This window comes from Triticum urartu, chromosome 2A (assembly GCF_056163025.1).
Source record: "Triticum urartu cultivar PI428250 chromosome 2A, HENAU_Tu73, whole genome shotgun sequence".
Taxonomy (NCBI): Eukaryota; Viridiplantae; Streptophyta; class Magnoliopsida; order Poales; family Poaceae; genus Triticum; species Triticum urartu.
Genome location: NC_141874.1, coordinates 45450053 through 45521914, shown reverse-complemented (window position 1 = coordinate 45521914; position 71862 = coordinate 45450053). Strand labels below are relative to the sequence as shown.

Here is a 71862-nt window from a genome sequence, read left to right as displayed (position 1 = left end):
GGAACATGTATAAGTCATGAAGAAAGCAATAGCAACATACTAAACGATCGGGTGCTAAGCTAATGGAATGGGTTATGTCAATCAGATCATTCAACTAATGATGTGATCTCGTTAATCAAATGACAACTCTTTGTCCATGGTTAGGAAACATAACCATCTTTGATTAACGAGCTAGTCAAGTAGAGGCATACTAGTGACACTCTGTTTGTCTATGTATTCACACATGTATTATGTTTCCGGTTAATACAATTCTAGCATGAATAATAAAACTTTATCATGATATAAGGAAATAAATAATAACTTTATTATTGCCTCTAGGGCATATTTCCTTCAGTCTCCCACTTGCACTAGAGTCAATAATCTAGATTACACAGTAATGATTCTAACACCCATGGAGCTTTGGTGCTGATCTTGTTTTGCTCGTGGAAGAGGCTTAGTCAACGAGTCTGCTACATTCAGCTCCGTATGTATCTTGCAAATCTCTATGTCTCCGACCTGGACTAGATCCCGGATGGAATTGAAGCGTCTTTTGATGTGCTTGGTTCTTTTGTGAAATCTGGATTCCTTCGCCAAGGCAATTGCACCAGTATTGTCACAAAAGATTTTCATTGGACCCGAAGCACTAGGTATGACACCTAGATCGGATATGAACTCCTTCATCCAGACTCCTTCGTTTGCTGCTTCCGAAGCAGCTATGTATTCCGCTTCACATGTAGATCCCGCCACGATGCTTTGTTTAGAACTACACCAACTGACAGCTCCACCGTTTAATGTAAACACGTATCCGGTTTGCGATTTAGAATCGTCCGGATCAGTGTCAAAGCTTGCATCAATGTAACCGTTTACGATGAGCTCTTTGTCACCTCCATATACGAGAAACATATCCTTAGTCCTTTTCAGGTATTTCAGGATGTTCTTGACCGCTGTCCAGTGATCCACTCCTGGATTACTTTGGTACCTCCCTGCTAAACTTATAGCAAGGCACACATCAGCATTGCATACATGATAGAGCCTATGGCTGAAGCATAGGGAACATCTTTCATTTTATCTCTATCTTCTGCGGTGGTCGGGCATTGAGTCTGACTCAACTTCACACCTTGTAACACAGGCAAGAACCCTTTCTTTGCTTGATCCATTTTGAACTTCTTCAAAATCTTGTCAAGGTATGTGCTTTGTGAAAGTCCAATTAAGCGTCTTGATCTATCTCTATAGATCTTTATGCCTAATATGTAAGCAGCTTCACCGAGGTCTTTCATTGAAAAACTCTTATTCAAGTATCCCTTTATGCTATCCAGAAATTCTATATCATTTCCAATCAGTAATATGTCATCCACATATAATATCAGAAATGCTACAGAGCTCCCACTCACTTTCTTGTAAATACGGGCTTCTCCGAAAGTCTGTATAAAATCAAATGCTTTGATCACACTATCAAAGAGTTTATTCCAACTCCGAGAGGCTTGCACCAGTCCATAAATGGATTGCTGGAGCTTGCACACTTTGTTAGCTCCCTTTGGATCGACAAAACCTTCCGGTTGCATCATATACAACTCTTCTTCCAGAAATCCATTCAGGAATGCAGTCTTGACATCCATCTGCCAAATTTCATAATCATAAAATGCGGCAATTGCTAACATGATTCGGACATACTTAAGCATCGCTACGGGTGAGAAGGTCTCATCGTAGTCAACCCCTTGAACTTGTCGAAAACCTTTTGCGACAAGTCGAGCTTTGTAGACAGTAATATTACCGTCAGCGTCAGTCTTCTTCTTGAAGATCCATTTATTCTCAATTGCTTGCCGATCATCGAGCAAGTCAACCAAAGTCCATACTTTGTTCTCATACATGGATCCCATCTCAGATTTCATGGCTTCAAGCCATTTTGCGGAATCTGGGCTCACCATCGCTTCTTCATAGTTCGTAGGTTCATCATGATCTAGCAGCATGACTTCCAGAACAGGATTACCGTACCACTCTGGCGCGGACCTTACTCTGGTTGATCTACGAGGTTCAGTAGTATCTTGTTCTGAAGTTTCATGATCATTATCATTAGCTTCCTCACTAATTGGTGTAGGTGTCACGGAAACAGATTTCTGTGATGTACTACTTTCCAATAAGGGAGCAGGTACAGTTACCTCGTCAAGTTCTACTTTCCTCCCACTCACTTCTTTCGAGAGAAACTCCTTCTCTAGAAAGGATCTATTCTTAGCAACGAATGTCTTGCCTTCGGATCTGTGATAGAAGGTGTACCCAACAGTCTCCTTTGGGTATCCTATGAAGACACATTTCTCCGATTTGGGTTCGAGCTTATCAGGTTGAAGCTTTTTCACATAAGCATCGCAGCCCCAAACTTTAAGAAACGACAACTTTGGTTTCTTGCCAAACCATAGTTCATAAGGTGTCGTCTCAACGGATTTTGATGGTGCCCTATTTAACGTGAATGTGGCCGTCTCTAAAGCATAACCCCAAAACGATAGTGGTAAATCAGTAAGAGACATCATAGATCGCACCATATCTAGTAAAGTACGATTACGACGTTCGGACACACCATTACGCTGTGGTGTTCCGGGTGGCGTGAGTTGCGAAACTATTCCGCATTGTTTTAAATGTATACCAAACTCGTAACTCAAATATTCTCCTCCACGATCAGATCGTAAAAACTTTATTTTCTTGTTACGATGATTTTCAACTTCACTCTGAAATTCTTTGAACTTTTCAAATGTTTTAGACTTATGTTTCATTAAGTAGATATACCCATATCTACTTAAGTCATCTGTGAAGGTGAGAAAATAACGATATCCGCCACGAGCCTCAGTATTCATCGGACCACATACATCTGTATGTATGATTTCCAATAAATCTGTTGCTCTCTCCATAGTACCGGAGAACGGTGTTTTAGTCATCTTGCCCATGAGGCACGGTTCGCAAGTACCAAGTGATTCATAATCAAGTGGTTCCAAAAGTCCATCAGTATGGAGTTTCTTCATGCGCTTTATACCGATATGACCTAAACGGCAGTGCCACAAATAAGTTGCACTATCATTAGCAACTCTGCATCTTTTGGCTTCCACATTATGAATATGTGTGTTACTACTATCGAGATTCATCAAAAATAGACCACTCTTTAAAGGTATATGACCATAAAAGATATTACTCATATAAATAGAACAACCATTATTCTCTGATTTAAATGAATAACCGTCTCGCATTAAACAAGATCCAGATATAATGTTCATGCTCAACGCTGGCACCAAATAAAAATTATTTAGGTCTAATACTAATCCCGAAGGTAGATGTAGAGGTAGCGTGCCGACCGCGATCACATCGACTTTGGAACCATTTCCCATGAGCATCGTCACCTCGTCCTTTGCCAGTGTTTGCTTAATCTGTAGTTCCTGTTTCGAGTTGCAAATATTAGCAACAGAACCAGTATCAAATACCCAGGTGCTACTGCGAGCTCTAGTAAGGTACACATCAATAACATGTATATCACATATACCTTTGTTCACCTTGCCATCCTTCTTATCCGCCAAATATTTGGGGCAGTTCCGCTTCCAGTGACCAGTCTGCTTGCAGTAGAAGCACTCAGTTTCAGGCTTAGGTCCAGACTTGGGTTTCTTCTCTTGAGCAGCAACTTGCTTGCTGTTCTTCTTGAAGTTCCCCTTCTTCTTTCCTTTGCCCTTTTTCTTGAAACTAGTGGTATTGTTGACCATCAACACTTGATGCTCCTTTTTGATTTCTACCTCCGCAGCTTTCAGCATTGCGAAGAGCTCGGGAATAGTCTTATTCATCCCTTGCATATTATAGTTCATCACGAAGCTCTTGTAGCTTGGTGGCAGTGATTGGAGAATTCTGTCAATGACGCAATCATCTGGAAGATTAACTCCCATCTGAATCAAGTGATTATTATACCTAGACATTTTGAGTATATGCTCACTGACAGAACTGTTCTCCATCTTGCAGCTATAGAACTTATTGGAGACTTCATATCTCTCAATCCGGGCATTTGCTTGAAATATTAACTTCAACTCCTGGAACATCTCATATGCTCCATGACGTTCAAAACGTCGTTGAAGTCCCGATTCTAAGCCGTAAAGCAAGGCACACTGAACTATCAAGTAGTTATCAGCTTTGCTCTGCCAGACATTCATAACATCTGGTGTTGCTCCAGCAGCAGGCCTGGCACCCAGCGGTGCTTCCAGGACGTAATTCTTCTGTGCAGCAATGAGGATAATCCTCAAGTTACGGACCCAGTCCGTGTAATTGCTACCATCATCTTTCAACTTTGCTTTCTCAAGAAACGCATTAAAATTCAACGGAACAACAGCACGGGCCATCTATCTACAATCAAACATACATAAGCAAGATACTATCAGGTACTAAGTTCATGATAAATTTAAGTTCAATTAATCAAATTACTTAAAGAACTCCCACTTAGATAGACATCCCTCTAATCCTCTAAGTGATCACGTGATCCAAATCAACCAAACCATAACCGATCATCACGTGAAATGGAGTAGCTTTCAATGGTGAACATCGCTATGTTGATCATATCTACTATATGATTCACGCTCGATCTTTCGATCTCAGTGTTCCGAGGCCATATCTGCATATGCTAGGCTCGTCAAGTTTAACCTGAGTATTCTGCGTGTGCAAAACTGGCTTGCACCCGTTGTAGATGGACGTAGAGCTTATCACACCCAATCATCACGTGGTGTCTGGGCACGACGAACTTTGGCAATGGTGCATACTCAGGGAGAACACTTTTATCTTGATAATTTAGTGAGAGATCATCTTATAATGCTACCGTCAATCAAAGCAAGATAAGATGCATAAAAGATAAACATCACATGCAATCAATATAAGTGATATGATATGGCCATCATCATCTTGTGCCTGTGATCTCCATCTCCGAAGCACCGTCATGATCACCATCGTCACCAGCGCGAAACCTTGATCTCCATCGTAGCATCGTTGTCGTCTCGCCAATCTTATGCTTCCACGACTATCGCTACCGCTTAGTGATAAAGTAAAGCATTACAGCGCGATTGCATTGCATACAGTAAAGCGACAACCATATGGCTCCTGCCAGTTGCCGATAACTTGGTTACAAAACATGATCATCTCATACAATAAAATTTAGAATCATGTCTTGACCATATCACATCACAACATGCCCTGCAAAAACAAGTTAGACGTCCTCTACTTTGTTGTTGCAAGTTTTACGTGGCTGCTACGGGCTTAAGCAAGAACCAATCTTACCTATGCATCAAAACCACAACGATAGTTTGTCAAGTTGGTGCTGTTTTAACCTTCGCAAGGACCGGGCGTAGCCACACTCGGTTCAACTAAAGTTGGAGAAACTGTCACCCGCAAGCCACCTATGTGCAAAGCACGTCGGGAGAACCGGTCTCGCGTAAGCGTACGCGTAATGTCGGTCCGGGCCGCTTCGTCCAACAATACCGCTGAACCAAAGTATGACATGCTGGTAAGCAGTATGACTTATATCGCCCACAACTCACTTGTGTTCTACTCGTGCATATAACATCAACACATAAAACCTAGGCTCGGATGCCACTGTTGGGGAATGTAGTAATTTCAAAAATTTCCTACGCACACGCAAGATCATGGTGATGCATAGCAATGAGAGGGGAGAGTGTGATCTACGTACCCTTGTAGATCGACAACGGAAGCTTTTGGTTGATGTAGTCGTACGTCTCCACGGCCCGACTGATCAAGCACCGAAACTATGGCACCTCCGAGTTCTAGCACACGTTCAGCTCGATGACGATCCCCGGACTCTGATCCAGCAAAGTGTTGGGGAAGAGTTCCGTCACCACGACGGCGTGGTGACGATCTTGAGGTACTACTGTCGCAGGGCTTCGCCTAAGCACTGCTACAATATTATCGAGGACTATGGTCGAAGGGGGCACCGCACACGGCTAGGAATATGATCACGTGGATCAACTTGTGTGTCTCTGGGGTGCCCCTGCCTCCGTATATAAAGGTTCAAGAGGGGGAGGCCGGCCGGCCATCATAGGGCGCGCCAGGAGGAGTCCTACTCCCTCCGGGAGTAGGACTTCTCCCCCAATCCTAGTTGGAATAGGATTCGCAAGGTGGGAAAAGAGGGAGAGAGAAGGAGGGGGGCGCCGGCCCCCTCTCTCCTTGTCCTATTCGGACTAGGGGGAGGGGCGCGCGGCCCAGCCCTGGCCGCCTCTCCTCTTCTTCCACTAAGGCCCATATAGCTCCCGGGGGGTTCCGGTAACCTCCCGGTACTCCAGTAAAATCCCGATTTCACCCGGAACACTTCTGATATCCAAACATAGGCTTCCAATATATCAATCTTTATGTCTCGACCATTTCGAGACTCCTCGTCATGTCCGTGATCTCATCCGGGACTCCGAACAACCTTCGGTACATAAAAATGCATAAACTCATAATATAACTGTCATCGTAACCTTAAGCGTGCGGACCCTACGGGTTCGAGAACAATGTAGACATGACCGAGACATGTCTCCGGTCAATAACCAATAGCGGGACCTGGATGCCCATATTGGTTCCTACATATTCTACGAAGATCTTTTATCGGTCAGACCGCATAACAACATACGTTGTTCCCTTTGTCATCGGTATGTTACTTGCCCGAGATTCGATCGTCGGTATCCAATACCTAGTTCAATCTCGTTACCGGCAAGTCTCTTTACTTGTTCCGTAATACATCATCCCGCAACTAACTCATTAGTTGCAATGCTTGCAAGGCTTAAGTGATGTGCATTACCGAGAGGGCCCAGAGATACCTCTCTGACGATCGGAGTGACAAATCCTAATCTCGAAATACGTCAACCCAACATGTACCTTTGGAGACACCTGTAGAGTACCTTTATAATCACCCAGTTACGTTGTGACGTTTGGTAGCACACAAAGTGTTCCTCCGGCACACGGGAGTTACATAATCTCATAGTCATAGGAACATGTATAAGTCATGAAGAAAGCAATAGCAACATACTAAACGATCGGGTGCTAAGCTAATGGAATGGGTCATGTCAATCAGATCATTCAACTAATGATGTGATCCCGTTAATCAAATGACAACTCTTTGTCCATGGTTAGGAAACATAACCATCTTTGATTAACGAGCTAGTCAAGTAGAGGCATACTAGTGACACTCTGTTTGTCTATGTATTCACACATGTATTATGTTTCCAATTAATACAATTCTAGCATGAATAATAAACCTTTATCATGATATAAGGAAATAAATAATAACTTTATTATTGCCTCTAGGGCATATTTCCTTCAGGTCAGTATTCGAAGCGTCCTCGGATCTCTTCACCAACCCCGACTGAGAAGGCGCCAAAGCACCCCAGAGTTGCAGAGCCGAAGACTCGGAAGGCGTTGCCGAAGATCAAGATTGATATCCCCGTCGCCTCCGTGTGAGTGTCTCTCTTTGTATTCACTCGACGCTCCGCGCTGTTTGTTTTTCTTGTTTTAACTGGACGAACTTTGGAACTGTTAGCGCTGCCACTTCCGGGACCTCAGCTTACAGGGATGATGATGAGGTGATGGAGGATGCGGTCACTTCTAATCCGGGTATGATTTCTGCCATACTATCTTTATTCGGTCGATTCAACTTCAATGTGCATCATTGGGTGACGTGATTTTGGCAATTAAACTTTGCACAGATCCCAACATTATTGACCTCCCTGATGATGATGAAGAACCCGAGAGGCCTTTGGCGAGGAAGAATAGGCGAGCTCCTGCAAGCGAGGCGCTACAGTCGACGCCAAGGGCGGAACCAGTCGTTCAGGACACTGGCGACGTCAATCGGGGTTCTGTTACCTTCGCCGTGCCACTGTCGAGTGCCTTGCCTTCTTCGTCGACTGCTCAAGCCCCTGTCGACCCGCCTTCAGTTTTTGCGACCCATCATGTCCCAGAGGATGAGGTGAATGTTGCTAGGGAAGCCATACGCCAGGCGGGCATTATGATGGAGAAGATGAAGACGGTGCGAGACGCCAGCCAAGCCGCCTATGATGCCAGCTCGGCTCTCCAGAGCAACGTTCAGGTTAGTTGGTTGCCGCTTGTTCTGTTAGGATATGCTATCTGAAGACTCTTTCTGAAAATCTTTGCATCTGTACACCCACTGGGTGCGTCGATTGAATTTTTGGACTAGTAGGGGCACGCTGAGTGCACCCACTGGGTGTAGTCCCCGAGACTACGGTGGACTGCTGGCAGTCGACTGTAGTCTTTGTATTTTGTCGAGTGAAAACCGAACTGGTAGTTTGTTTCTTCCACTCGATCCGGTCGAGTGGGATCAGAACCGGTGGGGGCACGCAAAGTGCACCCACTGGGTGTAGTCCCCGAGACCACGGTCGACTGCTGGCAGTCGACTGTGGTCTGAGTTCTACTTTCTCTCCCTTTTTTTGGACTCGACTCCGACGGGCCGGTCTAGTGGGATCAGAACCGGTGGGGGCATGCAAAGTGCACCCACTGGGTGTAGTCCCCGAGACTATGGTGGACTGCGGGCAGTCGACCGTAGTCTTAGTACTTAATGTCTTTGTCGTTTTTTGCTGTGGAATAATTTCTCCCCTTTGATTTCAGAAATCTTGTGATCTTGGAGCTCGCTTCACTGATTTGGAGAGGCAGCAGATTCAACTGAATCTTGACTTGGAGCTGGCCAGGACAGAGCTGCAAAAGGTCAGAGACGGCGCCGCTGGTAAGACGAGTTTGTCGACTGGTCAGTTTTAGGCTTGAGTACCCTTCTGCTATTTTTGAATCAATCATCATTTCTTTGCAGAAAAACTGAGAGAAGCTCTGGCAAAGAAGGATTAGGATTTGGCTGCTGATCGTAAGGAGGCTGACGACAAGACCGCTCTGGCTGAACAGAAACTGGCTTCGGTCGGCCAGTTGGAAGAAGAGAATACCAAGCTGAAATCTGCTCTGAACGAAGCCAACAGGGAGTGTACACGCTGGAAGAAGGATAACCTCAACCTGGGTGAGAATATGGAAGGCATCGCTCGCAGGAGGGACGATCTGGAGAGCTATCTGAGGAGCCTTGCCAAGAAGTTGTTCATCAAGCTTGAAGGTGCACATTTATTTCTGACTGGTGTTTTTTTTGTGTCGACTCAGCGTATGAAAATTGACTTATTCTTGGATCGTGAATGCAGAGTTTTGCCAGAACTTTGAGGAGGAGACTGGGCGGATCGAACCTGGTTTGGATCCAATCAACTCTCCTGTGAAAGATGATACTGCCATGAATCTGCTCCGACTGGAATCCTGCATTGACGGTGTCGTGGACTACTTGGCTCGACTGAAGGTCGCCATGTCGCGGATTGACCCGGCACTTCGGCCAGAGGCTGTGCTCCAAAATGATCTTGAGTCCCTGATGACTCGACTAAATGAAATCCCAGACCGAGTGCAGGAGTGGAAGAAGTCTGCTGCTCGGTGTGGCGCTGACGTGGCTCTGTCTTTGGTTCGTGTCCACTACAAGGAGGTGCGACAAGACAAACTGGCAGCAATCAAGGTCGCCAACACCCAGAAACATGACTTCCGAACTTTTATGGAGACTTTCATCGCTGCAGCCACTCGGATAGCCGACGGCGTCGACCTGGATGAGTTCGTCGAGCCTGCCAGCCCTCCTCCTGCGGAGTGAACAAACTCTTATGCCCCACCTTAAATTTCCTCGGAATGCCGAGTGGTTTTTGTAACCGTTAAACTATTTCGGGCTGAATGTCCGAGTACTTTGATCTGAGGTCCGGAACCTTTAGGATTTATCTGAACTTGGTTTACCGTTGAATATCTTCATGAATCTCCTGCTGAGTGAACCCGTTCTTCATTCGAGACAACTTTTGTATTCATAGCGCAGCTCCGAAGGAGAGGGAAGCAGTCGACCCGTGCCTTGTCGCCCTTGCGGGTCGGCGACGGAGTGCGCATCGTATTTGTGGCGAAGCTCTCCAGGGGGAAGGCGGCGGTCGACCCACACCTTGTTACTGCAGAGCGGGACGGAGCGCACATTGTATTTGTGGCGAAGCTCTCCAGGAGAAGGTGGCAGTCAACCCGCACCTCGTTACTGTAGAGCGGGATGAAGCGTGCATTGTATTTGTGGCGAAGCTCCCCAGGAGAAGGTGGCAGTCGACCTGCCCCTCGTCGTCCTTGAGGATTGAGATGTGTTTCGTACTTAGGCGAGTTCTGGACTGCCGCTAAGCCTCCAAGTGGGAGGCTGGCTCACCACTCGGTAGGATTTTCAGATACTTAGGCGAGTACTGGACTGCAGCTAAGCCCCCCCCCCCCCGAGTGGGAGGATTGCTCTCCACTCGGTAGGATTTTTTCAAACTTAGGCGAGTGCCGGACTACAGCTAAGTCTCTAAGTGAGAGATCTTAGGCGAGTATTGGACTGCAGCTAAGCCCCCCGAGTGGGAGGATTGCTCTCCACTCGGTAGGATTTTTTTTCAAACTTAGGCGAGTGCCGGACTGCAGCTAAGTCTCCAAGTGAGAGAACTTAGGCGAGTACTGGACTGCAGCTAAGCCCCCGAGTGGGAGGATTGCTCTCCACTCGGTAGGATTTTTTTTTCAAACTTAGGCGAGCGTCGGACTGCAGCTAAGTCTCCAAGTGAGAGAACTTAGGCGAGTACTGGACTGCAGCTAAGCCCCCGAGTGGGAGGATTGCTCTCCACTCGGTAGGATTTTTTTCAAACTTAGGCGAGTGTCGGACTGCAACTAAGTCTCCAAGCGAGAGAACTTAGGCGAGTACTGGACTGCAGCTAAGCCTCCGAGTGGGAGGGTTGCTCTCCACTCGGTATGATTTTTTTAAAATACTTAGGCGAAATGGATTCGCAGCTAAGCCCCCGAGTGGGAGGCTGGCTCGCCACTCGGTAGGATTTTTTCAAACTTAGGCGAGTGCCGGACTGCAGCTAAGTCTCCAAGTGAGAGAACTTAGGCGAGTACTGGACTGCAACTAAGCCCCCGAGTGGGAGGATTGCTCTCCACTCGGTAGGATTTTTTCAAACTTAGGCGAGTGTCGGACTGCAGCTAAGTCTCCAAGTGAGAGAACTTAGGCGAGTACTGGACTGCAGCTAAGCCCCCGAGTGGGAGGATTGCTCCCCACTCGGTAGGATTTTTAAATACTTAGGCGAAACGGATTCGCAGCTAAGCCCCCGAGTGGGAGGCTGGCTCGCCACTCGGTAGGAAATTGTTTTTACAAACTTAGGCGAAGCGGATTCGTAGCTAAGCCACCCACTGGGGTATTTCTCACGCAAACAAAAACAATAATAATCACTGGGAAAATTATAACGCTCTTGTCTTTGATAAATAAACTACAGGAGTTTTTCTTATTACATCTCATCCGAGTGAGAATTCAAGTATAAAAGGGGCGGAGGAGCTCCGCATTCCAGGCTCGCGGCTCATCAATCTGGCGATCGACATTGTAGAGGTGGTATGCTCCATTGTGGAGGACTCTGGTGACTATGAAGGGGCCTTCCCAAGTAGGAGCGAGTTTGTGTGGTTTCTGCTGATCCACTCGGAGGACTAAGTCTCCTTCTTGGAAGGCTCGACTCTTCACGTTTTTGGCATGGAATCGACGCAAGTCTTGCTGATAGATGGTCGATCGGATCATGGCCATTTCTCTTTCTTCTTCCAGGAGGTCGACTGCGTCCTACCGGGCTTGTTCTGCTTCATCTTCAGAGTAGAGCTTGACTCGGGGAGCGTTGCGAAGCAGGTCACTCGGCAAGACTGCCTCGGCTCCGTAGACCAGAAAGAATGGGGTTCTTCCGGTCGATCGGTTCGGGGTTGTCCTCAATCCCCAAAGGACTGATGGAAGCTCGTCGACCCATGCACCTGCTGCGTGCTTCAGATCGCGCATCAACCGGGGTTTCAGTCCTTTGAGAATTAGGCCGTTTGCCCTTTCTGCTTGCCCATTCGACTAGGGGTGAGCGACCGAAGTATAGTCGACTCGGGTACCCTGAGAGGCGCAAAAGGCCCTGAATTTGTCAGAATCGAAGTTTGACCCATTGTTAGTGATGATGCTGTGCGGAACTCCATATCTGAATATCAACCCTCTGACAAAACTGATAGCAGTGCAAGCGTCAAGATTCTTGATAGGCTTGGCTTCAATCCATTTGGTGAACTTGTCAACTGCTACTAGCACATGAGTGAAGCCGCTCCTGCCCGTTCTCAGTGGTCCAACCATGTCCAGCCCCCAAATAGCGAAGGGCCAGACGAGTGGAATGGTTTTCAGGGCTGACGCGGGCTTGTGCGACATATTGGAGTAATACTAACATCCTTCACACTTGTCGACTATCTCTTTTGCCATTTCATTGGCTCTTGGCCAGTAGAATCCCGCTCGGTATGCTTTAGCCACAATGGTCCAAGAGGACGCATGATGACCACAGGTCCCCGAGTGGATATCATCAAGGATCATCTGACCTTCTTCTGGTGTAATACACTTCTGGCTGACCCCAGTCGCGCTTTCTCTATATAACTGTCCTTTTATGACTGTAAAGGCCTTGGATCGACGGACGATCTGTCGAGCCTCTTCTTCGTCTTCTGGGAGTTCTTTCCTTAGGATGTACGCGATGTACGGTACTGTCCAGACGGGAGTGATGGCCAAGACTTCCATGATCAGGTCGACCACAGCTGGAATTTCAACTTCAGTCGGATCCGTGGCACTTTTCGGCTGCGGGGCCTCTTTAGTGAAGGGATCCTATTGAACTGATGGTGTGTGGATGTGTTCCAAAAACACATTGCTGGGAATGGCTTCTCTTTTGGAACCTATTTTTGCCAGATCATCAGCTGCTTGATTTTTCAGTCGGGGTACGTGATGAAGCTCTAACCCCTCGAATTTCTTCTCCAGCTTTCTCACTGCATTGCAATAACCAGTCATGGCTAGACTTCTGACGTCCCATTCCTTCATCACCTGATTAACCACCAAATCTGAGTCGCCATAGACCATGAGGCGACGGACGCCGAGTGAAATGGCCATGCGCAACCCATATAAAAGTGCTTCGTATTCTGCCTCGTTATTGGAGGAATCAAAGTGGATTTGAAGAACATATCTGAGTTTATCTCCTCTGGGGGAGACCAACACCACTCCGGCACCGGAACCATTCAGCATCTTGGAGCCGTCGAAGAACATAGTCCAATGCTCCGAGTGAACCTGAGTCGGCAGCTGCTGTTCAATCCACTCGGCGACGAAATCTGCGATTGCCTGGGACTTGATAGCTTTCTTTGCCTCAAACTTGATATCTAGGGGAAGGAGTTCAATCGCCCATTTTGCCACTCGACCAGTTGCATCCCTGTTATGCAGGATCTCTGACAATGGAGCGTCGCTGACGACTGTAATGGAATGATCAGAGAAGTAGTGAGCAACTTTCTTTGTGGTCATATAAATCCCGTATACAAGCTTCTGATAGTGAGGATATCTTTGCTTCGATGGGGTCAAGACTTCAGAAATATAATATACTGGGCGCTGAACTTTGAAGGTTTTCCCTTCTTCTTCCCGCTCGACCATAAGTACCGTACTGACGACTTGTCCTGTGGCTGCAATGTAAAGCAGCAAAGGCTCCTTGCTGATTGGGGCAGCAAGCACCGGCTGGGTGGAGAGCAGAGCTTTGAGCTCTGCAAACGCTGCATCGGCTTCAGGAGTCCACTCGAACTTGTCGGACTTCTTCATCAATCGGTAAAGAGGCAATGCCTTTTCACCGAGACGAGATATGAATCGACTTAGGGCGGCCAAGCAACCAGTAAGCTTCTGGACATCGTGCACTCGCACAGGACTTTTCATTCGGAGTATAGTGCCAACTTTTTCTGGATTGGCGTTGATTCCCTGTTCGGAAACGAGAAAACCGAGTAATTTTCCGCCAGGAACTCCGAATGTACACTTTGATGGATTAAGCTTGATATCATACCTCCTGAGGTTGGCAAAGGTTCCAGCAAGGTCAATCAGCAGGTCGGAACCCTTCCGTGACTTGACCACAATATCATCCATGTATGCTTCCACATTCCGACTGATTTGAGTGAGTAAAAACTTCTGAATCATCCTCATGAATGTGGCTCTGGCATTCTTGAGGCCGAACGGCATGGTAACATAACAGAAGCACCTGAATGGAGTGATGAAAGCTGTCTTGATCTCGTCAGGTCCATACAGACGGATATGATGGTACCCAGAATAGGCGTCTAAAAAAGATAGTCGCTCACATCCCGCAGTCAAGTCAACTATCTGATCGATGCGGGGGAGAGGAAAATGATCTTTCGGGCAGGCCCGATTGATATGTTTAAAGTCAATGCACATGCGAAGTGACTTGTCCTTCTTGGGGACCATGACAACGTTGGCGAGCCACTCGGAGTGGTAGATTTCTCGGATGAACTCCGCTGCTAAGAGCCGAGCCACCTCCTCGCCAATGGCCTTTCTCTTCTGGACGGCGGACCGTCGGAGATGTTCCTTGACAGGTTTTACTTTTGAGTCGACTCTTAGGTGGTGCTCAGCCAGCCCCCTGGGAACACCCGGCATGTCAGAAGGCTTCCATGCGAAAATGTCCCAGTTCTCACGGAGAAACTGGATGAGCGCTTCTTCCTATTTGGAGTCGAGTGCGGTCGAGATATGAGTTGGAGCAGCGCTGGGGTCGGTCGGGTGGATGTGAGCTGTCTTCGTATCGCCAGTCGACTGAAAAGCTAATTCTGTAGCGGGCTTCTTGGCTCGCAACAAAACACTCGGGTCTGCAGTCTTCTGGTATTCCTGTAACTCCACCACTGCCATCTGAGCATCGGCGATCTTTGAACCTTTCTGAAAACATTCTTCCGCTTTCTTTCGATTGCCCGTAATAGTGATCACACCTTTGGGGCCAGGCATCTTCAATTTGAGATACACATAACATGGTTGGGCCATGAAGCGTGCATAAGCCGGCCTGCCCAAAATAGCATGGTAGGCACTCTGGAAGTCTACAACTTCAAATGTCAACTTTTCCTTGCGGTAATTCTTGGAATCACCGAAAACCACATCAAGAGCAATCTGGCCGAGTGATTCAGCCTTCTTCCCAGGAATGACTCCATGGAAACTCATGTTGCTGGCACTGAGTCTAGACATCGGAATGCCCATCCCTTTCAATGTCTCAGCATATAATATGTTCAAACCACTGCCTCCATCCATCAAGACTTTGGTCAGTCGAGTGCCTTCAACAACTGGGTCGACCACCAAAGCTTGCCTCCCAGGGGTGGCGATGTGCGTTGGGTGATCGGACCGGTCGAATGTTATGGCAGTCTGAGACCACTTCAGATAATTGGGTGTCGCAGAAGCAACCATATTCACCTCTCGGTTGATAACTTTCAGTCGACTTTTGCTTTCAACATTAGCAAAAATCATCAGGGTGGAATTAACCTGGGGGTATCCATCATCACTATCCTCCTTGTCCTCAACTTTGTCTGACTCCTTTTCCTTATCTTTGGGTTGCTTGCCCTGGAACTGCTGGATCAAGAGTCGACACTGTCGAGTGGTATGTTTCGGGTAAATGAAATTACCCTCTTCATCTTTCTTTGTGTGGATGTGACACGGCAAATCCAACAGATCATTCCCGTCTTGGTCTTTAACTTTCTTGGGGTTCCAAGGTCCTTTGGGTTTCCCCTTAAATTTTCCTTGAGTCACAGCCAAGGCTTCCCCAGGAGTAGCTGGCTCGACTTTCTGCTTCTGTTTCCGATTGGAATTTCCTCCGGCTTCTTGAGCGACTGGCTTGAGCTTGCCACTCCTGAGTCGATCATCATCTTCACCATTAGCGTACTTGCTGGCAATCTCCATCATCCGATTCAGAGACATATCTCCGGTTCGACCGAACTTCAGATTCAGTTCTCTATACTTAACGCCTTCTTTGAAGGCACAAACCGCTTGGTGGTCGGGCACATTCTCAACTGTGTGATGCAACGTGATCCACCTCTGGATGTAGTCCCTCAAAATTTCATTCGGCTTCTGCACGCAAGACCGCAGTTCCGTCAGCCCTGCCGGTCGTTTGCATGTTCCCTCAAATGTGGTGACAAACACTCGGGCGAGGTCTTCCCAAGTGTAAATGCTGCTGGGTGCCAACTGATTCAGCCATGCTGTGGCCGAGCCCTCCAACATGAGAGGCAGATGTTGGGGAACGTAGTAATTTCAAAAATTTCCTACGCACACGCAAGATCATGGTGATGCATAGCAACGAGAGAGGAGAGTGTTGTCCATGTACCCTCGTAGACCGAAAGCGGAAGCGTTATATCAACGCGGTTGATGTAGTCGTACGTCTTCACGATCCGACCGATCCAAGCACCGAAACTACGGCACCTCCGAGTTCTAGCACACGTTCAGCTTGATGACGATCCCCGGACTCTGATCCAGCAAAGTGTCGGGGAAGAGTTCCGTCAGCACGACGGCGTGGTGACGATCTTGATGTTCTACCGTCGCAGGGCTTCGCCTAAGCACCGCTACAATATTATCGAGGATTATGGTGGAAGGGGGCACCGCACACGGCTAAGAGAACGATCACGAAGATCAACTTGTGTGTCTATGGGGTGCCCCCTGCCCCCGTATATAAAGGAGTGGAGGAGGGGAGGGCCGGCCCTCTCTATGGCGCGCCCTAGGGGAGTCCTACTCCCACCGGGAGTAGGATTCCCCCTTTCCTAGTCCAACTAGGAGTCCTTCCAAGTATTAGGAGCAGGAGACAAGGAAGGGGAAGAGGGAAGAGAAGGAAGGAGGGGGCGCAGCACCTCCCCCTAGTCCAATTCGGACTAGGCCTTGGGGGGCGCGCGGCCTGCCTCTCCCTCTCCCCTAAAGCCCAATAAGGCCCATATACTTCTTCTCCCGTATTCCCGTAACTCCCCGGTACTCCAAAAAATACCCGAACCACTCGGAACCTTTCCAATGTCCGAATATAGTCGTCCAATATATCGATCTTTATGTCTTGACCATTTCAAGACTCCTCGTCATGTCCTCGATCTCATCCGGGACTCCGAACTCCTTCGGTACATCAAAACTCATAAACTCATAATATAACTATCATCGAAACCTTAAGCGTGCGGACCCTACGGGTTCGAGAACAATGTAGACATGACCGAGACACGTCTCCGGTCAATAACCAATAGCGGAACCTGGATGCTCATATTGGCTCCCACATATTCTACGAAGATCTTTATCGGTCAGACCGCATAACAACATACGTTGTTCCCTTTGTCATCGGTATGTTACTTGCCCGAGATTCGATCGTCGGTATCTCAATACCTAGTTCAATCTCGTTACCGGCAAGTCTCTTTACTCGTTCCGTAATACATCATCTCGCAACTAACTCATTAGTTGCTATGCTTGCAAGGCTTATGTGATGTGCATTACCGAGAGGGCCCAGAGATACCTCTCCGACAATCGGAGTGACAAATCCTAATCTCGAAATACGCCAACCCAACATGTACCTTTGGAGACACCTGTAGAGCACCTTTATAATCACCCAGTTACGTTGTGACGTTTGGTAGCACACAAAGTGTTCCTCCGGCAAACGGGAGTTGCATAATCTCATAGTCATAGGAACATGTATAAGTCATGAAGAAAGCAATAGCAACATACTAAACGATCAGGTGCTAAGCTAATGGAATGGGTCATGTCAATCAGATCATTCACCTAATGATGTGATCCTGTTAATCAAATAACAACTCTTTGTCCATGGTTAGGAAACATAACCATCTTTGATTAACAAGCTAGTCAAGTAGAGGCATACTAGTGACACTCTGTTTGTCTATGTATTCACACATGTATTATGTTTCCGGTTAATACAATTCTAGCATGAATAATAAACATTTATCATGAAATAAGGAAATAAATAATAACTTTATTATTGCCTCTAGGGCATATTTCCTTCAGTCTCCCACTTGCACTAGAGTCAATAATCTAGATCACATCACCATGTGATTAACATCGATAGTTCACATCATCATGTGATTAACACCCATAGTTCACATCGCCATGTGACCAACACCCAAAGGGTTTACTAGATTCAGTAATCTAGTTCACATCGCTTATGTGATTAACACCCAAAGAGTACTAAGGTGTGATCATGTTTTGCTTGTGAGAGATGTTTAGTCAACGGGTCTGCCATATTCAGATCTGTATGTATTTTGCAAATTTCTATGTCAACAATGCTCTGCACGGAGCTACTCTTAGCTAATTGCTCCCACTTTCAATATGTATCCAGATTGAGACTTAGAGTCATCTAGATCAGTGTCAAAATTTGCATCGACGTAACCTTTTACGACGAACCCTTTTTTGTCACGTCCATAATTGAGAAACATATCCTTATTCCACTAAGGATAATTTTAACCTCTGTCCAGTGATCTACTCCTAGATCACTATTGTACTCCCTTGCCAAAATCAGTGTAGGGTATACAATAGATCTGGTACACAGCATGGCATACTTTATAGAACCTATGGCCAAGGCATAGGGAATGACTTTCATTCTCTTTCTATCTTCTGTCGTGGTCGTGTTTTGAGTCTTACTTAATTTCACACCTTGTAACACAGGCAAGAACTCTTTCTTTGACTGTTCCATTTTGAACTACTTCAAAATCTTGTCAAGGTATGTGCTCATTGAATAAACTTATCAAGCATTTTGATCTATCTCTATAGATCTTGATGCTCAATATGTAAGTAGCTTCACCGAGGTCTTTCTTTGAAAAAACTCCTTTCAAATACTCCTTTATGCTTTGCAGACTAATTCTACATTATTTCCGACCAACAATATGTCATTCACATATACTTATCAGAAATGCTGTAGTGCTCCCACTCACTTTCTTGTAAATACAGGTTTCACCGCAAGTCTGTATAAAACTATATGCTTTGATCAACTTATCAAAGTGTGTATTCCAACTCCGAGATGCTTGCACCAGTCCATAGATGAATCGCTGGAGCTTGCATATTTTGTTAGCACCTTTAGGATTGACAAAACCTTTTGGTTGCATCATATATAACTCTTCTTTAATAAATTCATTAAGGAATGCAGTTTTGTTTATCCATTTGCCAGATTTCATAAAATGCGGCAATTGCTAACATGATTCGGACAGACTTAAGCATAGATACGAGTGAGAAACTCTAATCGTAGTCAACACCTTTAAACTTGTCGGAAAAAAATTGCGACAATTCTAGCTTTATAGATAGTAACACTACTATCAGCGTCCGTCTTCCTCTTGAAGATCCATTTATTTTCTATGGCTTGCCGATTATCGGGCAAGTCAACCAAAGTCTACACTTTGTTCTCATACATGGATCCCATCTCAGATTTCATGGCCTCAAGCCATTTTGCGGAATCTGGGCTCATCATTGCTTCCTCATAGTTCGCAAGTTCGTCATGGTCTAGTAACATGACTTCCAGAACAGGATTACCGTACCACTCTGGTGCGGATCTCACTCTGGTTTACCTACGAGATTCGGTAGTAACTTGATCTGAAGTTACATGATCATCATCATTAGCTTCCTCACTAATTGGTGTAGTAGTCACAAGAACAGATTTCTGTGATGAACTACTTTCCAATAAGGGAGATGGTACAATTACCTTATCAAGTTTTCTACTTTCCTCCCACTCACTTCTTTCGAGAGAAACTCCTTCTCTAGAAAGTATCCATTCTCAGCAACGAATGTCTTGCCTTCGGATTTGTGATAGAAGGTGTACCCAATAGTCTCCTTTGGGTATCCTATGAAGACATATTTCTCCGATTTGGGTTTGAGCTTATCAAGATGAAACTTTTTCATATAAGCATCACAACCCCAAACTTTAAGAAACGACAACTTTGGTTTCTTGCCAAACCACAGTTCAGATTGTGTCGTCTCAACGGACTTAGATGGTGCCCCTTTTTAACGTGAATGCAGCTGTCTTTAATGCATAACCTCAAAAACGATAGTGGTAAATCGGTAAGAAACATCATAGATTTGCACTATATCTAATAAAGTACGGCTATAATGTTCGGACACACCATTATGCTATGGTGTTCCAGGTGGCACGAATTTGTGAAACTATTCCACGTTGTTTTAATTGAAGACCAAACTCGTAACTCAAATATTTGTCTCCGCGATCAGATTGTAGAAACCTTATTTTCTTGTCACGATGATTTTCCACTTCACTCTGAAATTCTTTGAACTTTTCAAATGTTTCAGACTTATGTTTCATCAAGTAGATATACCCATATCTGCTCAAATCATCTGTGAAGGTCAGAAAATAATGATACCCGCTGCAAGCCTTGATATTCATCAGACCACATACATCAGTATGTATGATTACCAACAAATCTGTTGCTTGCTCCATTGTTCCGGAGAACGGCGTTTTAGTCATCTTGCCCAAGAGACATGGTTCGCAAGCATCAAGTGATTCATAATCAAGTGATTCCAAAATCCCATCAGCATGGAGTTTCTTCATGCGCTTTACACCAACATGACCTAAACGGCAGTGCCACAAACAAGTTGCACTATCATTATTAACTTTGCATCTTTTGGCTTCAATATTATGAATATGTGTATCATTACAATCGAGATCCAACAAACCATTTTCATTGGTGTGTATGACCATAGAAGGTTTTATTCATGTAAACAGAACAACAATTGTTCTCTAACTTAAATGAATAACCGTATTGCAATAAACATGATCAAATCATATTTATGCTCAACGCAAACACCAAATAACACTTATTTAGGTTCAACATTAATCCCGAAAGTATAGGGAGTGTGCGATGATGATCATATCAATCTTGGAACCACTTCCAATACACATCGTCACTTCACCCTTAACTAGTCTCTGTTTATTCTGCAACTCCCGTTTCGAGTTACTAATCTTAGCAACTGAACTAGTACCAAATACTGAGGGGTTGCTATGAACACTGGTAAAGTACACATCAATAACATGTATATCAAATATACCTTTGTTTACTTTGCCATCCTTTCTTATCCACCAAATACTTGGGGTAGTTCCGCTTCCAGTGACCAATCCCTTTGCAGTAGAAGCACTTTGTCTCAGGCTTAGGACCAGACTTGGGTTTCTTCACTTGAGCAGCAACTTTCTTGCCGTTCTTCTTGAAGTTCCCCTTCTTCCTTTTGCCCTTTTCTTGAAACTAGTGGTCTTGTCTACCATCAACACTTGATGTTTTTCTTGATTTCTACCTTCGTCGATTTTAGCATCACGAAGAGCTTGGGAATCGTTTCCGTTATCCCTTGCATACTATAGTTCATCACGAAGTTCTACTAACTTGGTGATGGTGACTAGAGAATTCTGTCAATCACTATCTTATCTAGAAGATTAACTCCCACTTGATTCAAGCGATTGTAGTACCCAGACAATCTGAGTACATGCTCACTGCTTGAGCGATTCTCCTCCATCTTGTAGCTATAGAACTTGTTGGAGACTTCATATCTCTCAACTCGGGTATTTGCTTGAAATATTAACTTCAACTCCTGGAACATCTAATATGGTCCATGACGTTCAAAACGTCTTTGAAGTCCCGATTCTAAGCCGTTAAGCATGGTGCACTAAACTATCAAGTAGTCATCATATTGAGCTAGCCAAACGTTCATAACGTCTGCATCTGCTCCTGCAATAGGTCTGTCACCTAGCGGTGCATCAAGGACATAATTTTTCTGTGCAGCAATGAGGATAAACCTCATATCACGGATCCAATCCGCATCATTGCTACTAACATCTTTCAACATAGTTTTTCTCTAGGAACATATCAAAACAAAAATAGGGAAGCAACAACGCGAGCTATTGATCTACAACATAGATATGCTAATACTACCAGGACTAAGTTCATGATAAATTTAAGTTCAATTAATCATATTACTTAAGAACTCCCACTTAGATAGACATCCCTCTAATCATCTAAGTGATCACGTGATCCAAATCAACTAAACCATGTCCGATCATCACGTGAGATGGAGTAGTTTTCAATGGTGAACATCACTATGTTGATCATATCTACTATATGATTCACGCTCGACCTTTCGGTCTCTAGTGTTCCGAGGCCATATCTGCATATGCTAGGCTCGTCAAGTTTAACCTGAGTATTCCACGTGTGCAAAACTGTCTTGCACCCGTTGTAGATGGACGTAGAGCTTTTCACACCCGATCATCACGTGGTGTCTGGGCACGGCGAACTTTGGCAACGGTGCATACTCAGGGAGAACACTTTTATCTTGAAATTTAGTGAGAGATCATCTTATAAAGCTACCGTCGAAATAAGAAAAATAAGATGTATCAAGATAAACATCATATGCAATCAAAATATGTGACATGATATGGCCATGATCATCTTGTGCCTTTGATCTCCATCTCCAAAGTACCGTCATGATCTCTATCGTCACCGGCATGACACCATGATCTCCATCATCTTGATCTATATCAATGTGTCGTCACGTGGACGTCTCGCCAACTATTGCTCTTGCAACTATTGCTATCCCATAGCGATAAAGTAAAGCAATTGTTTGGCTCTTGCATCTTATGCAATAGAGCGACGACCATAAGGCGTTTGCCAGTTGCCGATAACTTCCACAAAACATGATCATCTCATACAACAACTTATATCTCACCACGTCTTGACCATATCACATCACAACATGCCCTGCAAAAACAAGTTAGACGTCCTCTACTTTGTTTGTTGCAAGTTTTACGTGGCTGCTACAGGCTTAAGCAAGAACCAATCTTACCTACGCATCAAAACCACAACGATAGTTTGTCAAGTTGGTGCTGTTTTAACCTTCGCAAGGACCGGGCATAGCCACACTCGGTTCAACTAAAGTTGGAGAAACTGTCACCCACAAGCCACCTATGTGCAAAGCACGTCGGGAGAACCGGTCTCGCGTAAGCGTACGCGTAATGTCGGTCCGGGCCGCTTCGTCCAACAATACCGCTGAACCAAAGTATGACATGCTGGTAAGCAGTATGACTTATATCGCCCACAACTCACTTGTGTTCTACTCGTGCATATAACATCAACACATAAAACCTAGGATCGGATGCCACTGTTGGGGAACGTAGTAATATCAAAAATTTCCTACGCACACGCAAGATCATGGTGATGCATAGCAACAAGAGAGGAGAGTGTTGTCCACGTACCCTCGTAGACCGAAAGCGGAAGCGTTATATCAACGCGGTTGATGTAGTCGTACGTCTTCACGATCCGACTGATCCAAGAACCGAAACTACGGCACCTCCGAGTTCTAGCACACGTTCAGCTCGATGACGATCCCCGGACTCCGATCCAGCAAAGTGTCGGGGAAGAGTTCCATCAGCACGACGGCGTGGTGACGATCTTGATGTTCTACCGTCGCAGGGCTTCGCCTAAGCACCGCTACAATATTATCGAGGATTATGGTGGAAGGGGGCACCACACACGGCTAAGAGAACGATCACGAAGATCAACTTGTGTGTCTATGGGGTGCCCCCTGCCCCCGTATATAAAGGAATGGAGGAGGGGAGGGCCGGCCCTCTCTATGGCGCGCCCTAGGGGAGTCTTACTCCCACCGGGAGTAGGATTCCCCCTTTCCTAGTCCAACTAGGAGTCCTTCCAAGTATTAGGAGCAGGAGACAAGGAAGGGGAAGAGGGAAGAGAAGGAAGGAGGGGCGCAGCCCCTCCCCCTAGTCCAATTCGGACTAGGCCTTGGGGGGGCGCGCGGCCTGCCTCTCCCTCTCCCCTAAAGCCCAATAAGGCCCATATACTTCTTCTCCCGTATTCCCGTAACTCCCCGGTACTCCGAAAAATACCCGAACCACTCGGAACCTTTCCAATGTCCGAATATAGTCGTCCAATATATTGATCTTTATATCTCGACCATTTCGAGACTCCTCGTCATGTCCCCGATCTCATCCGGGACTCCGAACTCCTTCGGTACATCAAAACTCATAAAATCATAATATAACTGTCATCGAAACCTTAAGCGTGCGGACCCTACGGGTTCGAGAACAATGTAGACATGACCGAGACACGTCTCCGGTCAATAACCAATAGCGGAACCTGGATGCTCATATTGGCTCCCACATATTCTACGAAGATCTTTATCGGTCAGACCACATAACAACATACGTTGTTCCCTTTGTCATCGGTATGTTACTTGCCCGAGATTCGATCGTCGGTATCTCAATACCTAGTTCAATCTCGTTACCGGCAAGTCTCTTTACTCATTCCGTAATACATCATCTCGCAACTAACTCATTAGTTGCAATGCTTGCAAGGCTTATGTGATGTGCATTACCGAGAGGGCCCAGAGATACCTCTCTGACAATCGGAGTGACAAATCCTAATCTCGAAATACGCCAACCCAACATGTACCTTTGGAGACACCTGTAGAGCACCTTTATAATCACCCAGTTACGTTGTGACGTTTGGTAGCACACAAAGTGTTCCTCCGGCAAACGGGAGTTGCATAATCTCATAGTCATAGGAACATGTATAAGTCATGAAGAAAGCAATAGCAACATACTAAACGATCGGGTGCTAAGCTAATGGAATGGGTCATGTCAATCAGATCATTCACCTAATGATGTGATCCCGTTAATCAAATAACAACTCTTTGTCCATGGTTAGGAAACATAACCATCTTTGATTAACGAGCTAGTCAAGTAGAGGCATACTAGTGACACTCTGTTTGTCTATGTATTCACACATGTATTATGTTTCCGGTTAATACAATTCTAGCATGAATAATAAACATTTATCATGAAATAAGGAAATAAATAATAACTTTATTATTGCCTCTAGGGTATATTTCTCTCAGCAGATGCTTCATGGCTTCATCATTGCCGCCGCCAATCTGGACGGCCACTCGGTAGTCTTCAAGCCAAGTATCGGGTTTGGACTCACTAGTGAACTTACTGACTCCAGTCGCCAACCTGAAGTTGGGAGGAATCACAGCGGCCCTGATGGCTCTGCTAAAGCACTCTGGCCCCAAAACATGTACTCTGCCGCTGGTAGGTGCATCTCTGTCGTGACCTTCTCGGTGAGCCCTGTTCCTGTCGACCAAACCTTGAACGAGAATGGATCTCGCATCAAAGCCGTTTCCTGGAGTCGACTGGAATCCTTGGCCCAACACTATGAGGGCGCCTGTCATCTTGCCGTCGAGGCGCATACGACCCGCTCCTCGGGGGAGGGGTGGGCACTCAACGTCGATCATCGCGATCCAATCGGTGGTCATACTGCTCACGGTTCCCGTATGGATTACGTCGGTCTCCACGTCCCTCATGCCTCGGGGGCGATCTCGGGCTATGGGCCGACTGGACTGTGTCTGCAGCAACGGATCTGCTATGAATCCTGTTTCGCGACTGAGAAACAGCGGAATTCTGGTCTCCTGCTGCCCGGAGTAACGCTCTGATCTGCAGCAAGCCTCTGCCAGCCTCCGATTGGGAAGGCTGAATCGACTCCGCTATGCGGGCTGCAATTGCTAAATTCTGAATCGGAGTTCGATATACCTGCGGGGGCGGGAAGGGCTGACGTCGCCTGGATTCGGGAACCCGTTGTCGCGCACGCTCGTCGAGTGCTCCCTGGAGGTTCTCCAGTCGAGTACGCTCGACCAAGTTTGCCAGGCGCGCGTCTTCCAAGGCACGAGCCTCGGGGGTTTCTCCAACGATAGGAGTGTGCAGTGCATCCATGTTCCGGCGGCGAAGTTCTTCTCTCTGCAGCGACGTGAGAGGCTCGGGAAGATACTCCTCATGGGGATGCGACGGGTCGCCTCCACCCGCGCCTCTGTCGGTGCGGGTAAAACCGGGAGGACTGGGCGGTCCATCGACCATCAGAACCTCCGCCGCCGGATCGCTGCTGTCACACTCGGATGCGGTCTCTGCGGAGCCAGTCGAACAGGCCGTAGAGGGATTCGTCGGGCTCGATCGCCGCGACTTGAGGGGTGGCCGACTGGCATGCCACCGCGTGTCTCACCCACCGCTGAAGTCTCGACCGACCGGAGCGCTTGCGCCGGCGGGAAACAGGGAGGGAGGACAACACAGGAGCCGACCGATAGGGGGTCGACGGTTGCCGCAGGAGAACGCCACGGACGCACGCACTAAAGTGTGTTGCCCCGCGGACAGGGAGTGCGTCCACGTTGAGCGGGGCCTCCTGAAGCCACGCGGAGTCGTCGGCGATGAACGTGAGCGCGCCGAGACGGATCTCGCGGCCCTCCACCAAAACTCCGCCGAAAACCATGATGATTCGGGTCGAAAAAGATCACAACTCCTCCAACAAAACGCTAAAACACCTGCCCCACGGTGGGCGCCAACTGCCGTGGTTCTAAGTCTGACAGTAGTGTAGGGGGGTAAGTATGGAGAGGCAAGATCTTAGCTATGGAGAAGTTGTAAGCACGCAAGGTTTACGAGTTCAGGCCCTTCTCGGAGGAAGTAATAGCCCTACGTCTCGGAGCCCGGAGGCGGTCGACTGGATTACGCGAGTATGAATTACAGAGGTGCGAACCCTTGTCTCGGAGGAGGGGGCTGGCTTATATAGAGTGCGCCAGGACCCCCGCCAACCCACGTTACGAAGGGTTCAATGTACATTAAGGCAGGGCGTTACTGGTAACGCTAGTAATAAAGTGCTATGATGACCATAAAAGCTACTTAATGACCGACCGTTAGCGTGCGGAGTGACTTTAGGTCTCCTGGCCGTCGAGTGGTTGGATCTTGGTCGAGTGATTGCTTCTTGGTCGAGTGTCTTCGAGTCTGTCGAGTGGAACACCTCCAAGTCGATTGAAAGGTGATTTCTTCTAGAGATGTCCTTGGGTAGGGTAGTTAGGACAGGTCCATGACCCTACCCTAGGTACATAGCTTCATCACCGCCCTCACCCCTCCTCGTTGGACAGACAGCATGCTTTTCGAGATCAACGTTGTTGTTGAAGCCGCCCTCGCCAAGCCATTGTCCTTCTCCCCTGCCGCTAACAAGGTGCAGGGGACGACGCACACCCCAGCCCGCGCCGGCAGCCGCAGCCCTCTCAGGGCGTGGCCCACCTCTGCCCCCAAGAAGAGCCTGCCAACCGCTGCTGCTGAAGACCTGGCTTCCATGGTGGGGGAGCTGGAACTGGGACAGAACAAGCCGCCGGTGGCTCGCACCCTCTTATCCACCGTCCCGCAGCCACTGATCTCCATCACCCCAAAGCCTGTTCATCAGAAGCAAGCCAAGCCGGTGACTGCTCCTACCAGGCGGAGCACACGCCAGGCAGAAGCAAAATGCGATGTCCCGGTTGCCAACCGTGCGACCATGCGTCTAGTTCAGGCGTTGGGTGATCTTGGCCCGGAGGAGGCGATGACGAAGGAGGCCGCTCAGAGCTTCATCAAGCGTTTCGATGAGCCAATCAGCTAGAAGGAGATCGACGCATTCGCGGCTCTCACCAGCCTAGACGGCGCGGCACTCCGTGTCGTGGCGGGGTTGGAGGGCCCAAGCAGCTCGGCCATAGGTGCCGACTAGTTCGATCATGTTAGTAAGCCAATGCAGTTTCCAGCAGAGGCCGGCGGCATGTCGCCGGCCGGTTTTAGGGCCCTTTCTTCTTCGTTTAGGGTTAGTGGTTGCAGTTCGCCGGCGCCAGGGGTTTGGTGCTACTGGTGGTGCCCCTCGCCGCGCCTGCTTGCTAGTTAGGATGGTGTTCAGCGTTGCGTCCCTTCTGGTGCGGGGTAGGAGCTGTAGTCCGCCGACGATCGTAGAGTGCTACTGGTGGTGGTCGTCGGTGGTGTGGCTTGCTAGTCAGGACTGTGTACTCAGTAGCAATGTTATCCCTCTGTTGGCTTATTTAGTTTACCATGAGTGAAGACCGCTGCTCAATTGTCTCATGGAATGTTAGAGGTCTCAACATGCCGGCGAAATGCCTTGCTGTCCATGAAGCTATCGCAGTCTGGAAACCTGCAATCATATGCTTGCAGGAGACCAAGATCAGCACCTGGGACCCTGCCACCACCAGAGATATCGGTGGATCCTTGCTTGATCAAGCCTTCCACATACCTGCTGCGGGCACCAGGGGCGGCATTAGCCTCTTTTGAACAGCGCTCTTGTGCACGCATCTGACCTGACAGCCATGCATTTCAACCTTACTGGAAACATTAGATTGCTGGCCTCCAACTCACATTTCTTCTTGACCACGGTCTATGGACCAGTAGATGATAGCCTCAAGGACAGTTTCTTAGCTGAGATGTGCGGCTCTGCACCACCACTAGGCCACCCATGGATTGTGCTCGAAGATTTCAACCAAATATATGAAGCCAGGGACAAAAACAACCTCAACCTCAATCGTAGGCTCATGGGTAAATTCCGAAATGCCATTAACTATGCTGAACTTTTTGAGATTAGATGCAAAAACAGAAAATTCACTTGGAGCAACGAGCAGCAGCCCCCCACCATGGTTGCCCTGGACCGTGTTTTCTGCAACCCTGCTTGGGATGCCCTATTCCCCTCTATGCTGCTCCACGCAGCATCTACGTCTGTCTCGGACCACAGCCCCCTTGTCCTCACCAGTGCTAAGCTGCCCATTTGCAGACCGAGGTTTAGATTCGAATCTTTTTGGCCAAAATTTCCTGGCTTCCATGATACAGTCCTATCTGCATGGTCCAAACCAGTTAGCTCTAGTTGTGCTGTCCGGACCTTGCACACAAAGCTGCAACGCACTGCAAAAGCCCTGAAGATCTGAAGTAGGAGCCTGTTCTCCAACGCCAAAATGCAGTTCCACATGGCCCAGGAACTTGTCCTACGCCTCGACACAGCTCAGGAAAAGCGCCTTCTTACACCCGCTGAACTAGAATTTAGGAAAAAGCTAAAACTCCGCCTTCTGGGCTTAGCAGCCATTGATAGGGCGAGGAAGAGGCAATGCTCCAGGATAAACTGGCTGCGGGCTGGAGATGCTAGTACGGCTTTTTTCCACGCCAAGATCAACGCTAGGAAACGGAAAAACTTCATCCTATCCCTGAACAAGGATGGTGTGCTGGTGACAAGTCATTCTGAAAAAGCGGATGTGATCAAGGAACACTTCACCAGATTGTTAGGCACCCGGCAATGCCGTGCGTGTACTTTAAACTGGAATGAAATTCAGCTGCCCCACCTAGACACTTCGGGACTAGATCTCCCTTTCTCTGAAGCTGAAGTTTGGAACGCCATCAAACAATCGCCGGCTGACCGTGCCCCAGGTCTGGACGGCTTCTCCGGCATCTTCTATAGGCAGTGCTGGCACATCATAAAAGTTGATCTCATGCGAGCTCTACAGCAATTCCATGATCTCAACGGTGGTCACAGTTTCAAAGACCTCAATGCAGCAACGGTGGTGCTAATTCCAAAAGCTCCGGATCCCTCTGACATCGGTCATTTTTGACCGATTAGCCTAGTACATTCCTTTGCTAAGCTCATCGCCAAGATCCTCTCCCTGCGTCTAGCGCCAAAACTTGGCGGTCTCATATCTCCGGCGCAGAGTGCTTTCCTCAAGACTAGGTGCATCCATGATAGCTTTCTGTTCGTCAGAAATGCCGCACGCAGCCTGCATCGTAGAAAGAAATCTCCACTACTTTTCAAAATGGATATAGCGAAGGCGTTCGACTCAATCTCGTGGGAATATCTTCTTGAACTACTCCAGAAGCTAGGTTTCTCTGCACGATGGCGCGATTGGATCGCTCTGCTCCTGCAGTCATCCTCCTTTGCAGTCCTCCTGAGTGGTGTGGAGGGCGAGCTGATTGACCACCACAGAGGTTTACGTCAAGGCGACCCGCTCTCCCCTTTTCTCTTTATCCTTGCCATTGACATGCTGCAGCGGATTCTAGATCGTGCTGCCGCCCTTGGATACCTGGCGCCACTCCCCGGGCGCGACGTCAAGCTGCGCATCAGCCTCTACGCGGACGACGCAATCATCTTCTCCAACCCATGCAATGAGGAGGTCTCCTGCTTGCTTTCTATCCTGGACAAGTTCGGGGAGGCAACGGGTCTGCGAGTAAACCCTTCAAAATCCACTGTCACCCCTATCCAATGCCAGTCCTTGGATCTAGACAATATACTGCAAGGTTTTCCTAGAAGGCGAACAAGCTTCCCGATCACATATCTAGGAAGACTGAAGAAGGTGCACCTCCAGTTCATCCTTGATCGCATCAAAGCCAAGCTAGCAGGATGGAAGGGGAGGTTGATGAACTGTGCGGGACGGCGAGCGCTGGTCCGCTCTGTGCTATTAGCCATCCCTACATATGCACTCACCGCAATCAAAGCCTCGGCCGAAGTCTTGAAGGACATTGACAAGATTTGCAGGCGCTTTCTTTGGGCTCAGGAGGAGAAGCTATTCGGCAGCAAATGCAAAGTAAACTGGCAGACAGTTTGCTCCCCGATCGACCTTGGCGGACTTGGAGTTTTAGATAGTGCTAAATTTGCTAGGGCGCTGCGGCTGAGATGGCTCTGGCTGTCGTGGGATGAGGCTAACCGGCCATGGAATGGCTTTCCTCTGTCGTGTGACGACCAGGACCGCCAGCTCTTTGCTGCTGCAACAAGCGTCTCCGTTGGCAACGGCGAGCGCGCATTCTTCTGGGAATCCACCTGGTTGGGGCCATTGCCGCCAAAGACGATTGCACCCTCTCTCTTTGCCCGATGCAGGTGCAAGAATCGCACTGTCAAGGAGGCGCTGCAAGGCCAAAAATGGATTTACGACATCCGCCGCCCACCCCTTTCGGATGCCAACATATTTGAATTTAGGAGACTATGGAATATGATCAACGAGGCCCAGGTTTCACTGCAGCCTAATGTCCCGGACAGTATCACCTGGAAGACAAGCCCCTCCGGCACTTACAGTGCAGCGGCCGCTTAGAAGCTTCAGTTCGCTGGACGGATAGGATCAGACTTCGTAAACATGTTTTGGAAGGCCTGGGCTCCTCCACGCTGCAAGTTTTTCACCTGGCTGCTAATGCTAGACAGGCTGTAGTGCGCTGATAGGCTGCAAAGGCGCGGATGGCCAAATGAATATTTCTGCCCGCTGTGCGTCCGGAACCTTGAATCATCAGTGCACCTGCTCTGGCACTGTCCGGTGGCAAGGATGATCTGGACTGCAGCGGCAAAATGGCACGGCTGCGCTGCTCTTGATCCAACCACTTGGCCAGAAGGCGACAGATCGGAGATGTTTTGGGCACATATCGTCGACAACACACACACCGAGCATCAGAAGGGAATCAGGTCGCTCACCACATGGGAAATTTGGCTCGAGCGAAACCGCAGAGTTTTTCACAAGAAAATCGCTGCGCCCTGGGCTGTCATCCAGGCAGTGAAAGGATCCCTGGAGGCATGGAGACTGGCGGGAGCGAAACATTTGCAGCCCCCTTTTGGGGACCCAACGTGAGAGATCATCCAAGTTTGGTTTTAGGGGCCTGGCCCTTGTTTCATTTCTCTTCTTTTTCTCTTCTCAAACCGCGTCAGCGGCTGTGTAAATATTGCTCCCTACCCCTATAATATAATGGCTAGCAATTGCTGACGGCTTCAAAAAAAAAAAGGAAACCAGCTAACGACTTGTACCAATAATAGTCCTCCGACCGATCCACTACGGTGCGAGCTAGTATAAAATACCATACGTACACCTGATTCCCCTCAGGAGCATCGGCACCCTCACACACACAACCCTTCCTCTTCCCGTGTGAGTGATCCCGCTCTCAGAGCAAGAAAAGAAGCGAGCATGGATCGCATGATGCATCCAGACCAGCACCAACAATTCGAATGCGGCAACCAAAGAGACGCCGCGGTGGCTACTACTGCCACGCGCAGCAGTGCCAGTGCCAGTGTCTCGCAGGTCGCCTTCGTGCTCGCTACCGTTGCTTTCCTCTCCATGTTCTCGTCGTCCTCCTTGGGCGCCGCTATCGGGGATTCTTCCTCCTCTCTCCCTTCCGGTGCCACCCTATCTGCTCGGCAGCTTCTTGCGGCGCTGTGCGGCTTCGTCACGACAAAGAAGGCGCTGTTCGTCCTCTCCAATGCCATCTTCCTCTTCCTCGCCGCCGACTGCCGCTGCTTCTTCTCCGGCGTCTGCGGCATGGCCACCCCATCCACGAGTGACGATGATGTCACGGCTTCTGAATTGCCGCCATGTGCCGCTCAAGCTCGACCATGTCCATGTGCTTCTTATTCGGGGAACCTTTACTACTGCTATAGCAACACCAAGAGTGCATCGGCGGCAGAGCAAGGGATCAAACGAGAAGAGGTGCCGGAGGGGTCGTCGCCACCGGAATCAGCTAGGCTGGACGGAGACGAAGCGAACATCGTCACCTTGGAGAAGAAGCAAACCTGCGGTGGAGTAGCTGAGGAGCTAGAGAAGCTAGAGATGGACGAACTCAACAGGAAGTTTGAGGAGTTCATCCAAAGCAGGAAGATTAAATGGCTTAAGGAAGAGCAGGAGCAAAGTATTGCAATGCCAACAGCAACAGGATAAAATAACTTACTCCTAGATGATTTACATTGAGATGATTTCAGCAGTATCGTTCTTTTGCATTGTCATGTATTATAGTGATAGGTGTGCTGTGTAGATATACCCAGAACCTTTCATGTGTGTGAGGTTGTTTGTGGTGTGAATTTGTTTCAGCTGCTTGAATTCTATTGCAGAATCACAGTGCACATTCTTTTGTAGCAGTATCATGCAAAAAAATTGCAATTGCTCCATGCTCCAATTTTAACAGTGCATGGTAACAGAACTTATAATTAATAGACTGTTTCCCAAAGTAAACCTGTTTTAGCATAAAAAAAAAGTAGTCTCTCTTTCTTTCTTTTTTTCGGAAATGAAGACATCTTCTGTCTATGGGGTTGCCTTGCCTGAAATTACTCTGCTTCTTGAAGTCTTTGGATTAACATCCAATCATCGATCCTTGTCCCCACCTCACTATTATATAGTACTCCCTCCGTAAAGAAATATGAGAGTGTTTAAATCACTAAAGTAGTGATCCAGCCACCTCACTCTTATATATTTCTTAATGACAGGAGTATAAATTGTTGTTACGTTTTGCTAAATTTGCACACTTTCAACACTAGAATTTTCTTTTTGTCCATTTTGTCAAACACTTTGCGTGTGTTGCCGATTCGAGGGCATGGTAGCTGGAGGGAGTTCGCCATGAATGCCGCACTGGCCAAGTAGGTGTCCGAAAGCCCTGGGTGAGGTGCGCGGGAGGAGACTTGGGAGGCGACGGGGAGCTGTGCCAGTGTGGTGGTGGAAATCTCATATTATTTTTTGCGAGCAATTTTGGAAGTGGGGACATTTTCTGAAACCCATGAAAAAATGGAAACATGAACATTTTCTAAAATTTATGAATTTCTTTTGCAAATGGTGATTTTCTGAAAAGTTTTGAAATTTTTGAAGAAAAACATTCTAGACAGTTTTCTGAAAATTTGAACAAAATTTAGAAACCACGGACATCTAGAAAAATTGTGTACAATTCTTGGAACAGGAACATTTTCTAAAACTCCTGACAGATGAAAACAAGGAAATAATTTTTGAAAACAGAATTTTTTTTGAAATTCCGAACATTTTCTGAAAAGTTGTGAAAAAATTGAACCAAAACATTCCAAACAAATTTAGAATAACCGGAACATTTTTTTAAATCCCGATGAATATTTGAAATCGAACATTTTATGAATTTATGGTAAAAAATTGAACTCTTGACATTTTAAAAAATTAAATATTTTTTGAATTTTCCGATCCTTTTTCGAAAATGTAAAAAAATGATGAAAGAAAAAAATTAACTTGAATATGGTGGTTTGGAAACGTATTCTGTCGGATGTTTCCCTTTTTGATGTTCAAGTTCTAAAGTGAAATCTATAGATCACACAGGAGTCTTGTCTCCTAAAACAGTGAATACTAATAAGACATTTATTCATTCAAATTGGTGAATATTTCTAGAGATGGGTGATAGACCTTCTCATATAGAGTGCAGTAATGTGATGGTCCCATCACTACATACATGTTTGTCTCTCTGCTGTGAACTTGCAAGAACTGGAAAACCAGCCCATTTTAAATTTCAAAATCATGGAGATGTTGTTTTTTTCCTCTTTGTATATACTTCTCCTATTTTTTCACGCCAAATACTTTGTTGCTAACCTACCTTTCGTATGACTATATGCTTTTGAAGGAAATATGCCCTAGAGGCAATAATAAAGTTATTATTTATTTCCTTATATCACGAAAAATGTTTATTATTTATGCTAGAATTGTATTAACCGGAAACATAATACATGTGTGAATACATAGACAAACAGAGTGTCACTAGTATGCCTCTACTTGACTAGCTCGTTGATCAAAGATGGTTATGTTTCCTAACCATAGACATGAGTTGTCATTTGATTAACGGGATCACATCATTAGGACAATGATATGATTGACTTGACCCATTCCGTTAGCATAGCACTTGATCGTTTAGTTTGTTGTTATTGCTTTCTTCATGACTAATACATGTTCCTATGACTATGAGATTATGCAACTCCCATTTACCGGAGGAACACTTTGTGTGCCACCAAACGTCACAACGTAACTGGGTGATTATAAAGGTGCTCTACAGGTGTCTCCGAAGGTACTTGTTGGGTTGGCGTATTTCGAGATTAGGATTTGTCACTCCGATTGTCGGAGAGGTATCTCTGGGCCCTCTCGGTAATGCACATCACTTAAGCCTTGCAAGCATTGCGACTAATGAGTTAGTTGCAGGATGATGTATTACGGAACGAGTAAAGAGACTTGCCGGTAACGAGATTGAACTAGGTATTGAGATACCGACGATCGAATCTCGGGCAAGTAACATACCGATGACAAAGGGAACAACGTATGTTGTTATGCGGTCTGACCGATAAAGATCTTCGTAGAACATGTGGGAGCCAATATGAGCATCCAGGTTCCGCTATTGGTTATTGACCGGAGACGTGTCTCGGTCATGTCTACATTGTTCTCAAACCCGTAGGGTCCGCACGCTTAAGGTTTCGATGACAGTTATATTATGAGTTTTGATGTACCGAAGGAGTTCGGAGTCCCGAATGAGATCGGGGACATGACGAGGAGTCTCGAAATGGTCGAGACGTAAAGATTGATATATTGGACGACTATATTCGGACATCGGAAAGGTTCTGAGTGATTCGGGTATTTTTCGGAGTACCGGAGAGTTACGGGAATACGTATTGGGCCTTATTGGGCCATACGGGAAAGAAGGAAAAGGGCCTCAAGGGTGGCCGCACCCCTCCCCTTGGTCTGGTCCGAATTGGACTAGGGAAGGGGGACGCCCCCTTCCTTCCTTCTCCTTTTCCCTTCCTCTTTTCCTATTCCATATGGGAGGTGGAATCCTACTAGGACTAGGGAGTCCTAGTAGGACTCCACACTTGGCGCACCCCCTCCTAGGGCCGGCCTCCTCCTCCCTTGCTCCTTTATATACGGGTGCAGGGGGGCACCCCAAAGACACAACAATTGATCATTGATCTCTTAGCCGTGTGCGGTGCCCCCTTCCACCATAATCCTCGATAATATTGTAGCGGTGTTTAGGCGAAGCCCTGCGACGGTAGAACATCAAGATCGTCACCACGCCGTCATGCTAACGGAACTCTTCCCCGACATTCTGCTGGATCGGAGTCCGGGGATCGTCATCGAGCTGAACGTGTGCTAGAACTCGGAGGTGCCGTAGTTTCGGTGCTTGATCGGTCGGGCCGTGAAGACGTACGACTACATCAACCGCGTTGTGCTAACGCTTCCGCTTTCGGTCTACGAGGGTACGTAAACAACACTCTCCTCTCTCGTTGCTATGCATCACCATGATCTTGCGTGTTAGTATGAAAATTTTGAAATTACTACGTTCCCCAACAGCTTTTTGGATGATAGTCTTCTTCAACCTTTAAATCAGGGTGTTTTATTGGTATTCAATATAATGGTTTTGTAATGGCCAGTTGTGCAATATAATTGCTTGGTAACTTCACTTTCACGAATTTATCATCCCTTTTTGAAATATTTACTGTCAATTCTAAGGTGGTGGGCGGCCTCGTTCAGGCTAAGGTATGTTGATGGTCCAACTCCCTTGATTTCGATGTCTCCATCTTCTTGACCACTAGCTCTTAAGCACTCATTTCTCCTCGACACGCCACCAATGATGCTCGAGGTATTCATGGACTTCAACAAGCTTTATTTCGTTTTTGCCAGTTCATTTTGGTGGTGGTTTATATTGAGAATTTCATCAATTGCTCATGCATGCTAAAAGATTTATCTGATGCGCAGTTTTGTTCAGGTACATTTGATGCTTTTGTTCATTGAAAACTAGTGTACCTGATACTTAATTTATGCTCATCCTTGAGTAGGTAAATGATAGAGAAATATTTTTTTTTGATGTTGAATGCTACTCAACATAATCTTGATCAAATGATGTGAAATGGTCTGAACTCAAGACAAAAGTGCTTCAAAGCAATAGTCTACAATTGATAACAAGCAAGTAACATTAATATGTGTAAAAAAATTACTATTGTTTTCATGGACTAATATTTTCATGTAATACCAAGCAATACTCGTATGTATATCATATTCATGTTCTCAATCATTTAAGGCTTTATCATATTCAAACATCTTATCATAGCACACCTAGAGCTTCAATCAAGTAACTGAATCCATGACGAGTCCTTTTCAACTACTTAGCACTTTGCTTACTGTTCAATTCACAAACCTTGGTCTTCGCACTTTGGATGGAAAATAGAATAATGGTGGGGACTTTATAAGAAGACAAAAAATTATAAAGTCTCACATCAATGCATTTGATCGTTAGACAATGAAGAGGCCTTACAATACATACTGATGCAAGGAGTAGGGATTGCCAAACAACGGATGCACCAGAGCTAAGTGTATGAAAAATCTCATGATGCAACTAAGTGGGTGTGCATCCAACTTTCTCACTCACATCCTCGAGCATTTGAGAAAGCTCATCATCAGAATATGCAAGTCAAGTGCTCATAATGTAAAAATCCCACTAGCATAAGAAAAAAGAGGAATATGAAAACTCTATACGTAAAGTACAAGGTGCTACTTTAAAGCACAAGTGTGTATAGAGGATAGTAGTGTGCTCCTTTCTCCTTTCCTCTCATTTTTGTGGGCTCTGTTAAATAATTAGGCATTTTCCTATTTAGTTTAATCCAAATAGTGGATAAAACATGAATAGCAATATAGTGTTGAAACTAGAAACTAGCAACAATTCGTTGAGACTAGTCGTGCAATCAAAATCATAAGCAAAATGCATCATATCCATGTCAATCGCCACTAACAATAAATCAAAATGCTAGCCCTAACAGTGAGGATAAGATGGCATACGACGCAGTAGCAGAAGGTGCAGATCATGTCGCTGACGTCGGGGTAGAAGTTGTTGTTGGGGAACTCGTCGTCAGTGATGTCACCGTTCGCAACCATGATGAACAAGAATCCAGCAGTCGTGCAAGGACGCTTCCCAAAAACCTGATTGCCCCTCTCCCGTACCGGATCGCAAGAGGCGAGGTTTCGGAGGCATGTTGTCTCACTCTCCGGTGCACGTCGGGAAGCGGGGTGGGAAAGAGGTAGGCGATGCAATGCTTTGGAACAACGCGAGGAGTTGTGTCTCATCGGCAAAAAGAGTGACCTCTTATAGGAGTAACGAGATAAAACTGAAATGGACGCACTAATTCTCATTAAGGAGAGGAGAAACAGGCGCACTAAAAATCCTATTAAGTGGTAAGTCTTGTCTTCCATTAGTAGGCAAATCATTTCAAGTTCTTGCACGACACAATATGCTAGCCCGCACAGAATGAAGAAACCAATGTACTAATGAAGAAATGAAACTAAAACGAAAGTATTGATGCCATCAATGAGGAGATGAATGTCATCATTCGTCACCATTCAGTTTCATTTTCCACTAGCGCAATTTTTTAGCTTATTTCTTGTCATGCATGAACGTGCCACATGGGCCTATGGGACTTCCCTATAAATTATTGGATATAACAGATGGTCTAAATCCCAATAATTCTAACAGACTCTTTTTTGGCTTCTTTTGTTGGGTGCTTTGACCTCTTTTCTTTATCCCACAGTAGAGGCACACTATAATGGACATCACACTTTTATTTACTTACAACCCTAAAATGAAAATAATGACTACAAATGAATGCCTCTAGCAGTGTGCCAGGGTGTGCAATGATCTAGCATAACATGTAAAATAATGACGAATAATGGCCTTGCCACAACTATCATGTCAGCTCTATGTGATCATGCAAAGCAAAATGACAATGAAAACATAGGTCATGTAATGAAGAGAAACAATAGAAGTTGCATGTCAATGTATCTCAGAATGGCTATGAAAATGTCATAATACATAGAGGTGTGGTGGTTGTTTTGAGGAGAAAGACGTTTTATGTCTGGAAGGGCAAGAGCAAGTCTCCCACAGGGTTTAGATGTACCGGCGAAGGATGCACCATGTCTCGATGTGAGAGTGGGCAATGCAATATACCGAAGAGGCTATCAAAATCTGGATAAATGGAAGTGTGTAAGAAGCACAAAAAAAGAGGTCCTGAAATTTTACGCTTTCAGTTTGAATTTAAAATATATTCGAGGTGGTATTAAATTTTGAGCTTCGTGTGTCGCCTGATCGAGCATCCTCCCGTCTCGTGCGTCCGGCCCACCTTGACCTGTCCATGAAATCAAGTAATTCAAGCCTCTTCTTTTCACATCTCACGCATATGGGCCAAGTTGGGCCGTCGCTCGAGGACTAAGTTGCTGCCAAAATAAAGATGCGGCAGCAAGAATCGAACTCGCAACCTGCGTTTGGATAAAATTACATGGTCCAACTGACCTATCTCATATCTCATGGTTGTTGGAAACAACAGAGTCTCAGTTCTTTATATATAGTACTGATATATCTCATGGATGGAAAAAAGAGATATTTTAAAGAGTAATTTCTCAAATATTCATCCTTGCAAGTATTGTTTATGTATTTCCTTCCTGCTGCCCCCACGCCCTAATCTCGCATGCATGGTAACGGGATGCCTACCTTGGACGCTTTTAAGCGGACACACCACATGTCCTCCAAGTTTGACAGAAGTTTTCTTCATTTTTGAATAATCAAACTTTTTCTATATCTCCAGGTCATTGATATTCCTAAGCACCTTTCACATTTACTAATTCCAACTCGCTTTAAATGTACGAATGGCGGTACTTATGTTTAGGACTTATTAATTAAACGAATGAGCTAGTTAAAGGAGGATTATGGGCTTAAGTAGAATATTTAAACATATGCGGCTAATTAAAAGGAAAGATTATGGGTAAACAAGTGGAATAACTAAAAGAAATATTGCGGTCTTAATAAATAGAATATTCAAATAGATGAGGCTTTAATGTGTTGGGGTTACTAATAAATTAGAAAACGAAGGAATTTGATTCCCGACTAAAATGGATGAGGACGTCATGGTAATTAAAGGAATGATTATACTTAATAAATAGAATGAGTGGGAGATTATGCCCGGCAAAGAAAATATAAACAAGGCTAAATTGCATCTATATTTTTATGTTCATTTTGTAGAAGGATGTTGCGTTGCAGCATGTTGTTTATAGTAAATCTGGTGCCGTGGGACATTATGCTTGTATAAAATATCATTTTTTTCTGTTGCAACGCACAGACATACTGTATGTGCTAGTATTATATAAACCGGGGTCCGGGCTAGTCGATATAACATCTTACACAACAGAACAATCGCTTAGTTCATACATGTATTTTGTACACTCTTATCACAATGTACACATGCGAGAGAGTGTGTGTGTGGTGGTGGTGGGGGGGGGGGGGGGGGGGGTCCTTTATTAAGATAAAAAAAGATTTAGGGGTCTTTATTTAGATGGCTGGTAAACTATGGCAGTGTCCATACCAAGTTGGGAAGGCTCACGTGGCCCCCAAAACGCACTGTAATTTTCACCTCACCGCCACAATTCTAATCTTTTCACTTTCCCTCCCCCGCCAAAAACCATTTCTCTCCTCTCGCGCCAAAAAGATAAATCCCCATAAAACCCCGCCGGTTTCCCCTCAATCCATTCCCCACTCCCCCCGTCCGCCGCGCCTCCCGCGCTCCAAATCTCCGTTCGCGCCCGCCCCCTCCATCCACCGCCGCCGGAAGAGGCCAGCACCATCCCCGCCGACCCGCCGGCCGCCGCCATGACGGGCGACGGCGTCTGGCAGGAGTCCCCCAGCCAGGCCGAGCTCTTCGCCGCCGAGGTCGCCGCCGTCCGCGCCGTGCTCGGCGCCGCGCTCCCGGAGGCCCGCGTCCTCGCCGCGCTCTCCCGCTGCGGCGGCAACCCGGAGCGCGCCATCAACGCGCTCCTCGACGACGGCGTCGGCGCGGACGCCGACGACGCCGCCGAGCGCGCCATCGACGCGCTCCTCGACGCCGAGAAGGTCCGCGTCAAGGCGGAGCGCGACGCTGCCGCTGCCCCGACGCCGGCGGCCAGGGTGAAGGCCGAGGCCGTCGACGTCCCCAAGAAGGAGCGGCCTCTCTGCCCCCCTCCCGCCAAAGTGGCCCCTTCGCCGCCGCCGCGCCGTGTCAAGGAGGAGGAGGAGGTTACCAGCGGCCGCCCCCGCCCCCGCGCCGGCGGCTGCGGCATAAGCCTCGTGCCGCGGCCGGTGAAGATGGACTGCGGCGACGGCGAGGCGGAGGTCATCGACGCCGCGCCGAGGCCGAAGAAGAGGGTCCGGGAAGAGGAGGGCGTGGTCGACCTCACGGCGACGCACCCGCTGCCGTACCTCAACCCGCGGCCCATCCGGGCGATTCCGCCGGAGGAGGCCGCGCAGATGTACGACCCGCAGCCGATCCGGGCCACCGCGGCCCCGCCGAAGAGCGATTGGAAGATGGTCGTGGCGGCGCCGGAGGCGGAGCTCGGGGACTTCCCGCCGGAGCCCGACTGGTTCCTCGTCGACAAGTCCTACGTCGCCGGGCTGTCCACGCACAGCGGGAGGCGGATGCTGGACGCCGGCGAGATCGTCCATTTCGGCTTCCCGTCCTACGACCGGGTCAACTGCGGCATCAAGATGTCGGCCAAGAAGGCGGCGTCGCTGTTACAGATTGTGCGCTTCTCGACCAAGCGCGCCGGAGAGGTGAGCTGCTCTCCATTAAGTTCCTGATGCATTGTGAACACATGATTGGAATTGACATCCTTCTGTGCAGAATCATCTTAATCTTGTGCAACTTCTGATGGTTATTGCAGATTGGAAAACTGTCTCCGGAGTGGACAAAGTGCCTCGTCCCACTGGTGAACTCTTCCAAAGTCAAGATCCAGGGGAAGATCGTGTTTCCGACAATGGAACTAAGGCTGATGCAGGACATCTTGCTCTATGTCAGGTAATGACTGATGACGATACAATGTGCTTTGCTGTGTGATTGATTTTGTTAGTTTTCTGTACATTGCACAATTTGCCTGCAAGTCTGACCATTGCTAAATGTTGCTCCTACAGTTTCTACATCCACAAGTCAGTGTTCACCGAAGGCGACAACTCATCCTTGAGCCAGCTTGCTCCAGCAAATGTTGATTATTCAGACAACCCTCTCCATGCCCTGTTCAAATTACTCAAGCTAAGGGCATCTATCAAGGTACCACTGAAGCCAATTTATTCAACTAGGCTGGTCTTGTGGTGTTCATGATGAATGGCTGATTCAGTATACATGTTTGTTTTGCAGGCTGATTTCACTCTTGATGAGCTCACGAGAAAGCGACCGTGGAATCTGAGGGTGAGCTAAAAAATCCTCTTGTTATCTGTTACTGTCCCAAATTATTCAGTTTGTGTGTTTAGCATCTATAGCAAAGCAAGTATACCATGATAATTAAATCCTCTTTTTTCTGTTGCTGTTCCACATTTGTAAACCAGTTTGGTTTCTGTATCTTTCTTTGATGCTAGCTTATTGAAATTTCTGGTACATAAATTAGGGTGATGCCAATGGAGACGACGAATCAACTCCTATTGTTGGACTTGAAACCCGCCGCACAGCTGGGCAAACTTTTCCGGAGCAAGCTGCTGATGAGCAGGCCATTTCGGAGGCTGCCTTGAACAAAATTATTGGCACAGCTGAAATATATGACTTGAAGGTAACAACAAAGTGCATTTCTGTTTCACTCTTGCTCATACTACTCTATTTGCATGGGAACTAATGTACCGTTTTGAATATTGATCTACAACATTTAAAACAGGAAGCAGAGCCACCACATACTCTTGTTTCTGTTCTCAAACCGTATCAGAAAGAAGCTCTCTTTTGGATGTCAGAATTGGAGAAGGGATGCATTGATGACGATGAATCAAAAAATGCTATTGATCCCTGCTTTAGTGCCTACACTATTGCTGACAAGTGTGTGCTTTTCCGTGTTATTTGTATAATTTTAAAAGAAGTTTGATAATGGTCAGTGCTAATCACTGAATTGTTTATCTTCTCAGGAGGGCTCCTGCTGTGTACATTAATGTTTTCTCTGGTGAAGCGACAACCAAGTTTCCAAGTTTAAGTAAGACGACACGAGGAGGGGTAAGTCCTTTATGATGGTTCCTCATGTATGTGCTTGGTTTACATTATATTGGAAAATGTAGGGCTTATTATTTTGCCTTGCATCTTGTTGTTTCTTAATTGATTTGCTAATACTGTTTTGAATTGTTCATTAACTATTCCAATAGCAAATGAATACTTATGATTGCCTTTTGTTGAGGATTCTGAAATCCTGTTTTGCATGTTTGGTGACACTATGTTTACCACACTGATATTAGTTGATAGACTTTAAGCCTAAGATATGATTTGAAATTTGTTTCTATATTTGCTTATGTACTTGCAATGCTTTCATTTGCCTCACCAGATCATAGTTATGTGGTACTATTAGGAGAAGTATTTATGTGTTATCTTTGCCTTTGTAGATACTGGCAGATGCAATGGGTCTTGGCAAAACTGTCATGACTATTGCCCTGATACTGTCGAACCCAAGGGGGGAGCAGCCCAACTACATAGAAAGAGACATAATAAGGCCTGTAAGAGGTCGCGATACCAGAACACGCACTTCGACCCCCAATATAAGAGGAGGTACCCTTATTGTGTGTCCCATGGCATTATTGGGTCAATGGAAGGTAAGCATATCTACAGAAGTGATTCATATAAAAATGTTAAATCTCTGGTGTTACAGTTATTTAGTAGAAGCATTTTCTGTCAAATGAACTGCTAGAGTCTGCAATCAACATCAGAATAGCTGAAACTGCAGTGCTAGATTGCAGTTTATAATGTTTTTCCTTGCATGTTTAATCAACTTGTTTGTCCGTAAGAATCACTACACAAATAAATAATGTGAGCACTGTCCTCCTTATTCCTGCTTGTAGGATGAACTGGAAGCACATTCAACACCGGGAGCAATTTCTGTGTTTGTATACTATGGTGGTGATAGAACTGGTGACCTCAAATTGATGGCTGAACATACTGTTGTCTTGACGACCTATGGTGTCCTTCAGTCAGCTCATAAAGCTGTAAGTTTGTCAATGGTCTTTTATGTCCAGTTTTGAAGGTAATAGCTTTTCTATAGTGTCCTCATTTAGCTAATGAATGTGGTCCCTTCACAGGATGGCAGCAGTGCCTTTCACAGGATAGATTGGTATAGAATTGTGCTTGATGAAGCACATACAATCAAGTCTCCCAGAACTAAAGCTGCCCAAGCAGCTTATATGTTAAGCTCACAATGCAGATGGTGCCTAACTGGTACACCGTTGCAGGTGTGTTTTCAGCCATTGCATTTGTATTTGTATTACATCACATGTTTAGATGTGATAATTCCAAGTACCGAATTTTGTGGAAATTCTTATCCAGCCTGTTGTTTTTTGGAAACACTAGCTTATAATGATCACATTTGCTGCAGAATAATTTGGAGGACCTTTACAGTCTTCTTTGCTTCTTACGTGTGGAGCCATGGTGTAATTCAAATTGGTATGGCTTTATCAGACTTTCACTTCAAATACTTGTGGTTGAAAATTTATAACCTGATTCACAAGCCGTTTTGATTCCCCTCCAGGTGGCAGAAGCTGATTCAGAGACCTTATGAGAATGGTGATGAGAGGGGATTAAAGCTTGTCAAAGCTATTCTTAGGCCTCTCATGCTGAGGAGAACCAAGGAAACAAAAGACAAGATGGGAAAGTATGCACTTCTTATTTTGTATTTCTTTGAAACTCTTAGTTGCATAAATAAGTGCCTTCCATCTTGGAACTATTGTTGACCACATGACTCTGATGCTTGTTTCAGGCCCATATTGGTCCTCCCACCAGCTAACGTTGAGGTTGTTGAATGCGAACAGTCTATGGAGGAACGTGATTTCTATGAAGCGCTTTTCAGGAGATCAAAGGTATATGCTTGTAAGAGTTTATGGGCCAAATTTTGTTGATTAGTTACTGAAAGGAAGGAAGTTTTATATCTCTTGTTCATCTTGGCGAGAATCTAATAGTTCATGGACGAGTTTCTTTTCATTTCTAACTCAAAATGGTCTTTCCATTCCAACAGGTTCAGTTCGATAAGTTTGTGGCACAAGGCAATGTTCTTAACAACTATGCTAACATTCTTGAGCTACTTCTTCGTCTAAGGCAGTGCTGTGATCACCCTTTCCTGGTCATCAGGTTAGCCACTAAGTGCAACAAAACCATTGCCTTGCATTTCATCTGCTCATCTTCTAATTCCTTTGCTGAAGTTGGCTCATTTTCTAATTCCTTTGCTGAACTTTCAATATGCAGCAAAGCTGATACCAAAAAGTACACCGACCTTGACGAGCTAGCGGAACGGTTCCTTAAAGGGGCACGGAGTGATTCTGGATGCCGTGCCATTGTACCCTCGCGAGCATTTGTAGAGGATGTTGTTGAGGAAATCCGCCAGGGCACGGCCGCGGAGTGCCCTATCTGCCTTGACTCGACCTCCGATGACCCCGTGATCACCCCTTGCGCGCACCGCATGTGCCGTGAGTGCCTCCTCTCCAGCTGGAGCACGCCTGCCGGGGGCCCCTGCCCTATCTGCCGAAGCCCCATCACCAAGGCCGATCTGATCATGCTGCCCGTCCAGTGCCGCTACGAGGTTGACGCCAAGAACAACTGGAAGGATTCATGCAAGGTGGTGAGGCTCCTCGCGACCCTGGAGGGCCTCGGGAAGAAGGGGGAGAAGAGCATCGTGTTCAGCCAGTTCACTTCTTTCTTTGATCTCCTCGAGATCCCCTTGAACCAGAAGGGGATCAAGTTCTTGAGGTTTGATGGGAAGGTGACCCAGAAGCACAGGGAGAAGGTCCTCAATGAGTTCAGTCAAAGCAAGGACAAGCTGGTATGTATGCTCATTTACTTGTTCTGTTTCTTTTTAGAAAAGTACAAGTAATTCTTGAAGCATTTTCACTTGCTGATCTTTTATCCCTGGAAATTCATTAGGTGCTGCTCATGTCACTCAAAGCTGGAGGTGTGGGCCTGAACCTGACTGCTGCTTCCAATGTCTTCCTCATGGTAATTCCACCTTGCTACCCTGTGTGTCACTCCAGTGAACTCAGTGAACTACTTTTGCTTGGTGATACATCCCCTGTGGTAGTAAAATCTGTGACAATAACCAAGTTCTGTTGTGTGTTGATACAGGATCCATGGTGGAACCCTGCGGTGGAGGAGCAGGCCATCATGCGGATCCACCGCATCGGGCAGAAGAGGGTGGTCCAGGTGAGGCGGTTCATCGTCAAGGACACGGTGGAGGAGCGGATGCAGCAGGTGCAGGCGCGCAAGCAGCGGATGATCGCCGGCGCGCTGACGGACGAGGAGGTCCGCAGCTCGCGCATCGAGGAGCTCAAGATGCTCTTCAAATGATGGAGCTCCTTTGCTGCCATGGACTCCAGGATTTTGTATAGTAGTAGTAGTAGTAGCTTCAGGCCCTTGGTAGTAGTAGCAGTAGTATGTAGGGAAGATGGCTCAAGGTTCAGACCTTTGTGAGTGGGGATGGAATGGGTGTCTGTTGTGCCCCCTTCCAATTTTGTTCATGTGTCCCCAGTCACAAAGCCAGCAGCTGTATATTTTGTCTAGTGGTTTATCTTGAATTCGAAGGAGAAATCTTGCAAGAATTTGTTTGAAATGAGGAGCTGATCCTCTGTTCAACCATAGAGTAAAAAATTTATCATTTGAAACTTTTTTTTCCATACTTGAATAATTACAACTTCCACTGTCAGAGCTGTACAAGTTCACAGATTCATGGTGATGGTGATGGCATGGATGCAGGCGACATGGCGGCGAGCTCGGCTAGGAAGGCGTCGGCGTGCTCTGGCCTGACGAAGAGCGATGTCACGCTGACCCCGCCGTTGTCGCCGTCCGTGCCCGGCGGGCACACGACGCAGCTCGGCACCGTCGTCTCCCCGTACCAGTGCCATGTCACCCGCGCTGGCCTCCCGCCGCCGAAGTCCGCCGCCTCGAACCCCAGGTTCCTCCAGCTCGACACCACCAGCGTGCTGTACGTCAGCGCCACCGCCCCCTGCTCCGTCGTCGTGCCGCCGGGGCCGAGCAGGCCGGGGATCCTCTCCTTCGCGCGCCGGATCATCCTCGCCACGTCCGCGGCCGCGCCGTTCGCCACCGCGCCGCGCGTCGAGGTCAGCTGCTGCAGCACCGCGCAATTGCCGTAGTACCCGGGCCTGGCGCCGACGAGCCGGCGCAGGTTCGCCGCGAACAAGAGGGTCACGGGGGCCTCGTCGGAGACGGAGACGACGGCCGCGCGGGTCCGGCACTGCCACAGCACCGCCGCGACGGCCTCGAACGCCGTGCACGGGTCGCCGAGGCCTGCTGCGTCGAACTCGGCCCTGACGCGGCCGATCAGGCCGGCGGGGACGGTGACGTCGAGGAGCGCGAGGTTCATTTTGAGCATGGGGCTGCCCCCCTGCTTCTGCGCGGCGACCGTGGACGGCGGGAGGCCCAGGAGCGAGCCGTCGTCGGCGCGGAGTGGCGGGACGGACGGCGCCGGGGACGCCCCGCGCGCGAGCTCCCCGACGGCGCCCAGGAACTGCGCCATGCCCTCGCCGTCCGTCAGCACGTGGTTCCACGTCGCGGCCACGGCGAACCCGCCGCAGGCGAACTCGGTGACCTGCAAAAGCAGCAGGGGGTCGCCGTGGCGGCAGAGCCTTCCGGGGTACCGCAACGCGAGGCCGCCGAGCAGCGGCGCCGTGACGTCCGCCAGCGCGCAGGACGCCGACGCGGCGACGAACGGCACGCCGGCCGCGCCCTGGATGCGCAGGATGAGCTTGCCATCGCCGTCGGCGTGGTCGGCGAGGCGGCCGGCGACGGGGCGGTAGTGGGCCAGCGCCCTCGAGAGCGCCGTCCTGATGGTCTCCGCCGGCTCGGGGATCGGCCGGTCGAAGAGGAGCAGCGCGGTGACCCCGATAGGAGGGACGATCCGGTCGAAGGAGGAGGTGAGGTGGACCACGGCGTCGTCGCCGCCGGGCGGGCCGACGACGAGCACCGGCGCCGACTTGGTCACTACCCCGGCGCTCATCGTTGGTTCGTGAAGATGGACCGCCACAGTTGCGGTTGTGGACCGGCGACGGGGCTGTATGTATAAGTGCTCCTACTACTTCCTTGTTACACGCCGCGCCAAAGCGCAACACTATCTTGTGAAAACTTACACATCACTTGTAAATTGTAGTAATATTTGCCTTCCTTTACACGTTTGCAACTACTACTCCATGTTTACTAAACCGGATTCGTCATTTCTCCGTTGTCTGTGAATTTATCTCGTGTCGGTCGATTCCGTGTGGAGGAGCAACGGTGTAGCCCCGAGAGGCTTCCAGTTACAATTTGCGGAGCTGCTAAAAGGGCGCTCCGCTCCGCGAAGAACTGCCGAACAAGCCCTGAGGCGGGGCGACGCAGTCGGCCGCTTTGCCCTCCGCGAGGCCGAGCCAAGATCTCGTCGAAAACGGGTAGGGAGCCGCCTGGCGTCGTCGGTGTAGGCGAGGACGAGAGTGCGTAGGGAGAAAAATATATGATGCTCTCAGAGCTCATATTCCCATATGCTCCCATGCTCCAGGAGCACCTACAACATCGTCCGTGTAATTTCAAGACTACTAGGGGTGTTTTTCTGCAAAGTTGCGAGGGCTCTGATCGTGGCCATTGGATCTCCAATCCAACGATCCAGGTGCTCCAGAAGCGCGGAAGCATATGTGCTCCAGGAGCACTAGAAATGTACTCGGAGGTGCAGATGGGGTCTTTTTGATTTTTTTATTGCTCTAGACTGACCGCAACCTCGGTGATGAGGGCTCACGGGACCTTAGGCGGAGACATTGTGGCGGCGCCGTTGAAGAAGAGACTATGGACCGGTCCACGAGGAAGGGGAAAGGGGTCGAGGTGCCTAGAGAAAGAATAAATCAGACCTGGGGAGGAGAAGGAGGAGGAGAAAAAGAGCAATAACCATTGGACTTCAATCCAACGGTTAGGAAAGAGAGACGAGAGAAATCGTGCCCCTAACCAATAGGTGCTTTCTTGCTAGACTTGTCACATTGGGTGCAATTAACAAGACCAATTCCAACGGCGAGAGGAGGTTGTTCCTAATGGAGCATGTTCAAATTTCTTCAACCAAGGTCAATTATCAAGTTATATGGTCCTTAACATATTCTTTAGGCAATTATAAGAAACCAAAAATCTCACTTAAGGTTACAATGTTTTCAAGGAAAATATTGCCCCATTTTAAACATTTTTGTGTCTACTCCGAGAGCACAAGTCTTGGATTTACCCTCGAGGCACACCAAGCCAAATCTTATAAAGTCCATTCAACCTTTCGTAACTAGTAGATCCGTAGGTGCGTCACGCCATTCGCCGTGTGCATCACACCACCCCTCATGGTGTTATTCCGTGGATCGCACAAGATCCTTTATGCAGCCTTCCTTAGTAGATTTGGTTATGGTTGACACGACATGATGTTATAGCAATTAAATAAAGATAGGATTAAAGAAACTGGGCGGGAGACTTTTCTTGTCCATTTGTACTCTCCTTTTTTGAAATGGAGACAATAGATTTGCCTTATCGATTAATTAAGAAGAAGAGAATTGTCCAGTTAATTAACGGAAAACCGGGCGAAAACTGATACATATAGATCACATGCGGATTACTCGTTAAGAAAGAAACTGCATGACCACACGGTCAACCCGACAAACATACATACGACGAAACAACCACAATACCTCGCACTTCTACGTCGCAAACAAACCCCCAACGAAACCAATGTTGAAGACAACGGACACCACCAAATCCATCGAGACGAGCCAATCGGAGATGGTGGTCGAAGAGATTGAGTATCAACCATTAAGCATGGCATCGTCGGTGTAGGCGAGGACGAGAGTGCGTAGGGAGAAAAATATATGATGCTCTCAGAGCTCATATTCCTATATGCTCCCATGCTCCAGGAGCACCTACAACATCGTCCGTGTAATTTCAAGACTACTAGGGGTGTTTTTTTCTGCAAAGTTGCGAGGGCTTTGATCGTGGCCATTGGATCTCCAATCCAACGATCCAGGTGCTCCTGAAGCGCGGGAGCATATGTGCTCCAGGAGCACTAGAAATGTACTCGGAGGTGCAGATGGGGTCTTTTTGATTTTTTATTGCTCTAGACTGACCGCAACCTCGGTGATGAGGGCTCGCGGGACCTTAGGCGGAGACATTGTGGCGGCGCCATTGAAGAAGAGACTATGGGCCGGTCCACGAGGAAGGGAAAAGGGGTCAAGGTGCCTAGAGAAAGAATAAATCAGACCTGGAGAGGAGAAGGAGGAGGAGAAAAAGAGCAATAACCATTGGACTTCAATCCAACGGTTAGGAAAGAGAGACGAGAGATATCGTGCTCCTAACCAATAGGTGCTTTCTTGCTAGACTTGTCACCTTGGGTGCAATTAACAAGACCAATTCCAACGGCGAGAGGAGGTTGTTCCTAATGGAGCATGTTCAAATTTCTTCAACCAAGGTCAATTATCAAGTTATATGGTCCTTAACATATTCTTTAGGCAATTATAAGAAACCAAAAATCTCACTTAAGGTTACAATATTTTCAAGGAAAATATTGCCCCATTTTAAACATTTTTGTGTCTACTCCGAGAGCACCAAGTCTTGGATTTACCCTCGAGGCACACCAAGCCAAATCTTATAAAGTCCATTCACGTAACCTTTCGTAACTAGTAGATCCGTAGGTGCGTCACGCCATTCGCCGTGTGCATCACACCACCCCTCATGGTGTTCTTCCGTGGATCGCACAAGATCCTTTATGCAGCCTTCCTTAGTAGATTTGGTTATGGTTGACACGACATGATGTTATAGCAATTAAATAAAGATAAGATTAAAGAAACTGGGCGGGAGACTTTTCTTGTCCATTTGTACTCTCCTTTTTTGAAATGGAGACAATAGATTTGCCTTATCAATTAATTAAAAAGAAGAGAATTGTCCAGTTAATTAACGGAAAACCGGGCGAAAACTGATACATATAGATCACTACTAAATGGCACGTGCCATGCACGTGTAGAGATAGTTATTAACACACATACATGTGGGTAATTTTAAGTAGTATCATATTTCACAAAAGAAGTTAAGTAGTATCATGATTTGAACTAATTAATTATTAATTATAAAACTTTGCACGATTTAATAAATATATCTGTGTAATACCGAATTTACACAATATAGAATACCATAAGAAAAAGGATACTAGGTTCGTCCTAAAATTTGTCTTAATAAAGTTTAAGTTTAACTTCAGTTCAAAACTGCGATACTTACTATGGTTTCAGAGGAAATATTAGATTGAGCAACGGAGAGAGTACTGTTTGCAAGTTATTTCTCATTAGAAATAAAATAATAATTTAAACATTAATTCTGTCTGTTTTGCAGATCAGAGTTTTTTCACAGAATTGTTGATAAAAACTAAGAAAACAAGGGTAATAAATATTTGTAAAATAAATTTATATGAGAAAGTAAAAGCTATTTAAATGTACATATATTACATTTTCACCGTTTGCCACTTTTTTAATCTGTTTTAGCTTGTGCACCTTTACCCAGGCTACACCATCACATGCTTTCTCTCTCTCTCTCTCTCTCGTCATGATACGTACTTGCTAGTTGCTACTGCTAGTTTTTTTATTGCAACCATGATTAATGCTCAGAACATTCAGTAACCTTTGTAAGTTTTTCTTTGAATACTTCATAACCAGGTTTTGATTCAAGGCTCTCAAGGTAAAGATTGTCAAGCACACTCAGTTTGTTGTTGTTTTCTTGCATAAACCAAATTAGTGAACAAGAAAGAAACGGAAAGATACAATTGTAATATCTAAAGGAGGCACCTTCAAGCACTTACCTATCCAGCAACGACATCAGAAAAAAGCTTGATGTCTACTACGCGCTTTTATTCTTATAGACTTTATTGGACTTCCAAGCGCAGAGAATTGTAGGATAATATCAATTTTGCTCTTAAGTCGATGACCTAAGGCTGAACAACCCACGAGAAGTGTAGAATGAATGTAGTCTTCGTGGAGCAACCCTGTAGTAATATACAATAAGTCTCTTGATCCCCAACACACCTAATATAGTTGTCAACTAGACGACCTATTGCGCCAATTGACGCAGAGATCAACTGCGGCCAAGAAGCTAAGCAAACTACTCTATTTAAACACAAATAGGAATTTAAGTGAATTATTTTAAAGGCGTTTCTTGTGAATGGTCTGCAAGTGATTATGTTCATAACGCGTTTGTATCTACTTCGTATATTTACCAACGACATATACATAGGAGCGAACAGTAACCTATGAACAACACATCTTATAAAGAATAATTTTATTGAGTCGTATGCAAGGACCGATTGTAGTTTGAAAGTTAAGCAATGCATTTGAAACTATAACCAATAAGTTAAGCAAAACTATAGGCAGCATGTGTTAAGAGATGCTCATTCTGTAAACCAGCCCTCAAAGATCATTAGCATAACCGGGAATACATATGGCAACTATATAAACGAACCAAATGTGAATGAACGAACTGGAGCTAAAATATTTTTTTATTGTCTATTATCTAGATGTAACGACCTAAAGCATCATAGACCAGTTGCAAATAGAAAGTGCTTACCACACATACAGCCTACCTCCGCCTCAATTCGACATTGTTTCGCGGACCTAGGCTCAGCCGGCGCTTGCGTGCCCCCATCTCATCTCCAAAACTGAAGACAACGAGGAGCTCCTCCCACCGCGCCATTGGAGACAAAGAGGTGAATTGGAGGTGGTGCTGAAATTTGAGATGGGCTCTAGGCCCATATAGCAATTTCTGAAAAGTCTGACCCATGTGGGTTATATGGCGCTAGGTGTAGTGGGAAGTTTAGTCCCACCCCGCTAGTGGAAGAAGAGTTGGAGTGGTTTATAAGGGTTTCTCTTCTACATGCTATTGGAGCTTGAGAAGAGAAGAGGCCCTCGTGCACTCCTCCTCCGCCGCCCGCCTCGCCACGCCGCGCCGTGGGTTGCGGGATTGAGCCGAGCCGAGCTCACACCTACGCGCTTATTTTTGCCAGACACTAACTGAGAGTTCTCTGACAGCGGATCGTGGGCTGTCACGGACTCGGACGTGGGTCGAGCCCACGTCTCTCCACGCGGCTACGTCTATATAAGTGTGCGGTGTCTCCTAACCCTAGCCGCTACGAACAGATCACATCTGCTCCACGCGCACGCCTACCGTCGTTCCCTTGTTGCTGCTGCCGCCGGTGACTCCATCCCGTCCGCCGCGTACACGGTCGACCGGAGAGCAGGTCTCCGAAACCACGCCCTTCTGGTTCCTGTACGGGGTGAGGGGCGAATATGTTTTTGGGCAGCGATTACGCGACTGCTCGCTTCCGATCGTCTACTTCCTCTACGTCCGCATCGCCTTCATCATCACCATGTCCACCGCCGCCGAACGTGCCGCCGCCGAGAAAGCTGAAGCCGACAAGAAGGCCGCCGAGGACGCTGATGCCGCCACCAAAGCGCGGCCTCTGCATGGCCTACTGGAGGGTATAACTCGTTTATCCCGCTCCTACTGTTTTCTGTTTTAGCCATGCTAGCGTTATATGTAGGTCTTTCTGCAATTAGCGTAGTATGTGCTAGCTTGACTGAATATCAGTATGTGTTTATTTGTGTCAATGCCGTGCTAGTGATTTACTCGTGGATTAATTTAATCGAGAAATTGCCTATTTACTCATCAATCCAAAAACCTATTATGTGTAGGAATTTTTCGGCAAGTGGCTTTGCCGCTGCACTGAAACCGGATAAGTTTACCGGTACATACTTTAAGCGTTGGCAGACTAAGACCACGTTATGGCTCACGACTATGAACGTGTTTTGGGTCACCGGTGTCTCCACGGGAACGATTGCTCCTGAACAGGAGAAGGCGTTCAAGAAGGCCACCGTTGTGTTTCTCGGAGCAGTTCTTAGCACTGGTAGAAAAAGGGCCTGTAGTCCCGGTTTGTAAGGGCCTTTTGTCCCGGTTCTGGAACCGGGACTAAAGGGTCGGTACTAATGCCCTGTCCCTTTAGTCTCGGTTCAATCCAGAACCGGGACAGATGGGCCTCCACGTGGCCTGTGCGCGGAGCCCAGGCAGGAGACCCTTTGGTCCCGGTTGGTGGCACCAACCGGGACCAATAGGCATCTACGCGTCAGCATTTCTGTGGCTGGGGTTTTTGTTTTTTTTTTGAAGGGGGGGAGGGTTTGGGGGTTTTGGGGGGTTAATTTAGGTGTTTCATATATTGTGTTAGGTAGCTATAATTAATAGAGAGAAGTGTCCTCTCTTATGTCTGTGCTTGGTCGACGCTACGTACTATACATACGTATAGAGAGGACTAGACACGCTAGCTAGCTAGTAAGCAAACGAAGGAAACAGAAGATCGTCATGAACATATATGCATACAGAGAGAAATGATATCGACCACCTCTCCTTCTCCAAGAGATTGGTCGAACAACAAGTTCTCGTATATCTATCCGACACTACCGGCTACATATATACAATAATTATCTCTTACAAATATAATCATACGGACTCATGGTCCACATAGTATTCTCCGTCTTCAGCGATCACGTGGTCAAGAAAGAATGCCGCCAATTCCTCTTGAATTGCTCGCATGCGAGCTGGTGCTAGGAGTTCATCCCGCTTCCGAAACATCTAATTTGAAGAAGGGGGTCAATACATATATATATGAATGAATGAAACTCAACACAGATGATGGTAATAAAATAAAATTGTGAATGTTGTTATTTACGTACTTCATATTGTTCGTCAGAGTACCCGCCCCGCTCACAGGTCGTGTGGCGGATGGACTCGCAGACGTAGTATCCACAGAAATCATTCCCTTGTTCCTGCCACAACCACTTTACAAGAAATAGAGGTCAATCAAACTGATAAGCAAGAATGCTAAATGGTATTGATGAAACTAGCGCTTGAATCACTAGGAGATACGCGGAACATGCTACTATAGTACTTACTTTCGGGTGTCTAAATTCCAGCTCCTTCGGCAGTCCCGGAACTTTTCTGGTGAATTTTCTCCAAACCCTGCCGGACAAAGAAAACAATTACTTGATATCAGGAAATGAACAAAGTTGCTGATATGGTGGATAATGATCGATTTAACTTACTTCTTGAGGATTTCAGTCATGTCCGCATACTCCTGGGGATCTTTTCGTTTAGAGTCCAAGACAGTTACTACTCCCCGCTCAAGCCTAATCTCTAGGAGAATATAGTGGTACCTGCGCACGCATGCATAACTCATCAATTACATCACTATAACCTGGACTAATATATAAGGGAAACCGAATATGCACAAGACAGTAACACTCACTTGAAGTTGTAAGGAAAGAGTATTATATCTTTGTTTTCATTTTTTTTGAATGATCGTAGCAAGTTGGCCTCGGTATCTTCGGGACGATGTTCAACCTCAATTGCATCTATGAGATATGTGTTAACGAACCCAATATCACCGATTTGTCTTTTCTTCAATTCGGCGATCTTCAATCTGCATAATATAGTGAGGATAATTATAAATACATGCAATGAAAGAGATGAGCTATATAGAGAGACTTAATGACAGAAGTAGTAGTACTTACAGACAGTAGCAGGTGACCGTTGTTTTATCGAGGACCAATTGATTGAAAAACTGATAGAACTCCTCAAATGGAATAGGCAACAGTTCAATTCCAACGAGGTCATGCTCCGGTTTAACTCTCGCATACAAAGTACTCCTCCCCCCAGACTCTCTGCAGATTTTCAAGTACCAATCATGTAACCTTCGCATCATCGTTGTTAAAGATTTTTCATCTTTGACGAGAGGCTTCCCGTACTCGTATCTGTGTATCTGCACCTCCATGGGATCATAATGTACATCGTCGGGCAGGTAATCGTCAACATTGCAATAACCGGGCACCATCCTCGGATCGACGATGTCGCTAGGCACCTTGAGCGGGGGGCACGATTGCTTCGCTTGTTCGCCGAGCTGGGCAATTTGTTTCCCAGCTGCTCGTCGTTCTTTCAGCCTTTGATCACTGACTGTACTTCCCGACCGCTCCGCTTCGGCCCATGTCTTTGCAATAATGCGCTCATAGTTGCCTTTCGGCGGAGACTTGGGTGGTTTTGCCAGGGCAGCCAGAGTGCGCTTCACTTTCACCGGATCTACCTTCTCCTCCGGAGGTGGATGTCTCTTTGCTTTCAACCCTTTAAACCAGTCATCCACTTCGGTTCGCGCGATCTTCGCGTTCTCCTCCGGGGTCCTCTCGTATGGTAACTTCTGTGGACTCTTTAGAGAAGGACCGAATCTGTATGTCCTCCCGCCTCTGGTTGTACTGCTAGACGCCGGCCGAGCAGACGGAGCGGTTGTCTTCTTTACTTGCTTACGAGGCGGAGGAGAAGAACTATGATGCGTCGGAGCAGGCGGAGAAGGAGGCGGAGTGCCGCCACGCACCGGAGAAGGAGCCGGCCGAGGGCCCTGATCGTCACTCGCCGGAGGAGGAGGCGGTGGAGGAGGCGGAGTGCCCTAACTCGCCGGAGGAGGAGGAGAAGGCGGAGGCGACGCGGCGCGGGGCGACGGGGAGGGGGTCGGAGATGGCGCACGCAACGACGAGGAGGAGGCCGGCGATGGCGCAAGCAGCGACGGGGACAAGGCCTGCGGCGGCGTGGGGCGACGGCGACGGGGAGCGGGCGACGACGGGCTCAGGGTGGCGACGACGACGACGAACGACCTGGGGGCGTCGGGGGCGAATGGGAGCGGTTGGCGAAATTTTCACAAGTGCTACCTTATATACCCAGAGCAATGGTCCCGATTCGTGGCACGAACCGTGACCAATGCCCCCCTTTGGTCCCGGTTGGTGCCACCAACCGGGACCATAGGTCTCTTTTCAGCAGCCGAAAGGGCGGGAAGGAGAGGCCTATGGTCCCGGTTGGTGGCACCAACCGGGACCATAGGTCTCTTTTCAGCAGCCGAAAGGGCGGGAAGGAGAGGCCTATGGTCCCGGTTGGTGGCACCAACCGGGACTAAAGGGGGGAATTGGTCACAGCCAACCGTGACCAATGCCCCCCTTTAGTCCCGGTTGGTGCCACCAACCGGGACCAATGGCCTTGTGCTGCCCCGCGCCCAAAAGTTTAGTCCCACCTCGCTAGTTGAGAGGGCTCGGGAGTGGTTTATAAACGCTGCTGCGCCCACCCTCCCGAGCTCCTCTCAATTGCAGGCTTTCGGGCCTAATCTGTCACTGCAATGCATGTGGGCCTACTGGGCCTGCTGCGGGCCTGAATCCTGGCCCATGGTAGGGTTTCTAGTCGTATTCAGGCTGTGGTGGCCCAGTAGGTGGCATTTTTTTGTTTTTTTGTTGCTTTATTTATTTTCTTTTGTTTTTTGCTTTATTTTTTAATTCTTTATGCTTTTAGTTTTAGAAAAATTATAAACTTTTTGTTAATGCCATTAGTTTTCAAATTTGAAAACACTTTTTTAGTTTTTTAGTTTTTTTGTTTTCTTTGTTGCTTTATTTATTTTATTTTGTGATTAACTTTACTATAAAATAGTTTTTCCTGTTTTTTTGATTTGTTTTTTGCATTATTTATTTTCTTTTGTTTTTTTGCTTTAATTTTTAATTCTGTTTGCTTTTAGGTTAGCAAAATTATAAACTTTCTGTTAGTGCCATTAGTTTTAGAAAAATTATAAACTTTCTGTTAGTGCCATTAGTTTTCAAATTTGAAAACATTTTTTTAGTTATTTTGTTTTCTTTATTGCTTTATTTATTTTATTTTGTGATTAAGTTTACTATAAAAATAGTTTTTTCCTGTTTTTTTTGCATTATTTATTTTCTTTTGTTTTTTGCTTTAATTTTTAATTCTGTTTGCTTTTAGGTTAGCAAAATTATAAACTTTCTGTTAGTGCCATTAGTTTTAGAAAAATTATAAACTTTCTGTTAGTGCCATTAGTTTTCAAATTTGAATAGTTAAAATTTGAATTCTTTGAAAATTGTTTGAATCACAAGTTTGTGATTAACTTACTAAAAAAATGAGAATAGATGCGCTTATAGAGAAAATTCAACCTAAATTCCTAGTACATTTGTATGAATTTCAGAGAAATTCACTATGAATTTAGGTTAAACTTTTCTCTATTAGGGCATCTATTTTCACTTTGAGAGGAGCTCAACAAGGCAGAGAGGGAAGGGCTTATAAACCGGTGTGAGCCCCCTTCGGTTGGCAAGGTGGGACTAAACTCTGCCCGCAACGAGGACCAACCCTTTAGTCCCGGTTTGTGGCACAAACCAGGACTAATGGTCATGGGCCAGGGGCGAGGAGCAAAATTATAAACTTTCTGTTAGTGCCATTAATTTTAGAAAGTTGAAAGTTGGCATGGGCCAGGGACTAATGGTCATGGTATTACGAGGGCCGAACCATAAGACATGAAAGCATTTCAAATGAACTCTGAAAAAGTTGAAAGTTGGGATGGTATCATAATTTCACCCACATAGCATGTGCATGTACAAAACGGACAATGGTAGCATGTTCGTGTGTTACAAAGTTGCGGGAGAAAGTCTTCACTTTTTCTTCGCTTGTGTCATTTGCTTATTGCGCCGTAACCATGGATAATCTTCATTGTTTATCAGGATGCTTGGGTCAGCCTTGACATTGAAGGGAGGAATTTCATGAAACTTTTCATAATCTTCAGACATGTCTGTCTTGCCGTCCACTCCCAGGATGTCCCTTTTTCCTGAAAGAACTATGTGGCGCTTTGGCTCATCGTATGATGTATTCGCTTCCTTATCTTTTCTTTTTCTCGGTTTGGTAGACATGTCCTTCACATAGATAACCTGTGCCACATCATTGGCTAGGACAAACGGTTCGTCAGTGCACCCAAGATTTTTCAGATCCACTGTTGTCATTCCGTACTGTGGGTCTACCTGTACCCCGCCGCCTAACAGATTGACCCATTTGCACTTAAACAAAGGGACCTTAAAATCAGGTCCGTAGTCAAGTTCCCATATGTCCACTATGTAACCATAATATGTGTCCTTTCCGCTCTCGGTTGCTGCATCAAAGTGGACACCGCTGTTTTGATTGGTGCTCTTTTGATCTTGGGCGATCGTGTAAAATGTATTCCCATTTATCTCGTATCCTTTGTAAGTCAATACAGTCAAAGATGGTCCCCTGAACAACAAGTACAACTCATCACAAATAGTGTTGTCACCTCTGAGACGTGTTTCCAACCAACAGCTGAAAGTCCTGATGTGTTCACATGTAATCTAGTCGTCGCACTGCTCCGGGTGTTTGGAGCGCAGACTGTTCTTGTGTTCATCGACATACGGGGTCACCAAGGTAGAGTTCTGTAGAACTGTGTAGTGTGTGAGGGAGTCCTGGATTAGGGGGTGTTCGGGTAGCCGGACTATACCTTCAGCCGGACTCCTGGACTATGAAGATACAAGATTGAAGATTTCATCCCGTGTCCGGATGGGACTTTCCTTGGCGTGGAAGGCAAGCTTGGCGATACGGATATTCAAGATCTCCTACCATTGTAACCGACTCTATGTAACCCTAACCCTATCCGGTGTCTATATAAACCGGAGGGTTCTAGTCCGTAGGACAACTTCATCAACTCCATAGATAACAATCATACCATAGGCTGGCTTCTAGGGTTTAGCCTCCTCGATCTCGTGGTAGATCTACTCTTGTACTACCCATATCATCAATATTAATCAAGCAGGACGTAGGGTTTTACCTCCATCGAGAGGGCCCGAACCTGGGTAAAACATCGTGTTCCCTGCCTCCTGTTACCATCCGGCCCAGACGCACAGTTCGGGACCCCCTACCTGAGATCCGCCGGTTTTGACACCGACATTGGTGCTTTCATTGAGAGTTCCTCTGTGTCGTCGCCTTTAGGCCCGATGGCTCCTTTGATCATCAACAATGATGCGGTCCAGGGTGAGACTTTTCTCCCCAGACAGATCTTCGTCTTCGGCGGCTTCGCTCTGCGGGCCAATTCTCTTGGCCACTTGGAGCAGATCGAAAGCTACGCCCCTGGCCATCAGGTCAGGTTTGGAAACTTAAACTATACGGCTGACATCCGCGGAGACTTGATCTTCGACGGGTTCGAGCCACGGCCAAGCGCGCCACACTATCTCAAGGGGCATGATCTAGCTCTGCCTCCGGGTAGTGTCTTGGAGGCCGCACACGCATCGGTTCCGACCCCTAACTCGGAGCCTATTGCACCAATCGAGGACGAGCGGTTGGACGTCACCTTAGGGGCTGCGATCTCAAAGGCCATCGAGCCAAACGCTAGCCCCACACTCTGCACGACCCGTGACTCCGAGGATCCGGACTCCTCCCCGGACCCCGAACCCCCCGCGCCCCTGCCAATCGAATCCGATCGGGCGCCGATAATGGAGTTCACCGTCGCAGACATCTTTCAGCACTCGCCTTTCGGCGTCATCCTGAATTCTCTTAAGTCTCTCTCTTTATCAGGAGAGCCCTGGCCGGATTACGGTCAGCGAGGATGGGATACGGACGATGAAGAAATTCAAAGCCCACCCACCACCCACTTGGTAGCCACTGTCGACAATTTAAACGACGTGCTCAACTTCGACTCCGGAGACATCGACAGCATGGATGATGATGCAGGAGATACCAACGAACCAACGCCCATAGGGCATTGGACAGCCACCTCATCTCACGATGTGTACATGGTGGATACCCCTAAAGGAAGCGACAACGAGGAAAAAGGGGAAGGAACGGGAGATAGACCCCCCGAAAAGCAATCAAAGCGTCGGCGTAAACGCCGACGCAAGCCCCGCCTCGATAAAAACCCAGCCATAGAGCAGGACGAGCAGGCCTTAGAGCAACCGTCCGAACATGGCAACGTGGATGGAGAAACCGAACATCCCTCCTCTGGCGAAAACGGCATTCCGGACGACCTCACACCGGATAAACCTATGGAGCAGAAGTATCTCCACGAGAGGCTCGTTGCAACTGCACGCAGCCTAAAAAAGCAGAAGCGGAAGCTAAAAACAGCGGAAGATGCACTCCGGATTAGATGGAGCAAAGTAATCAATACCACAGATAAATACGGCGACAGTCGCCGCACTAAAAGCTATCCGAAAAGAAAGCTACTACCTGAATTCGACGAAGAGGCCCTAGAGTCCCCCCATTCAAAAAATGAGAAAGCCACACGGTCGGATAGATGACCCCATAAAGCGGCAAGCGGCGCCGCACTCAAATCGGCATGCGGCCCACTTAAAGGATTCGCATCATGGCCCAGTCAGGTCCATTTATGGGCCAAGAAAGCAAGCTCTCGTAAGCAATGCTATGAAGCCATCATCAGAATCCGGCACACTCAAATACAGGGGCGCCGCACACCCTCTATGTTTCACCGATGAGGTCCTGGACCATGAATTTCCAGAGGGATTCAATCCCGTAAACATAGAGGCATATGATGGAACAACAGACCCTGGAGTCTAGATAGAGGATTATATCCTCCACATACACATGGCTAGAGGAGATGATCTCCACGCCATAAAATATTTACCCCTTAAGCTTAAAGGGCCAGCCCGGCATTGGCTTAAAAGCCTTCCCAAAAACACAATTGGAAGCTGGGAAGAGCTCGAGGATGCTTTCCGAGCAAACTTTTAAGGGACCTATGTCCGCCCTCCGGATGCAGACGATCTTAGTCACATAACTCAACAACCCGGAGAATCAGCTCGGCAGTTCTGGAATAGATTCCTCACTAAAAAGAATCAGATAGTTGACTGTCCGGACGCCGAAGCCTTAGCAGCTTTCAGGCATAACGTCCGAGGCGAATGGCTCGCCAGACACCTCGGCCAAGAAAAGCCAAGCACAATGGCCGCACTAACAAACCTCATGACCCGCTTTTGTGCAGGGGAGGACAGCTGGTTGGCAAGGTGCAACCCCAGCGACCCAAGTACATCCGAAACTAGGGATGGAAACGGAAAACCGCGACGCAACAAGGACCGTCGCCGGACTAAGGACAAAAGTCTGAAGAGCACGGCAGTCAATGCCGGATTCAAAGGCTCACGACAAAATCAGGCAAAATCGCCCCCCCAGGATAACAGGGACGATCCATCCAACCTAAATAAAATCCTGGACAGGATATGTCAGATACACAGTACTCCCGGGAAGCCTGCTAACCATACCCATAGAGACTGTTGGGTTTTCAAACAATCCGGCAAACTCAATGCCGAACACAAGGGGCTCGACACACCAAGCGAAGACGAGGACGAACCCCAAAAGCAGAGTACCAGGAAACAAAAGAACTTCCCACAAGAAGTAAAAACAGTGAACTCACTTCATATAACAAAACGTGCGGCGCCTGTAAAGGTACGCACCACACGGCCCATCCCCAAAGGGTCCGACCACTGGTTGTCAAAACCGATCATCTTCGATCAGCTAGATTATTCTAGAAATATCAAGAATACAGGCTGGACTGCCTTGATACTAGATCCAATAATTGGCGGACTCCAGTTTTCAAATGTCCTTATGGACGGCGGCAGTGGACTAAACCTGATATATCAGGATACAATCCAGCACATGGGGATAAACCCAGCAAAAATCCGCCGCAGTAAAACCTCCTTTCAAGGGGTAATACCTGGTCCGGACACCCGTTGTATGGGTTTTCTCCGGCTCGAAGTCATATTCGGCTCTGCCGATAACTTCCGCCGCGAAAAGCTGACCTTCCATATCGTCCCGTTCTCAAGTCGCTATCAAGCACTACTGGGACGCGAAGCTTTCGCTCGCTTTAACGCAATACCGCATTATGCATCTCTTACGCTTAAGATGCCCGGTCCACGAGGCATCATCTCTTTGAAGGGGAATCACTAAAGTGCGCCTCCCCAAGCGGAGGACTGTGCGGCCGCCTTGACAGCTCCACAGAAAAATGGCCTCACCGGCCAAAAAAAACTTCAAAATAGGTCATTAAAGACCACGAACGCGGATAGACGAGTTTGGTACAAAATCATCATTGATGCAGGCTTAGTGGACATATACCCCCGCACTAGGGGCTCCATGCATATACAATAAGAGACAATAAAGCTCAATCTTATATATTTTACTTTATACTTTGTTTATTTTTAACTTTTTCGGCACGACCCGTTTTCAACTCAGTTCCTCTCTTTTACAGATGAACGTCGTGCGGCGCCCGTCCAGGATACCGCACAATGGAGACACAGGCGCAGACGTGCAGTAGGGACCCGTCCTAAAGGATTCTTTTTAGATTAAGACCCTGCGTAAACCTTTTTTGCTGTCTCTTGTTGCTACACATCCCCTGGTTTTTTCTGATATAACCAAGGAGGAGGCTGGCGTCTTGGCATGTGGCCACGTCAGAATTTTTGCACATACCTAGACACTAGGGGCTTTTTTTAATAAAGAGTGTTGTTTCGCCCGCACTCATAAAGACTGAACACCTTTGGGAGTGTTCGGCGTCACGAGTTTTGGCATTATATGCATCAGCTCCGAATCATGTCTTTGGTCAAATGTTGGGTTGCCCGGCTCCTGAGTTCGGCTACCTTACGTTCCGCTCTATCGGCTAAGGTAGCACCAGGAGAACTACTGCGATTGTGCCCTGGTTCGGCCGGGCGAGCACCTCAGTAGAGAAAGCCGAAAACTGGCTGTCATGATGTAGCGTGAGACTGGTCAGCCACTCGATGACCTATCGGAATCTATCGGATTCCTCCGCTTTAACGAAGGGCCGCTTCCCGGTCAGGCACATACGCGCCCCGAACTCGGATGAGCGCAGTCGCCACCAAGGAGCTACCTAAATAGTCTCACTGTCAAGCTCCTATGGCTAAGTGAAAGTGTTAAAGCATTATAGTCCGGTTGCCTGGCCCGCTGCGCTATCACCTCCTTTGTAGGACCAAGACGTTGGGTTAAGTGTGAAAATGCGTCTTCTGCGAGCACCCCCGCACTATGTGCGTGGGGGCTGAAGCCAACGACTGCCATCTTTCAGATTTTATACATATATTAAAACGGCCGCACAGGAGGTGTTCCGAATACTTGAAGGCACAAGTATAAAAAGGCCACTACAGTTTATCAAAATATTACTTTATAATTACATATGCTATCATAACATAGCATCTTTCGAGCACTGCGTCTCTATTACACGAGCGCCTTCAAGGACTTCCTGAAAATAGTGCTCGGAGGATACTCGGCTTTTGTCCGAATCTCGGGACGCAACAACGGTGGTCTCCATCTCTGCCCAGTATGTCTTAACACAGGCAAGAGCCATCCTTGCGCCCTCTATGCATGCTGACCTTTTCATTGCATTTATACGCGGCACCGCGTCAAGGAATTGCTGCACCAAGCTGAAATAACTCTTCGGCTCCGATCTCCCCGGCCACAGATGACCCATGACGTACTTCATGGCGAGTCCGGACAACCTATTCAGTTCGGCCCATTGAGCCAAACGATCGTCCACTGCCAGTGGACGCTCTGGATTGTGAAACTACAACCAGAAAAGCTTTTCCACTTCGCAATCTTTCTGATCTCGAAAGTGTTCGGTCGCATCAGCAGCACTCGCTGCCAAATCCAGATAGGTATCCTCCACACTCCACATCCGGTCCAACGGAGCAAACTTCGGATCGCAAAATTTCCTTCGCAGCATAAAGGGCTTTCCAGCCGCAATCTGTTCGGCCTGACGCAGATCCTCCCTGGCAGCTCTCATCACAGAGCGCGCGTCCTTGGCATTGGCAACGGCCTTCTCTAAGTCCATCTGTTTCGCCTGATCTTCTTTTTCAAGAAGTCTGCAACGGTCTGTAGCGCTTTTTAACTTTTCGGCCATTTCGGCCATCTCTTCCTTGCTTCGGCAATGAGCAGCCTGTTCGTCTCTCAGCTCTTCAAGGGATTTCTTGGCGGCCGCATCACTTTCTCTGGCTTGTTCTTTAGCTCGGGCAAGTTCTGCCCTAAGACTCTCCACGGCGGCCACACCATCTACGTCAAGCACACACATTGTAAGACACAGGCATCAAATTGTTCTTACCTCATGCTGCCCGGGGAATTGCATACCTTGAGCCCCCTCAAGCCACTTGTTGACAAGCGTGATGTCGGCATCTGCCACGTCCAGTTGCCACTTCAGTTCGGCAAAATCATCAGTTCGGCTCGATTCCGAACACCCTGCCGCCTACATTCAAAGGCGACATCTTAGACCTGGGATTATGATCCTCCGCGTGCTGTCCTTTCTTGACGACGCACAGAGTCTCAGGGGCTACTATCCACACAGGGCGCATCTTATTCATGCGCAAAAGTGTACATTATCTAATGTACCTCGAAACCCGTCAGTAAACTCTTGACGGCCTCATGCAATCCGCTCTCTGCGGATGAAATCCTTTCAATTACCGTGCCCATCGATGCACGGTGCTCCTCTGAGATACAAGCTTGCCCCAGCAGAATCTTTAGCTCCTCCGACCGAGCACCAGACAGTGCCGGACTTGTCCCATGGCCGCTTTCGAAGGCCGGACGCGGAGAACCTCGGGGGCCACATAGCTATCTTCCGCCCCTGACGGATTCAAAGAAACCCTCCGCGACGACACCTCAGGGTCGCCCGCCTCGCTAGGCGGCATGGCAGGGGGAGGCGTCCCGCTCTCCATCATCTCCGGAAGGAGATCCCTCGGAGACGAGCTCTGCTGAGAAGGGCTGAGGTCCGAACTACAAGGTAAAAGTTTTGTTAATCTTCTCAGACATAAATCAAGGATTTCCCTCATCCATCAAAAGGAAAATCTTTCTCTACTTACGGCTCGCTGGAGGGCTGATCCCCTTGAGGGTGTAGTCCGGCCGTGGAACTCCCCGGCGTCGGACCCTCTGACGAGGATTTTCTCCCCCGCTTTGCGGCCATGGTTTCCGGGTCGTCAGAGGCGGCTCTCTTCTTCCCCTTAGGAAAGGAACTGTCGGTTCCTCCCTTCGGAGCAGCCTCCTTCGAGGAGGCCATAGTTTCCTTGTCCTCCCCCTTGCTTCCCTCCAAAGGCATTATCTCCAGCATCCTGACCAGCACGGGATCCGGCCTGGTTTCAGGAAGGGGAGCCGGACACCTGATCAGCTTTGCCTTCGCTATCCACTCATGTTTAAAAGGACGACTCTTTTAGGGGCAAGTTTATGACAATCATACGGATAGAAGGTCCGGGCACAAGGTTGCTTACTTGAGTATCCGGGCGATTGCGGCTTAGGCCTGCGTCCTCGGTTAAATCCGGACACATCTCTTGTGATCCGAAGAACAGTTTGTACATCTCCGCGGGCATTGCGCCCATAAAGTTCTGGAGAGCTCGCGGTCCCTCTGGATTAAACTCCCACAGGCGAAGGGGGCGTCGTTTGCCGGGTAATATTCGGCGAATCAGCATGACCTGCATCACCTTGACCAAGCTGAGGTCTCCTTCCAAGAGATCCTTAATTCGGCTCTGTAACAAGGGCATGTCTTTGGGCAAACCCCAATTTAACCCTCCGTTGACCCATGACGCTAGCCGTGGTGGGGGACCCGAGCGAAAGGGAGGAGGCGCCACCCATTTGGTGCTCCGGGGAGCGGTGATATAAGAGCATCTCCAACATGCGCCCAATATGAGCCTCGCGCCTAAAAAATCGCAAGTTTAGCGCGCGCGGAGCTAGAAATAACACTCCAGCGGACGCTGTATAATAGAGCACGCCCTAAAAAATGTTCAGCGTGCACGAAGAAACTGGACCCGAAGCCGTATATTTGGGGCATGAGCTTCAACGCGCCGAACATCCCACGCATGCGCGCGCCCGCCCGCCAGCCTCCTCGCGTGCGCCCGCCCGCCTGCCAGCCTCCTCGCGTGTGCCCGCCGCCGGCATCCTCGCGTGCGCACGCCAGCCCGCCAGCCGGCCACGGCCACGACGGCGGCGTGGGCCGGAGGAGCGCGGCCACGGGCGGCGGGGCGTGGGCGCAGCCACGGCGGGGCGGCGGGTCGGGGCGAGCAAGGGCGGCGCGGTGAGCAGGCGACGGCGACGGCAGGGCGAGCGGGGCAGTGGGGCGAGCAGGGGCGGCAGGGCGAGCAGGGGCGGGGGGGCGAGCAGGCCACGGCCACGGCGGGGCGGCGGGGCGAGCAGGTCGTGGCCACGGGCGGCGGGGCGGGGCGCGGGCGCGGCCACGGGCAGCGGGGCGGGGCGCGGGCGCGGCGAGCAGGCCGCGGTCCTGGGCGGCGGGGCGGGGCGCGGGCGCGGTGAGCAGGCCGCGGCCACGGGCGGTGGGGCGCGGGCGCGGCCACGGCCACGGCGGCGGCAGGGCGAGCAGGCCACGGCCATGGCAGGGCTACCTGGGGAGGAGCACGCCCACGGCCATGGCGGCTGCGGGCCACGGCCACGGCGGCTGCAGGGCACGCCCACGGCGGCGAGCAGGCCACGGGGGCGGCGCGTGGCCATGACCATGCCGGCGAGCATGCCACGGGCGGTGAGCTGGGTACGGGCGCGAGAGATTAATTTTGGGCGTCTGTTGGAGATGTAGCTGGGCAGTATATTTTTGGGCGTCTGCTGGAGATGTCCAGTTATCCGACGCGCTAAAACGCTATTTTGGCGCTGTAGAAGTTTTTTTGCGCGCGGCTTTGTAGGGCGTCTGTTGGAGATGCTCTAAAACCACACTCTCATTGCCACAAGCCTAGCTACTCTTGAAAAGAGCCCTCGGGCCATGGAACATCAGCATTTTTGCTTATAACAGCGCCTCCGCACTCTGCGTTCCGTCCCTCGATCATCTTCGGCTCCACTTTGAAGGTCTTGAGCCATAGTCCGAAGTGAGGGGTAACACGGAGGAATGCTTCGCACACAACGATAAACGAGGAGATATGGAGGATGGACTCCGGAGCTAAGTCATGGAATTCCAGCCCGTAGTTAAACAGCATTCCCCTCACAAAGGGATCTATCGGGAAGCCTAACCCCCGAAGGAAGTGAGACATGAACACTACACTCTCACCGGGCTGGGGACTGGGGATAGCCTGTCTTTGAGTAGGCAACCTGTGTGAAATTTCGCCGGTCAGGAACTTAGCCTCTCTCAACTTTAGCACGTCCTCCTCCGTGACGGAGGAGGGCATCCATCGGCCTTGAAGGTCGGAACCGGACATTGTCGAAGGTCCGAGGCGCCCGGAATCTGGAACCTAGGGTGTTGGAACTCGAGGCGACCGGCGAACTTGTTTTGGGATTGGAGAAAAGGATAAGGCCCTGGTCTCTTTATAAGAGGTTGAATACCAGGAGCCCTCCCCGTAACCGTTTGGGACTCGCCTTTAATCGAGAAAATATGCTAACAGGCACGATTGGGTTACCCACGTCCGTATTGATGAGAATCCCGTAAAAGGGGGATACACGATCTCTGCTTTGACAAGACGTGCCAAGGAAACCGCCTCGCAAAACACGCTGAGGTGAAAAAGTAAAAACGATTCGTAAAAGACTTGGCCGTAGTGTGATGGCGCACTACGGAATACGTCAGCAGATTTGATTTGTGTTAATATTATTCTCTCTATGGCAATATGTGGAAGCTTATTTTGCAGAGCCGGACACTACTCTTGGTGTTTACAATCTTCTATGAAGGACTTGGAGGAGGAACCCGCCTTGCAATGCCGAAGACAATTTGCGCGCCGGACTCGTCGTCATTGAAGCCTGGTTCAGGGGCTACTGAGTGAGTCCTGGATTAGGGGTGTTCGGGTAGCCGGACTATACCTTCAGCCGGACTCCTGGACTATGAAGATACAAGATTGAAGATTTCGTCCCGTGTCCGGATGGGACTTTCCTTGGCGTGGAAGGCAAGCTTGGCGATACGGATATTCAAGATCTCCTACCATTGTAACCGATTCTATGTAACCCTAACCCTATCCGGTGTCTATATAAACCGGAGGGTTCTAGTCCGTAGGACAACATCATCAACTCCATAGATAACAATCATACCATAGGCTAGCTTCTAGGGTTTAGCCTCCTCGATCTCGTGGTAGATCTACTCTTGTACTACCCATATCATCAATATTAATCAAGCAGGACGTAGGGTTTTACCTCCATCGAGAGGGCCCGAACCTGGGTAAAACATCGTGTTCCCTGCCTCCTATTACCATCCGGCCCAGACGCACAGTTCGGGACCCCCTACCCGAGATCCGCCGGTTTTGACACCGACAGTGTGCTTGAGACCAAGAATATCCATCCCTGCATATTATTGAGTCTCTTCCAAGAGTGCCTTTTCCAGTCAGTCTCCCCTCATACCGCGATTTAGGGAGACCTATCTTCTTAAGGCCAGGAATGAAGTCAACACAAAACCCGATAACATCCTCTGTTTGATGGCCCATGGAGATGCTTCCTTCTGGCCTAGCGCGGTTACGGACATATTTCTTTAGGACTCCCATGAACCTCTCAAAGGGGAACATATTGTGTAGAAATACGGGCCCCAGGATGACAATCTCGTCGACTAGATGAACTAGGACGTGCGTCATGATATTGAAGAAGGATGGTGGGAACACCAGCTCGAAACTGACAAGACATTGCGCCACATCACTCCTTAGCCTTGGTACGATTTCTGGATCGATCACCTTCTGAGAGATTGCATTGAGGAATGCACATAGCTTCACAATGGCTAATCGGACGTTTTCCGGTAGAAGCCCCCTCAATGCAACCGGAAGCAGTTGTGTCATAATCACGTGGTAGTCATGAGACTTTAGGTTCTGAAACTTTTTCTCTGGCATATTTATTATTCCCTTTATATTCGACGAGAAGCCAGTCGTGACCTTCATACTGAGCAGGCATTCAAAGAAGATTTCTTTCTCTTCTTTCGTAAGAGCGTAGGTGGCAGGACCTTTATACTGCTTCGGAGGCATGCCGTCTTTTTTGTGCAAACGTTGCAGGTCCTCCCGTGCCTCAGGTGTATCTTTTGTCTTCCCATACACGCCCAAGAAGCCTAGCAGGTTCACGCAAAGGTTCTTCGTCACGTGCATCACGTCGATTGAGGAGCGGACATCTAGGTCTTTCCAGTAGGGTAGGTCCCAAAATATAGATTTCTTCTTCCACATGGGTGCGTGTCCCTCAGCGTCATTCGGAACAGCTAGTCCACCGGGACCCTTTCCAAAGATTACGTAGTGTAAATCATTGACCATAGCAAGCACGTGATCACCGGTGCGCATGGCGGGCTTCTTCCGGTGATCTACCTCGCCTTTGAAATGCTTGCCTTTCTTTCGACATTGATGGTTGGTCGGAAGAAATCGACGATGGCCCAGGTACACATTCTTCCTACATTTGTCCAGGTATATACTTTCAGTGTCATCTAAACAGTGTGTGCATGCGTGGTATCCTTTGTTTGTCTGTCCTGAAAGGTTACTGAGAGCGGGCCAATCGTTGATGGTCACGATCAGCAACGCCTTAAGGTTAAATTCCTCCTGTCTGTGCTCATCCCACGTACGTACACCATTTCCATTCCACAGCTGTAAAAGTTCTTCAACTAATGGCCTTAGGTACACATCAATTTTGTTGCCGGGTTGCTTAGGGCCTTGGATGAGAACTGGCATCATAATGAACTTCTGCTTCATGCACATCCAAGGAGGAAGGTTATACATACATAGAGTCACGGGCCAGGTGCTGTGATTGCTGCTCTGCTCCCCGAAAGGATTAATGCCATCCGCGCTTAAAGCAAACCATACATTCCTTGGGTCCTTTGCAAACTCATCCCAGTACTTTCTCTCGATTTTTCTCCATTGCGACCCGTCAGCGGGTGCTCTCAACTTCCCATCTTTCTTTCGGTTCTCACTGTGCCATCGCATCAACTTGGCATGCTCTTCGTTTCTGAATAGACGTTTCAACCGTGGTATTATAGGAGCATACCACATCACCTTCGCAGGAACCCTCTTGGGGCTCGCCGTCAACATCACCAGGGTCATCTCATCTGATCTTATACCGTAATGCACCGCATACCGGGCACGCGTTCAGATCCTTGTATGCACCGCGGTAGAGGATGCAGTCATTAGGGCATGCATGTATCTTCTCCACCTCCAATCCTAGAGGGCATACGACCTTCTTTGCTGCGTATGTATTGTCGGGCAATTCGTTATCCTTTGGAAGCTTCTTCTTCAATATTTTCAGTAGCTTCTCAAATCCTTTGTTAGCCATAGCATTCTCTGCCTTCCACTGCAGCAATTCCAGTACGGTACCGAGCTTTGTGTTGCCATCTTCGCAATTGGGGTACAACCCTTTTTTGTGACCCTCTAACATGCGATCGAACTTCAGCTTCTCCTTTTCACTTTCTCATTGCGTCCTTGCATCGACAATGACCCGGCGGAGATCACAATCATCGGGCACATCGTCTGGTTCCTCTTGATCTTCAGCAGCTTCACCCGTTGCAGCATCATTGGGCACATCGTCTGGTTCCTCTTGATCTTCACCAGCTCCCCCCGTTGCAGCATCACCGTATTCAGGGGGCACATAGTTGTCATCGTACTCTTCTTCTTCGCCGTCTTCCATCATAACCCCTATTTCTCCGTGCCTCGTCCAAACATTATAGTGTGGCATGAAACCCTTGTAAAGCAGGTGGGAGTGAAGGATTTTCCGGTTAGAGTAAGACCTCGTATTCCCACATTCAGTGCATGGACAACACATAAAACCATTCTGCTTGTTTGCCTCAGCCGCTTCGAGAAACTCATGCACGCCCTTAATGTACTCGCGGGTGTGTCTGTCACCGTACATCCATTGCCAATTCATCTGCGTGCATTATATATAATTAAGTGTCCAAATTAATAGAAGTTCATCGTCACATTAAAACCAAAGTGCATACATAGTTCTCATCTAACAACATATAGCTCTCCAGAGCATCTAATTAATTAAACCATACATTGAAACTATGTAAAACATTTCAATGTGAAAACAAATGCGATCATAATCGCAACCAAGGTAACAATTGATCCAACAGCATAATGATACCAAGCCTCGGTATCAATGGCATATTTTCTAATCTTTCTAATCCTCAAGCGCATTGCATCCATCTTGATCTTGTGATCATCGACGACATCCGCAACATGCAACTCCAATATCATCTTCTCCTCCTCAATTTTTTTATTTTTTCCTTCAACAAATTGTTTTCTTCTTCAACTAAATTTAACCTCTCGACAATAGGGTCGGTTGGCATTTCCGATTCACATACATCCTACATAAATAATATCTATGTCATGTTGGTCGGCATAATTTTCATAAACAATAAATGAACCAATAGTTATAAAGATAATATATATACCACATCCGAATCATAGACAGGACGAGGGCCGACTGGGGCGGATACCAAAACCATCGCACTATATAAGATGCAATAATAAAAGTAAGAAAATAATACAAGTATCTATGTAAACATGCAAGTAAGAATATTTTTCCTTTCAGAAAGAAGATAAAACAAGAGGCTCACCACGGTGGTGCCGGCGATGAGCTCGGCGCGGGTGATCGACAACGGTGAAGACGGGGACGGGGCGTGACGGACCGCTAAAC

General features: G+C 47.7%; 4 protein-coding genes across 4 annotated transcripts; 3 read left to right on the top strand and 1 right to left on the bottom strand.

Moving 5' to 3' along the window:
• The first annotated feature begins 28012 nt into the window (after positions 1–28012).
• Positions 28013–28621, top strand: LOC147983502 (uncharacterized). The gene has a single exon (XM_087540753.1). It carries the CDS (start codon positions 28013–28015, stop codon positions 28619–28621), a length of 609 nt encoding a protein of 202 aa, XP_087396879.1.
• A 27-nt stretch (positions 28622–28648) lies between these two features.
• LOC147983501 (uncharacterized) lies at positions 28649–29296 on the top strand. Its single transcript, XM_087540752.1, has one exon. The coding sequence runs from the start codon at positions 28649–28651 to the stop codon at positions 29294–29296; it is 648 nt and encodes a 215-aa protein (XP_087396878.1).
• Positions 29297–39976: 10680 nt separating this feature from the next.
• Positions 39977–46075, top strand: LOC147983500 (DNA repair protein RAD5B-like). The gene is made up of 17 exons (XM_087542992.1): positions 39977–41033; positions 41144–41277; positions 41391–41526; positions 41614–41664; positions 41861–42019; positions 42122–42276; positions 42363–42447; positions 42828–43034; positions 43281–43424; positions 43518–43667; positions 43811–43878; positions 43964–44086; positions 44192–44291; positions 44447–44559; positions 44674–45247; positions 45349–45420; positions 45547–46075. The coding sequence occupies exons 1-17, from the start codon at positions 40098–40100 to the stop codon at positions 45766–45768; spliced, it is 3429 nt and encodes a 1142-aa protein (XP_087399118.1). The 5' UTR covers positions 39977–40097; the 3' UTR covers positions 45769–46075.
• LOC147983499 (acyl transferase 15-like) lies at positions 46057–47520 on the bottom strand. The gene has a single exon (XM_087542993.1). It carries the CDS (start codon positions 47432–47434, stop codon positions 46145–46147), a length of 1290 nt encoding a protein of 429 aa, XP_087399119.1. The 5' UTR covers positions 47435–47520; the 3' UTR covers positions 46057–46144.
• Between the last annotated feature and the right edge of the window lie 24342 nt (positions 47521–71862).

Coding starts and splice junctions, on each gene's coding strand:
- LOC147983501 (XM_087540752.1), top strand. CDS start 28,649: ATGCAGTTCCACATGGCCCAGGAACTTGTCCTACGCCTCGACACAGCT.
- LOC147983500 (XM_087542992.1), top strand. CDS start 40,098: ATGACGGGCGACGGCGTCTGGCAGGAGTCCCCCAGCCAGGCCGAGCTC. Junction 41,034..41,143: donor CGACCAAGCGCGCCGGAGAG/GTGAGCTGCTCT, acceptor TGGTTATTGCAG/ATTGGAAAACTGTCTCCGGA. Junction 44,087..44,191: donor ACAAAAGACAAGATGGGAAA/GTATGCACTTCT, acceptor TGCTTGTTTCAG/GCCCATATTGGTCCTCCCAC.
- LOC147983502 (XM_087540753.1), top strand. CDS start 28,013: ATGCATTTCAACCTTACTGGAAACATTAGATTGCTGGCCTCCAACTCA.
- LOC147983499 (XM_087542993.1), bottom strand. CDS start 47,434: ATGAGCGCCGGGGTAGTGACCAAGTCGGCGCCGGTGCTCGTCGTCGGC.